The sequence below is a fragment of the Garra rufa genome, chromosome 8 (genome assembly GCF_049309525.1).
Source record: "Garra rufa chromosome 8, GarRuf1.0, whole genome shotgun sequence".
NCBI lineage: Eukaryota > Metazoa > Chordata > Actinopteri > Cypriniformes > Cyprinidae > Garra > Garra rufa.
In genome coordinates, this window is record NC_133368.1 from 620,789 (window position 1) to 692,877 (window position 72,089).

The following is a 72,089-nucleotide window of genomic DNA, read 5'->3' on the forward strand; positions in this document are numbered from 1 at the left end:
TGTCATTAGCACTGATTACACTCACTCCTGCTCACAATTATCTTATCTATAAGAACTCTCATTTCCCACTACTCTTTCTGGCTGCATTGTCTTTTGTCTTCCATGTACATTTGTGTTCCAGACCTAAGCTCTTGACCTTGTTCCCTGTTTTGTTAAGTTTATGTTAAGTTTTGTGCCGTGTTGGCCTTTTGTTTGTTTGTTTATTGTTTTCGGTCCCTGACGCTGAGGCGGCTGCGCGTCCTGTCCCTGACGCTGAGACAATGCAGCCAGAAAGAGTAGTGGGAAATGAGAGTTCTTATAGACAAGATAATTGTGAGCAGGAGTGAGTGTAATCAGTGCTAATGACAAGACATGAGTGAATACTTAGGAAAGTGTAGTGCAGGGAAGGGAAAACAGCGACCTCAGGTGGCTGAGGGAAGCCCCACAGCCCAGATCATGACAGCTTCTGTTGTTGTCCGAAGCGTCCAAAAAAGTGACCAGTCTGCTGAATCCGTCTATGGCCCCGTGAATAACAATTCTCCATCTGAAAACGAAATTAATAAGTTGGCACCAGTGCTATGTACAAAAAAAGTTAACATACAGCCCTGTTTGTATGTACACAGCAAAATCCCCAGTGTTAATTTAACACTCTGAGTGTGGACACATATAGACACTGAAGCAGTGTTGAAGATAACAAGATAATTAGGTGATTAACAAAGTGATGATTGATCATTATTGAAGACACCTGCTGTTAATAAGCAGAATCACCAAAGGAGAAAACCAACATTTTTAAGCAACCATTATAGTGGTCAGTGTTCGCATTAGTTAGGTTCTTGACCCTTGCTATTATATAATTATATAAATATAACTCTCACCTGCTATTCATTAATTTGTTAGCCATGGTATGAGGATTGTAAACAGTTTATTAAAAACATTTGAGTTCATTGTGGCCCTATTCAGCAGATATTATTGCAAATATAGATACAAAACTTTTATGATGATGCTAATTCGTTTACTTCTAGGTTGTGCTGTCAACAAAGTCAACTGGTATCCTTACAGAAAAAAAGTGTGTCCATATCTGATGAGTGGGTGTACTTTAAAATCCAGGCCTCAAATGCAAACAGATCAACATCTCTGGGCTCTTTGAGGAACAAGATACTGGCTGGTTGAGCTGGAGAGCCAAAGGGCAGAGGATGTAGAAGATGCTCTACTTAACTGTTTGGACACTGCAGGTTTCAGTGAAGAGTGGCTTCAAAACAACTGGGTCTCTTTTGTTTCTGATGGAGCTAGTGTCATGCTAGGCAAGAAATCTGAAATCATGCAGTGCCAACCTCTTTACATGGCACTGCATGAACCACCGTTTGGAACTGGCTGTATCTGATGCTGTGGATGAGGTTCAGGCAGTCAACCACTTGAAAGCATTCATGGTCATGGAGAAGATCCACAATATCTACAGTCAGTCCAATACAAATTCTCGGGAGCTACAGGAAGCTGCGCAAGAAGTGGGCTCTCAAGTCTTGAAAATTGGCAGAGTTTTAAGTACGCGATGGGTGACCAGCAGCTTCCGTTCTGTTAAGGCTGTGTGGAGGTCGTATGAAGCACTTAACAGGCATTTTGAAAATGCTGCAGAAGACCAAACGAGAAACAGCAAAGAGAGACAAATTTACAGAGGTCTGGCACCACGTATGCAAAGCAAGGATTTTTTGTGTGACCTTGGACTCGTGTACGATGCATTTTCTGAACTTGCAAACCTGTTTCCAGGCTCCTTCAATCACTCTCTTGAGAGCAGACCATCTTCTAAAGTGCACCAGCAGAGTGCTGGCATCATTTAAAGACACCCCAGGAGAGAAATATGAAAAAGCACTGACAGCACAGGCTTTGGGACATTTTGCATCAGTTCCCCTGGAGTCAAATGCAAAGCTCACACCAATCAATGCAAAGCAGTTCCTACAGAGTCTAATCAACAACTTGGAGAAGAAGGTGAAATGCTTCATGATCTTAGCTTTCTGGACACAGGCAACTGGCCATCAACACTTGGTATACGGCATGGTGAGGCGCAAGTAAAACGACTGTGTAGGAGTTTCAATCTTTGTGAAGAGCAAGCAGTTAATGGTATGAGATGAGATTTCATTGAGCACCCAGACAGTGAGCCTGAAAGCCTAAAACCACTTATACGATGCATGCAAACCATCCCGTGCAGCACTGCCTTCAGTCTCATGAACAATGTATACACGGACAAAAGATCTGCACTGTCATTGTTCAATGTAAGTAATTTGATTATGATCAGCATCAATGGGCCACCTGTAAGACTTTTTGAGCAGTGGCGCCTCCAGGATTTTTTTCATAGGGTGGCCGAAAGAGGCCAGTAAAAAAGTTAGGGGTGGCACAATACAAATTTTTTTTTTGCATGCCTAAATCTAATTAAAGACAATAGTTTTTATGCTTTGCTGTTTTTTCTGGTAGCATATAAAGTTATAGGCTTTAACACTTCAGTATTACAATTCTCTGTACAGAGCAAAATAGAAAAAAAAGTCACTTTGCAATTCAACTGCAAGTAGCCTCATGTTTATTTGGAGTGCAAATTTGGGGGAGGAGACGGGATGGAGATGCACATTCGCACAATCTTCCTCTGACAGGGATTTATAATGGATTTTTGTGCAGGTTCTAGCTTTTGTGTGTGTACAAACACTTTTAGGATGAAATCTATGGAGAGTTTTATAAAAAAAAAAAAAGACCCCAGGAAAGTGTTTTTACGTGAAATATGTATTTATGTGTCAATAAACACTTTGGTATCTTAGCAATCATGATTTGAAGACATTATCTTTGTTAGGATTTTTTTAGACTCGAATGAAACATTTTAATACTGAAAAGAAAAATGACGTCTGCATTCTTTATCACATTTGTATTTTAATTCAATTTATATATGCTATAAAAATTTGACCTTAACTGAACATTATAGTTTTTTTTGTTTTTAAACAAAATCTCACACTCTTAATAGTTTTGTAATATTTTCAGCATCCAATTGTACAACATTTTCACGTTTGTATTGCGCATTTTCCAGCATCCACATCGCTAGTTTCAGATTCACTTTAAATATTTAATAAATAAATAAATGTTTGTTTTTTACTTGCACTACCAGTCAAATGTTCTTGAACAGTAAGATTTTTTTTTTTTAAGAATTATCAACTGCTCACCAAGCATGCATTTATTTGATAAAAAAAAATAAGTTTTCACGCATACAATAAAATGTATGTTTCCGCTAGCTCTTTAATTATATGATATAATGTTCTGTAAATAAAGACAGCAGCGTGTGAACAGGACTTTTATTTTGGCGCGCTGCCGAGGTGACGTCATGAGTGTGCGCTGCTCTTGCGTCTGTTGTGATTCGACTGAAGAAAGGTTTGTGTTTAAAACATTTAAACTGTGGGGAACCCTTTTTAATCAACTTTATAGTTTTACAAGCGACTGAAAACTGACTTTAACATATTAATGCGTTATCTAAAATTGATAAACATAATATTTTGTACATAAATAAGCGCATCCACAAACGTAAACAAAAGTAGCGTCTCATTGTTGGTGAGTTAGTTTATCATTAGCATGGGTTTAAGTTAGCTCCGGACAAACTGAGCTGTTTAAACTCCGACTTTAACCAATAGAAAATGTTTTCATTAAAGTACAGTCGGTTAAACGTGGTCAGCAAACTATCAGATACAAAATAAAGGTCATAAATAGCTAAATCGTATTGTTTTAGGACTGTAGCAGTGCTAGTTTTGAGTGTTTTTGTCTTTGTTTTCTGTGTTAATGAAGATGGAGATTATTAAAGAGGAGACTGAAGACATCAGGATTGAAGAGGTGTTCAGTCTGAAACATGAAGTTACTGAGGATCAAACAAAGATGATGTTTATTAAAGTGGAGAGAGAAGATGTGAAGATTGAGAAAGATACTGAGGAACAAACAGGTTGATTTTCACTGGTTTGATCCCTAAATGTCCAGCTCTACAGAAATGAGAGACGCTTTTGGAGAACGTCATATGAGCGTTTTATTGAACATGATCACATGACCAGACAAATACTAAATACTAATGAAGATCCTGACTTCCTGTTGGTCTTCATGCAATAGCGTCACTGGTAACACTTTCTATGAAGCCCCTATTTATAATACATTATGAGGGTATTTCTAAGGCATTATAATGAATGCATAATGCATTATAATAAACCTTACAATATGTTATATTATCTCATAAATACTCATAACAACAATTATAATACATTATAATACTTGAGTATTTGAGGTTATAACTTTTAAGATTATGATTATTTATAACACACATATTTATTCTACCTAATTTACAATGGACTATATCATATTACATTTATTTTTTCATTTATATTATATTTTATTTTGATGGTCCCCTTAGTCTATTGACTATACGCAACTTTTCAACTACATGTCAACTAACACTTCTTAGAGTATTAGTAGACTTAGGTTAAGGTTAGGCTAGGTAGTAGAAGGTTTAAATGCTTGAAAAGTAACTTATAATCAGTTTGTCATTTGGGGAGCCAAAAATACAGTGTTAGCATATATTTTGCATACTAATTTAAAAATTATTACATAAAAATTACTGTTAGCTGACATGCAGTTGCAGAGTTACTTATAAAAAGCTGTCTAAAGGGTACCATCAAAATAATCAAACTGCTAATACTAATGTGTCATATTACACATTTATCTCATCTAATACCTGATCTTATGGCTCTTTGAGAAATATTATTATTATTACTTATAAGTGGTCTTTGTATGCTTTAAGTAAAGTGACATGAGAAAGATGGCAAGATATGAGACTTATAATATGTTATAATTATGGAGGAGGTAATCATACTCTTAAAAGCTATAACCACAAATAAGTAAAACATTATAATACATTAAGACTGTTCTTATGAATACTCATAAGATGATACAACATATTATAAGTTTTTTTTATAATGTATTATTAATGTATTATAATGCCTTAAGAATACCCTTATAATGTATTATAAATACAGGCTTCATAGAAAGTGTTACCGCGTCACTTCTATTATAAACGTGTACTGCGCGTCTACAATTAAAATAATGAACTTGAGCGAGCAAAAACACAAAATGCACTAATTGGAAATATCAGGAATTAATAAAAATAAGCATAAATATGTGCTATAGCTTACTTTAAGTACTTCTAGACCACAGCCAAAACTACTAACTGAACTAATAAAGTCAGTAATAAAACAAGAACAGTTACACAAATGACAAGTGTAGATGAACACAACATAAAGTTACTAATAACATCAGCAACACTAGTATTCAGGTGCAGGAATGTAATAATTAATTGTAAAATAATTGTGTTTATACAATTATGCTGCTGTCTCTTTAAATGCACCCAATACTGGCACACATCTCTTTCTCAGCTGTTTAGTTCAGTACGGTATTTTCCCACTTCGCTGAACAAATAAAATGTCGAAATATACACCTTGTGTAAAACTGGCACATTTGTAAATAGTTTCTCGTTTTAAAAATGTGAAAATGTTCATTTGTTTTTCAAAAATGTCTTGAGCTCTGGTACAGTTTTATAAATGCTTAAAATGCTCTGTAGACTTTCCAATAGGAGAACAAATGCAAGTGTTTAAAGCAAGGACATAATTGGTCATTTTATCGTGCAAATATAATGCTTTTTTTTGTTTTCCATACCTATTTTAATAAATTAATATATAGTACTTTTTTTAAATTATATAAATCACGTTTTCTATCTGAAACATGCTGAAATTTATATTCCAAGGCTATTTATATAAAGCAGTTAAAGTCGAGCGCAAAGCGTGCACATTTAGATTGGTGACGAATGAGAAAGGCAAGTGATTTTGTATTGCGCATTTTCCAGCAACACTTTAAATATTTAGGCTGGGTGTTTATAATAAATGTTTATAGTGAATGCCACTATAATTTAATTACACTACCAGTCATATGTGACCCTGGACCACAAAACCAGTCATAAGGTTAAATTGTACAAAACTGAGATGTATAGATCAATATGAAAGCTCAATAAATAAGCTTTCTACTGATGCATTGTTTGTTAGGATAGGACAATATTTGGTTGAGATGCATCTATTTGAAAATCTTGAATCTGAGGATGCCAAAAAATCTAAATACTGAGAAAATCACCTTTAAAGTTGCCCACATTAAGTTCTTAACAATGCATATCACTAATCAAAAATTACATTTTGATATTTCAGTGTTTCCCACAGGATTTTTTGAGACTGTGGTAGGTGGACGTCAGTCCCTCTAGGGGGGTCCGTGGGCATGCCCCCCCCGGTAGAAAATTTTGTATATTTTAAAGTAAAATTCATCTATCTGGTGCACTTTGAGAGTTCAAAATTAAGAACTCCAACACAGGTTCAGTGTGCAAAGCTGGTGAATTGACTTGTAATTAAAGTTTATGCAAGTAGTAGACAGTGAAAAAATAGACTTTAGGACAATATAACGTTGCAAACAAATTAATAATAACGTGAAAATAATAAATTTTATTAATACAAAGTTGTGATTTGAAGTCGTGATTTACGAGCTCAAAAACCTGCCTGGAAGGCAGCATTAATTACACTCACACTGGTGAATTTGGAAGCCAAACAAATTAGAATATAATAATAATAACAATTTTATATTATTATTCCTATGACAGTAATAGCCATATATTGTAAAACAATTTCACTGTAAAATAAATTAGTCATTAGTAAATAAAAATAAATTAAATAAAATGAGTATTTCACAGGTATATTATTTTACCATATTCTAGAGTAGGGAAATTACAATACTTTTGTCCTCATTTCTATACTTGCAAGCAGGGCCTAAAACTAACTTTTTGCCACATCTGCCAATGGCTGGTGACTTGAGAAAATTTACCAGCCATAAACTGTTTTTGCAGTTGCTGCTACTACAACAACTAAACATATTTAATAATACACCAAAGAACCAACCATTGCATTTTAATCACAATACAAACAAAGATGAAACACGACTTTATTGATAAATACATGTTTCCTTTTAGTGTCGTCAAAATATAATAATATGCGTATCTGACTTTGAGTATTCCATATGTTTGTCAGTTGTTATGTTAAATAAGCTTGCAACATGTCAGCCTGAAATATCAAGCTCATATTATTGTCTCATGCAGTTTTGACTGAACCACTTCTACTTTTGCTGCACGAGATGAGAACACTTTTTATAATTATCTGAGTCATGAAAGAGTCTGCCTTTCTTTACTGCAAAGCGTTTGCTCAAATCTGCGCTAACAATGCGTTCCTGTCACGCATCACACATGCGCACTTCAACAAGCCGACAGAACTCGGCTTGTTGAAACGGTTTAAGAACTTGCACGTAAACGCACTGAGAAGCTCTGACTCTGAGACGCAGCAAACAGCAGATGACGAGTTGATCGCCTGAATGAAGTGCGCGCTTCGCCTTGAAACAAGCGGCGCAAACAGACTTGATGAGAGGATAACGCCATAATTACGCTGAGTTCGTTTGACAGACACTTTAACGTTGTGTTTCGTGCCATCGCTTTGGCAAAGTCATTTTATGTTAAAATGACGAGTATGAATATATGTTCGGTTTATTATGAAACCGTATAGTGGGACAGATTAGACTGTGGCGGACCGCCATACTCTAGTTAATGAATGGGAAACACTGTATTTACAGTAGGAATTTTCCAAAAAATCTTCATGGAACATGATCTTTACTTAATTTCCTAATGATTGTTGGCATAAAAGAAAAATCTATAATTTTGACCCATGCAATGTATTTTTGGCTATTGCTACAAACATACCCCAGCGACTTAAGACTGGTTTTGTGCTCCAGAGTCACAAATGTTTGTGAACAGTTAGATTTTTAATGGTTGTTTAAAGAATTATCTTCTTTTATCTGCTCACCAAGCATGCATTTATTTGATACAAAATACAGCAAAGGCTAAAAAAATGCTTTGAAATCACATTTATAAACTATATGTGTAAATATATTTACTAAAACTTTACTGTTTTTTTCTGTATGAAATTAATACAGGCTTCTTTAAAAAAAAAATCTTACTGTTCAAAAACCTTGCTAGTGTATATTTTTGTTCCTTTTTCTGTTTTGAACTCTACTAAATTTATCTTTTTTTTGTAGTGAGGGGATTATAAATACATGCTTGTAATTGCATTTGACATTATTTCTGATTGAAATGATAACGTGTCTTACATCAATCGACATGTACACAATGCAACTTATCTTTGTCACAAAGCGCTCATATTATTATTATTTTTTTTTTTAGATATTTAGGAAATAAAGGTAGAGGGTACAAAAAATCGAACTGACATGTATGTAAAAGTATAAATACAGTACAGAAGTGAGCATCAATTTAGAATAATTAGAAAAAATCCCTGAAAGCTTACATTTAATACATAAATTATGTGGACCCTCACTTGATGTAAAATAACTGATGTGGCCCTCAAGTCAAAAAGTTTTAAATATAAGGGAAGGACAATTTGAGAAGAGATTCATTCAGAACTAATTTTCGTTTATTCTAACAGCAGCGACAAGAGGCGAAAAATGCCCTCCAGAAGTACATTCATATAAACCCCCACCCCATTATTTACATTTTTCTTCCAAAAAACATGAGCTTGCTCTGCTTGGACAGTATTTTATTTGTGCACATCTGATCATTTTAGTACTTGCTTGCAAGAGATAAACCTATTAGCTTTTATTTTTGAGGAAACTGCCGTTCAACTTGTAGTTTGGCAAAAAAAGACATGACAGTGTCTTATTACAAATCAAGTAAGATAAGGTCAACTTATTAAGAAAATGATGCTAATGTAATATAACTGATGCCTGTAGTGTTTTAGATGTGTGATCAACTCTCAGCACATTCAAAAGCAGAGTTCAATGCATTCCCAGTGGGTGGATTAAACCATATTACACTTAGTTTGTTTGATGGACACTGCCAGAACAATGACACAAAACACAACGATAAAGACCTTTAATAAAGAGGAATATCAGTGTATTTCTGGTTTATTGTGAAACTGTGGCAGGACATGTTATAGACTGTGGAGGGCTGCCACAGTTTAGTTAATAAATGGGAAACACGGCTTTAATGCTGCAAGATGCATCTACTTGAATGAAAAGGTTTTTTAGTCTAAATAAAAGGCTAGTAGACTTGTAAAATGAATTCATGCAGTTATGAACATTTGATAAAATTAAGCGAGCATGCCATAGTTATGTTTGGGATCATTTTACTTTAAAGAGTGATAATGTTACTTGCAAATATTGATAAAACATTGGTTATAGTTGGCTGTGTAAATTCTTATCCTATCAAAGAGACTGATGAATGCGCGCTGTAAGGCTGTGTTCACATTTGGCATCTGTTTTACATTTTAATCCTATGGAGTAAAACGTGTTTTAAAGTTCTGAGGGCTACCGGGGTTTTTTTTCTTCTTTTTTTCTGCAGTTCAGAGCCTCTTTTCAAGTGTAAAAAAAAAAAATATATATATATATATATATATATATATATATATATATATCTCAGGGTTGGGGTCAATTCAGGAATGAACTCAATAATTCCAATTCAAAGAAGGAAATGGAATTGGAATTCAACAACAAATACAGGAAACAGAGTTGGAATTGAATTGGAATTACAGGAAGTGGAATTCAATTCAGGGAAATTCCACTGAATTCCGTTTATTGCTGTTTCTGAGCATTTATTTGTGATTGCATTTAGAGACATACATTTGAACTTTATTTATGATGCTTTACAAACACCAAGTAATGTATGAAATAGAGTTGATCAAATGCAAGTAAATAAATATGAGAACTGTACATTATGAATTAATAATTGAATGACAGTGGTGATAAGTTTCTGGATGTACTATACATTCAATATATGATTAGCACATAATATATGTCTCAACTCACAAACAAATGTGTCATGTTCATTCATGTATTTCATTCACTTTTTATTGCATCAAATTATCATTTCCTGAAATTTCGGATGTGAAATTATCATGCTTAACATACTAAACATACAGTACTTTGGATTTCTTTTAAATGTTTGTTGATTATGTAATATTTTTTAATCTTTAAAAGTAATATCCCCTTTTTAAAATCAGCTCATTCTCAGCTTCTTGTGGTTGTGACGAAACACACAGTTGATTGACATGAGCGTCTTACCTTGGCCCCGCCCCCACCGAGCTGAAACAGTCCCAATACGATCACCATTGTGTGACTCAGGTGCAGAGGAGCGACTGAGGTGTTCTGGCTCATGCAGAAAATATAATTCACCTTTTTGACCTAGTTTTAGTTTCTTTGGATTACTATTATTTTGTCAATGAATTGATCAGTGATTAATTATTAGCATTGCTAATTGAGATTAGTTTCTAATTAACTATATCGCCTGGGTCAAACTGTGCCTAAAGGTTTCTGGGACTTGAACTAAAAAAAGCTAGTAATATTGTGAAGAGAGGAGTATTTTCTGTCTCTGGCCCTCAAGGTCCTCTTTTCTGAAACCTTGATAAAACTCACCTGCCTTTAGCTTTCAAATAATACAGAAGACCTTGATAAGTATGTACAGGTGTGTCAGATTAGGATTTGAGCTAAACTCTGAAGAAGTTGGGGTTTCAAGGGCCAGAGTTGAGAACTTTCAGTCAAGTAGGACAGTGGCCTCCAGAGCAGGTTTGAACACCTCTAGTACAGGGTCTGGCATACTTCTTGTTGGTTTTTGATGTCTGTTGTATTGTGCCATTAAACTTGGATAACTTTTATTTGTTTGTGTTTTTCACCTTAGACCTAATGGCAATGAAAGAAGAGAAAGAAGTACTCACGGAAATTGAAGAGAAAGATCAATATGATCATGATTTCACAACCGGAGAAGAAAAATCTTATAGATGTTCGAAGTCTGAAAGTCTCCACACTGGAGAGAAGTCTTTCACCTGTCGAGAGTGTGGAAAATGTTTTGCTAAACGTGGAAAACTTAACGCCCACATGAAAATTCACACTGGTGAGAGCTCTTGCACATGCAAACAGTGTGGAAAGAGTTTTGCTAATCATAGAAACCTTAAAGTTCACATGAGGGTTCACACTGGAGAGAACCCCTACACATGCCAACAGTGTGGAAAAAGATTTAATCAACATGGAAACCTTAAAGTTCACATGAGGATCCACACTGGGGAGAACCCTTTCACCTGTCAACAGTGTGGAAAAAGATTTGCTCGTAAAATAAGTCTTGACAGGCATATAAGAATTCACACTGGAGAGAGGCCTTACGCATGCTCTCATTGTGGAAAGAGTTTATCAACATGGACACCTTAAAGACCACATGAGGATTCACACCAGAGAGAGCCCCTTTATCTGCCAACAGTGTGGACAAAGTTTCAATCATAAATTAAGCCTTAACAGGCACTTGAGAATTCACGCCGGAGAAAGGCCTTACACATGTCAGCAGTGTGGTGAGAGTTTTGCTGAGTATGTAAACCTTAGGGTCCACATGAGAATTCACACTACAAAGAACCCTTACTCATGCCTTCAGTGCGGTGAGAGTTTTGATCAACTTGTAAACCTTAAAGGCCACATGAGAGTCCACAATGGAGAGAACCCTTTCACATGCCAGCAGTGTGGTGAAACCTTTGCTCAGCATGTAGACCTTAAAGCCCACATGACAATACACAATAGTGAGCGCCCCTTCCCCTGCCAACAATGTGGAAAAAGTTTCTCTAATAAAGGAAGCTTTAACATCCACATGAGAATTCACACTGGTGAGAAGCCTTATACCTGCCAACAGTGTGGAAAGAGTTTTGCTCAAAAAGGAAGCCTTAACTGGCACATGACTGTTCACACTGGAGAGAAGCCTTACACCTGCCCTCAGTGTGGAAAGAGTTTTGCCCAACATGGAAACCTTAAAGCCCACATGACAACTCACACTGGGGAGAGCCCTTACACCTGCCAACAGTGTGGAAAATGTTTTACTCTTAAAGGAAGTATTGACAGGCACATGAGAATTCACACTGGAGAGAGGCCTTATACATGCCAACAGTGTGGAAAGAGTTTTGTTCAACTTGGGAACCTTAAAGCCCACATGAGAGTTCACACTTAAATAAATCCCTTAACCTGCCAACAGTATGGACAATTTCTTATTTGTAAAGCAATCCTCAACAGGCACATGAGAATTTACACCGAAGATCACTCTTGCACCTGCCAACAGTGTGGAAAATGTTTCACTCAAAAATAAATCCTTAATAGGTACACTTGATGTCACACTGGAGAGAACCCTTGTAGTTGCTCACAGACTCAAAACACTTCCTCATGAAAAATGGCTCGAAAGACAGGGCCTGGAATTTATTTGAGCCGCTAACAGTGTAGAAACGGCACAATGGAAATTTGCACTTTGAAGCATTATAGCTGTCCTCAGTGTGGAAAGAGTTTAAGTAATAAAGAACACTTTGAAAACCACACTAGAATTCAACCTGGAAAGAAGCCTTTTACCTGCCAACAGTGTGAAAAGAGTTTCAGATATATAGAAATATGAGGACACTGCTGCTCCTGCAGCTCCATAATTTATACTTTTCCCAAACTCCTCGTTTGAGTGGAAGAGGTGGAGGTAACTGGTCTACTTATTGCTAATGATTGGGAATTTATTCCTTTACCTTCTCTGAGTAAAGCTACTTTGAATCACATTCAGACACTATTACCGAGCCTTTTAAGATCCATCTTTTAGTTATTTATCTACCACCAAGGTAATTTCTTGGATTACTTAGATATGCTGCTCTTTGCCTTTCCTGAGGATGGTACTTCTCTAGTTTTGCTTGGAGACTTCCAAAGTGTCAATAATGAGTTTTGTTTGTTCTAAAATTCTGCATGACCCGTGTCTGAAGCCTACATACAAAAACGACTATATCATTGGCCAACGACAGCCTATGACGTCACTTCTGGCTCAGCTTGTCACTGCCGGTGCGTTACTACCAGTGCAACCATAGTATAAAAGGGTGCTGGTAGAACACATTTGCTTCTTCATCTTAAGCTTATGTCCGAAGCGTGGCAAAAAGTCTAGAGGACGCAGTGTCTCGTTCCCTATCTTAGGGAACCATGGTTACATACATAACCTGAGATGTTCCCTTTTGAGGGAACATTGAACTGTGTCCTCTAGGGGGTGCTTGTGGGGAATGGTTAACCCACACTGCCATGCTGAGGGGAGTGCGTGCCAACAAAGGTGAGCACTAAGTACCAATTCCCTTAAACTTAAGGGAATTGATCCTGAGACGTTAGTGTCGGCTGTCAGTGATGTTATCCCACATCTGCAAGGGGTCAGAAAGCTGGATCCAGGGTAGAGCTCAATGCTTAGAATCATTGCAGATTCCTTTAAGGGGATAAGACTAAGTGCCTAGGTCATGCAGGGGAACCTCAGGAACCGACTCATTGAACATGGGTAGCAGCACCCTGTTCAATCAAACATAGGTAGAGTGGGGTCCAAGGTAGCCACCGCTTTAAACCATCTCAAGAATGGGAATGATTTCTAGCACGTAACCCATACAATACAGGATTTCAAAAAGTGCAGAGACTTGCATGCGTACTTACGATAAGCATGGATCTTAGAAGAAAACTGTTACTAAGGTGGCAAGCCTAGGTGTGCTTTGACCAGTTCTAGGAAGCAGATGCTCAAGAGGTATCAGAGAGGAGTGGGGCCCAAGGTGACCGGGGCTTTAAACCAATCTAAAAATGGGAATGAAATCTAGAGCATAACCCATACTATACAGGATCTTAGAATGTGTGCGCACAAAATTCTAAACAGGCTCTGAGAACCAGAGAACACAAGTCCCAATTAGAGGGAGGTTCTAAGCTCTTAAAGAGCAGAAATGTGCAGAAGTAACCCTTTGACATGAGGGGAGCACTGCAATGCTCGCTATTGAGCGGCCTGAGTGGAATGCCCTGGAGCAGAGGAATTCAACTCTCAAGAATAAGAGGGATCTAAATGCTTGACAGGGAACAGCATGCTCACAAGAGACCCTCATCCCATAAGAGGAATGAAATAGGCCAATTTATTATCATTCTACCAGGGGAAACAACCCAGAATAGCCAGAGCCATAGGGGCATGCTCACAAGAGATCCTCAATGAAGGGAGCATTGCCAAACTCATGCAATGTCAGGAGAGACAATACAGGGGCAGAGACAGGCTTAATGGCCTCAGCTGCTGTCTTTGGAACGGCAAGAGACCAATGGCCAGTGCTGATGTGGCAGAGACCCAAACACATTGGGCAGTAGCAAGCGGCCAATTAATCCAATGAGGCTGCAACAAAACCTCAGTCCCAGAAACCGGGCTAGCATTCAGCAGCCACAGGATAGATGCCTAGCCATCTATGGAGAGAAGGAGCTATCTTTTCTGCCCAAGACCAGCGTGCTCAGATGACCCTGACTTAGTGAGGGGAGCACTGCCATGCTCATGCAATATTCAGAGAGATATTACAGGGGCAAAGAAAGAGGTCTAATGACCTAGGCTGCTGATTTTATGGATTTCAGGAGTCGTAAGGCCTTTGATACCCAAAAAGGGCAATGCAGACTCCAGTGTGGCAGAAGTAGTACGCATCGGGCCAAGGGCCTTTAATACACAATAGGGCAGCACTACCTCCGCACATACCAATGTGGTGAAAGGAGAAACACATCGGGCAGCATCCAGTGTCCAATGAGAGTAGGGTTCTTATAGAAATGAGTTCAAACAACCCATGTGATATGAAGTGAGGCGTCTTCAACCTGAGGCGAGCACCTATTTCTTGTAGATATTATCGTTTTTGTGTGTAGGCTTCAGACACAGGTCACATTGAAATATAAACACCCATATCAACACCATCACTTTATTTAGCATTTATGTAAACACTACATTGGGATTTATCAATCAGAATGAATTCATTCCAATCAAAGCAAAAAGTGTCCATGTAAACATACCTACTGTCTGCCCCTTGTCTTCCAGGCTAGCTCTTTCCACCCCTTCTGCCCCTTGGCTCTCTGATGTTCTCTGTGAACATAGTACTAAACTCAGGGCTACAGAAAGGGTTTGACACAAATCAAAAAATAATCCTACTTACCTTAACCCTCTAGAGCGCTTTGGTCACTTTCTGTTTTGAATTTTTTTAAAACACAGCTTATTTGGAATGATATGAAACTCTGTGACTTTTATGCCATTTGGAATGTCAACACAAAAAAAAAAATTGAGGGCATGATTCAAGCAGGCTAAGAGGTCGTAAAAAAAATAGTCACACTTGTGCTCTTGGGTCTAAAATGACCGACCATAGGAAATGAATGGGAAATCGACAAAAATACAAATATTCAGAGCATTTTTGTGTGTACAATCTACAAATCCTCCACAATGCTGAAAACAAAGTACACAGCAGTGAAGGGGTGACACTCTAAAACACACCCATTCACACACACACACACACACACATTACTATACACTAGTGCTGTCAAACGATTAATCGCATCCAAAATAAAAGTTATTGTTTATGTAATATATGTGTGTGTACTGTGTATATTTAATATGTATATATAAATACACACATACAGTATATATTTTGAGAATATTTTCCATATTTATTTTGAAATACATTTTTATTCAATAATTAAATTTTCCTAAATACATCCATGCATATGTGTGTATTTATATATACATATTAAATATACACAGTACAGACACATATATTATGTAAACAACTTTTATTTCGGATGCGATTAATCTCCATTAATCGTTTGACAGGACTAATATACACATCTCTCTTCGGTCACTTTTGACCAAAACATTTTCGGTTTAGAATTTTTCAAAAAATCACAGCGTCATCAGAACGGTACCAAATTCAGTGACTTTTATGGCATTTGGAATGTGAACACATATAAAAAATGAGGGCACGATTCCAAAAAAAAAAACAACTCAACTGGTCAAAAATGACCGGCCACAGGAAATGAATGGGAAATCGACAAAAATACAAAAATTTTGAGAATTTTTCTGTCTCTTTCTCACACATCCAACTGTAACACAGCAAATTTTGAGAACATGTAAAATATATTTAAAAAATAAATAATTTTAATTATTCTCAATGGCAAAAAAAAAGGATATTAATTACAGCATAAATATTAATTATTACCACAAAACCCTCTCAAAATGCAAAATAAAAAATATTATTAAACAAAAATGAATTCGAATGGTTTTACTGAAAAAAATTACAAGATTCGTTACAGGTGTCCGGTCACTTTCTGACCGCGAAGAGCACAAGTGTGACTCCGAAACAAGGAGAAGTTTACTTCCTGAAACAAAATTTACAGATAATGTACCAAGATGTTCATGTCTTTCTTTCTTCAGTTATAAAGACATTGTTTTTTGAGAAAAAGATTTAAGGATTTTTCTCCATAATGTGGACTTCAATGGTGCTTGAGAGTTTAAACATCCAAAATGCCGCTTCAAAGGGTCTCTAAATGATCCCAGCCAATAGACAGTAGAACAAGGTGTTTTTTTCATTTTTCTCTCAAATAAAAAAAAAATTCAACACCCAGTTGTAAATTCTTCCGTCAAATCTTGAGTTTTATTAGTAGTCCTTCTTTCCACGTCAAATGCTTTTTCCACATCAATAAAAACGGCAACTACCAGTACTACTACTTTATTTATCTGTGCCTTTTTTATAGCATTTCTGATTGCAAGCATAATATTGAATCCATTGTAGTTATACCTTTACGGAAGCCACTTTGATGAGGAGTAAAAAGGCTTCTCTAATTGTAATTATAGAAGTCATTAAAAGAAAATGGAAGATCATTAACTGGTTTAAATTTAGAGGGAGTGCTGCATTTATAAAAGATCCTTGTGATTAACAATGGAAGCTGTTTTTTATGTGAAGACTCATGTAAAATATATATATTTTTTTATTCTAGTTGCCTGTTCTTGGGATAAAATTGGTGAAGAAGACCATGGTCTCCATGTGAACTGAATATCTGTTGAAAAATGAAACAATTGGGGGAGTGTGAGGGAATTAAAAATAAATTGATAAGTCAAAGTTGTGTTAAGAAATAAAATTAAACAAATATGAAAGTGCCCTTCCACTTGAGCCTCAAGAAGCACAAATGACTTTATAAACACGTTCAAGTTATGTTTCATCTTATCAACTTAATTTATATATAGGTAAGTATCTAACAAATCTGTTTTATATTATTTATTTTTAAATAACACTGATAATTGCGCTATATTAGTAACACATTTATACTATCATCATTGACTGAGCTGGTTGTCAGAAGAGCAGAGAGGACTTTTATTTTGCTCTGTCGGCGTGACGTCATAAGGCTGCGCTCCTGCATCTGTTATGATTGAGCTGAAGAGACGTCTGTGTTTGTAAGTGTTTAAACTGAGAGAAACCATTCAGTCAGTTTCATAATTTTTAAGCAATGCAAGATTAATTATTTGCTATTGAACACTGTAATGCTTTATCTAACATGAATAGATGTTATTTTGTATGAGTAAACACTTCCACACACGAGGAACAGAAAACGTCTGATTTCAGTTCATCAAAAACTTTAACTTTATAATACTTTTGAGAGTTTTTGCGGCTGAAACTGTGTAAATGTAGCGAGAACAACACAAACACAGGCAATATTATCATGCAAGTGTAACCTGTTATATAATTATAAATTCGTAAATGCCATATATCACAACTAAATATTAAATAATCTCAGTGCTAGTTTTGACTCCCTTACTAGTGTGCTGACTACTGAGCTAGAGCTGGTTTATTTTGCTTTCTGTTCATCTAAAACAGGTCAAAACTCACAGAAAAACTCCTGCTGAAGCGACTGAGGTCCACAAATAAAGATGGCATTTATTAAACAGGAGAGTGAAGACATCAGGATTGAAGAAGTATTCAGTCTGAAACAAACAGGTGGGGTTTCAATCTCATTTGATCCTTAAAATGTCCAGCTCTACAGGAATGATTGGTGTTTATGAAGAAAGTGCTCATCATTGAAGTGGTTTTGTTTGACATTGAGCTGGTCTCCCAGTGTTGCCAGATTGGAAATGTCCAAGTATCGTACCAGAAGCTCAAAATTATCGTATTTGAGAGAAAATTATCGTATTTGAGTCAAACGTTCAAAATAAAGATATTTATCTAGATGTTACAGCTATTTATCCTTTTCAGCACTCATTTTCTATACTTTATTGTTAAACTAACAACCTCAGTTTTGAAACAACTGACCTAAGTGCGACAGGAACGTTAACTTGTGCTCGTGAGAGAGAGCCATTCTCCACGATGATATTGGATGAAAGACATGCGTAACGCCACGTTCACGTCTCCTCACAATCATGAAGGTAGACGTAGGATCCACACAGCTAGATCTTTGAGAATAGAAGCTCTATAATTACAACGACCATGGTGTATCAAAATTCTGAAATTATCGTACATTGTGGTATTATTGATCGTACATCGTACAGAGGTCAAAATTATGGTACAAATACGATAATTATCGTACATCTGGCAACACTGTGGTCTCCTCATGATCACATGACCAGACAAATACTAGGTCCACCTGAGAAAATCCACTTCAGTGTCATCCAATAAATTAGAAGAAATAACAGAATTCGAGAAGTGACAGAAGAAGCCTAAACACAAGTAGTTTGAGGAACATTAAACCCAAAGATAACAAAAGCCATTCACTTTTATTGCTCAATTCTAAAACATGTGATCATCTTTTTCTTTTAACCTCCTAAGACCCAAGCTTTGGTTTGGCTTGCATTTTAGATTTCTTCTAGCTATTTAGGGAGGAACCAATAAATATAATAACCAGATATTATCTTTGAACATGATGCTCCTTTTTTTTTTTTTTTAAATGATGTCCACATGTCAAGAAAACAATCAAGACACCATTGTGATACAAAGTGCTAATCTCTTTTATTTACAGCCAGAGAAATGTGCCTGAATATTTTTATTGTTACTGTTTCATATATAACTCAAATTCTTCTCAAACTACATTTTCTCTCTCTGTTAAATTTTTTGCTAACACTTTTACATTTTCAACAAATATATATTTATAAATTTATTTAGCACACATGCATTGTTAATTTATACTGTTGTAAACTACTGTAAATTGATGTTTTCTAACAAATTCTTCCCAAAATAGGCTTTTACAGTTACTTTTTTGTTACATTTATCAAACAAAAATCAATGTAAAGTTATTTATCATGCATGCAAAGGGAGATTATACTGTTGTAATCTATAGTAAATTGATGTTTTTTATTAAATTACGTATGCTACTAACATTTTTACATTTTCAACAAATTAAAATCAATGCAAAGTTATTTTTCACTCATGCAAACAAATGAAAGTTCATGTTTTTTTTATTCTTCCCAAACTACAATTTTTTTTGTTAACCGATTTAAATTTTAAAGTAACACAAATTATTGTAAAGTAATTTATCACACATGCAATGCCAATTTATACTGTTATAAACTATTGTACATTGATGTTTTCTAACAAATTCTTCCCAAACTACATTTTTTTGCAAACATTTTTAACAAATAAAAATCAATGTAAAGTAATTTATCACACATGCAATGTCAATTTGCACTGTTGTAAACTACTGTAAATTGATGTTTTCTAAAAAATTCTTTCCAAAGTACAGTTATATTTTTTATTTACATTTTCAACAAAGTTAAGTCCCATTGTCCACATATGTGTACATCAAGTTTAGCGCATTATAAATCTTTACTGTTACAAAAAATTGTCAAATTAGCATGCCATATTAATCATACAACACTATTATGCATAACTTAAAAAGAATCAACAATTAAATTTGATTAGATTTTTTGCCTTGTGAACGTTTTGGTCTGGTGTGGCTGCCTGACTTTTCAGATGTTTGCTGCCATCTTGAAATTTCTATGTAATGCCTTTTACCTTTTCTGTTTGGTCTGTTTTCCAAGTTGTTGTCATATAATCTACAAAGAAACAACATTTCACTTGTTTGTAATTTATATGACCACTAACTCATCAAAATAATACGCTTAACATAACGCCAGCTATAGTTTCTGTTGTACATCTCCTTTATATTTGAGCGTATTTGCTCACTCAATTTCCTCGAATCACTACATCATGATAAATTAGGACAGCATTTATATCCAAATGCACATTTCCCCAAGAATAAACTAAACGATTCTGAGTCTGGATGATGCATAAACTCAATATTACAACGTCATCCCATTATCGGAGTCATCTCTTGTTTAGTATTATAGTATTTTATTATGTATATCCCTGGGCACATTATGCAACGCACATTTACACCGTAGAATTAATAATGCAAAGGAGAGCAAGTAGAAAATACAATATTACTTTAATAATAATAACAAAAGAAATGATGTTAAGAGTCATAATGCACAGCCAGCACCAAACAGACAGAACGGCAAAACTCAAAACTGCTGGATTACATTTACATTTATTCATTTAGCAGACGCTTTTATCCAAAGTGACTTACAATTGGGAATACAACCAGCGATTATTATAAGTGCTAACATTCAGAATTAAATAAACACAGTATTTGTGATGACCAGAAGCTGACACAAAGTTTTTGAAGAAATGTTTGCTATTTTTAAGAGTAAAACACCGGTAAATATCATAGTATCTTAGTATCTATTTTGTAAAAATAGACTTTGATTCCCGAACTTACTCTTGTTAAGTACTAGCTGCTGTCACCGGAAAAACTTTTACCCTAACCCTGTCTATCTATCTATCTATCTCTTTTTGGTCAATGCATCCATTTCCTCTTTTTTTTTCTTTTATTATTATTATTATTATTTAAATTAATAAACCCATCATGATGTAGCTTTCAATTTTATTGAAGTCCAACACTACTTCAGCTACAAAAGAGATGAATAAAAAGTGTTCTTCAGCTACCTTTGAATAAAGATAAACATAATTCCTGTAGTGCTTCAGAAATTACAAAAATAAAAATAAAAAATGGAATTGTCTCCCTCTCCTGGGTGACTCTGTAAACTGCATGTGTTAAAAACTGCTATGGATTCCTAAAGTGTAGCAGAAAATCACACTATGGTGGATGCTGTTTTAAAGTGTCTACATGGTATGAAAATAATGCCAAACTAGATAAGAATTTATATATATATATATGTGTATGTGTATGTGTGTGTGTGTGTGTGTGTGTGTACAGATTTTACCACATGCAAACGAAACGTTTAAAAAACAAAACAAAACAAAAACCTTAGCATCCCAACCCTAGCATGGTGAACCCTTAATGTTACAGCCCTATTTTACTAATTACATTAATTTCATACACTTACAATATTTATACAATTTGATCTTTTAACCCTAAAGTTAAACTTAACAAAAAGTATTCCATTTAGTAGTTACAACAATTCCAGTCTTTAAAATATAATATAGGGGTCAAAAGGTCACGGAGTGGACAGAGGGGTGCAATATAACTCTTAACCATATGATAGACATGTAGGGACTTGTGAGAATTGATTGCTTTAAAATACATAAATATATTACTTATCTTTAATCATGATTGCTTTTAAATACATAAATATACATATAAACAATATTAAAACAACATCAGACTAATAAATATAAACCTTTTAGGAGCAGATACAGGACACAGACCCTATTAGACAACATTCAGAACAATATGGACAAATTAAACATGTGGAGATGCTGTTGGGGAAAATCTTTTCTGGAGTTGGGACGGAAGCGGGCCCTTGAAATGTGTCCCAGTGCCTAACCAAGATCAGACTTGTTCTGGTTTCTGGATTCTTAGGTACATAACCTATTGCCCCTAACCCTAATTTGCAATTAATGTGAATAATTTTTTTTTTTTTTTTATGTATAACCCATAAGGAAAGATGATGCAATGTAGAACTCACCTCATTCAATGTTTTGGATCCATGTTTGCCTTCACTTCCGACCAAATGACCATTGTACAGAAGAAGAATACTTGACACTTCATCTCCTGAGACCTGAAAAATACTTAAAAAACCCTCCCCATTTATCCGGGCTTGGGACCGGCACTAACATTACAATCTGAAGTGTAATGCTAAAGGCTGGGTTAAAAAAAAAAAAAAAATTATTTTGGGTGATGCTCTAACTATATACAAGTTTGTTACTTGTCCACATGACTTTCAAAAAAACAACAACTTTGTTTTACCAAAAAAATAAAATAAAATCTTGTCAAAAGTAATAGCTCTCTCCTTAGAATGTCAACAAAAAATGGTTATTTCCATTTTTTTTAAAAATCCTCTTCTGCATTATGAGGCTGTTATGAAATCTTCACCTTTCAAAAACTGTTTTACTTATCATCATGTGGACAAAAAAATAAAAAATCTTCAATCCACTTCAACGAGCTGGCGACGTCGCTTCCGCTTGAAAGACTCGAGGGTGCGGACTGGTATCCCACCATCCCGACACCGCTTTATGTAGATTGCATACGCCTTCGAATGTGGCACCCTATCGTTCAGCTCCACAAAAGACGTTTCTTGGTGAGAACATTGGCTGGAATAGTGGCTGTTGGGAGTACCGTCACCAGCTCCTCTTCTGCCTCCACATCCTGTTCAACCTGCTCCTCCTGCTCTTCTGCGTTAGACTCAGTGTGCCGCCGGCGCTGCACTTCTCTCAATGTTGGACCTGCCACAACTGCTTGAACCTTGTATGGCACAGATTCATGAAATCGCCACACCTTGGGGTTATGCAGCAGGAGGAGGTTGGACAAGATACCCAACTCCTTTAGGGTAACCGGCAGGTTTCCGATCAAGCCTCTCAAACTGGATAAAATCCCCATTCATCACGAGGCCGACGCAACTGAGGAACACCAGGCCGATCCTTGGGCATACCCTTTGGAAGGCATGCCACACAGCGTTCCAGCCAAGGCATGCCTTGTGCCTTGTACTTCCTCAAGTTCCTAGCAAATATGAGCTCCATCTGGTCCAGCCTGGCGCACACATCTCCCAGGTAACTTGCTGCAAGGGATGCAGCTGAGGGCAGTTCTGAAGGCTTGTGCAGCTCCACGAAATCCTTAAAATTCCAGGACGCTTTCAGGTGCCTCTTTTCGTCCCAGTACTTTATGTGTGAGAAGAACTTCAGGGGAGACATAGCCAGCAACAAACTGACTTCCAGATCCTTGGCGAACGAACGCACGATCTCCAAGGCACGTGCAAATGTATGGGGGTACCCAAAGCCTTTCCTCAAACAAAGCTCATGGCAGGACTCCGTTACGCTCCTACAGCCAATGAGGTTACCGATAGGCCGATCTGGGCCTTTCAAGACCTGTATGGGCAACCGGACGTTGCGCCGATACAAATCGGACAAGAGGATCCTCAGGAGCTGCTCTCCCAACACCACTGTTCCAGCTTGAGCGTAGTCAGACAGGGATAAGATGCGCTCAACTCTCCCCTGAGAGTCCAACGGTGGTGGGGCCAGACCCAGAAACCCCCTCATTCTTGTCAGGCTGTCAGGGCTGGTGGGACACACTCCGAGCACTGCTGCATATCGCAAAGAGTACCTGCCCCTTACCTTCCCATAGAACAGCATCTCAACGGCCAGCTCCAGTTCAAAAGACCTCCAGCTACTTATGTAACCTCCTAGTCCTCCCTTGGCCATATACAAGTTCCCAAGGCCCTGGATCAAGTGCGATGCGACAGAGTGGATGACATATCGCAGTCCACGTCCATTCCCACTCGCCCAGAAAGGAACAATTAACGGCACACTCTCCAGAAGATAGTCCAGACAGGATCTCACAAAAAAAAAAAAAAAAATGTGGGGATTCACGTGCACTGGGAAATCGGGCTTGACCAAAAACACGGCCTCCAGCCTTAAAGACCCTCCGCATGCCGTCTTCTTCGCCAGGTCTTCGTAATGCATCAAGTAGCGTGCTGTGTGCGACTTCAGCATGCTCCAGTGTGTAAGCCACACATTGTAATAACACGGCTGACAGGATGTCGTGGATTAGGTGGCAGTGTGGTGTATTGCTGTACAGCTGCGGAAAATCTACTACAGCAGACCTATTGTTCAGAACCTGCAGAAGTTGTGCGTCGACGTCCAGTGCCTTATTGCAGAGGCTGCTTTGATAAATGGCCGCCTCGCAAAAGCTGTATGTACTGAACAGACTCCCTCTCCGTCCGACGAGCTCCTGCAGCCCATACCTGGACCACAACAGATCAGTAGACGGGACACCTGGCGGATCTACAAGTGAGGCCAGGTTGAACTCAACCCCGTCTTTTTGGCCAAACTTGCTGAGACTTACGACTATCTTCATGTTGATGTCGTGATTGGCGTGCATCACACACTGACTGAAAACTTGCAGTATAAATCGCTGATCCTGTGGAAGAATGTTGAGTTTTGTGGCAATGCCCAGGCTGCTTTTCATGAGACTAGGTCTCTTTAACTCTTCCGCAGGGAGCAGCTGTAAGCGTTCGGCAAAACCTTGAAACAACGCTTTCAGCATATCCTTGGCGTAGGCCTTACTGGTGGACTCCAGCCGAAACATCGGGTGGGCACGGTCGGGGTTTTCTGGGACGCATGTGACGTCATCATCGACAAGTCCCACCACCATGCCCATGCTCTTATGAAGTGCCTTTATCCCTTCCGATGAATACTTCCGCAGATCCAGATGTTTTTTGAGCAAGTGCCAGTGGTTGGACACTTTAGACAACTCCACCTTTCCACAGGACAGATAATGAACACTGGCTTGAAGGCACGATGCGTCATTCAACATGAGGACCACACCATCGATGTCAAAGGTGTAGTTCACGTCCTCAACAGCATGTTCAAGGACTGAGGGGAATATTGGGATGTGCACATCCTCATCACACAGAAAGGAACCAACATTTTGATGATCGTTGAACGCCTTCAATAAGCCGTTGGTGTTCTCCTCGCCAGCAACCCTGAAAGCTGGAAAATCCTCACTGAAACACAAATAAATCCTTCATCACACCTGACCCTAACATCACAAAAAACATATAACATAATATACACTTACCTTTCTAACTCCATGACTACACCAAATCTCGAGCCCTGCTTCCTCGCAAATTAAGAACACTGCCAGATTATTTCTGCTTTCAAAAAACAGTAATACAAGTCAGGTTGTATGCACAAAAACATCTAAGTTTTGCTTATTACAGGACAATAACACTATTCGGTAACACTTTGTAATTACTACACACTACGAACCATTTCTCAAGTATAAGTAAATTGTCAATTCATCATTTATAAATCATTATCTCTACATTAACAGACAGTGATAAGCAGTTTATCTATGTGTTTAACAATTTAACTGTCCATACTTTACTTTTCATTTCAAAATTAAATATTGTATTATTTACATATTGATCAGGTATTTAATTGTCATCAATGGTTAATAAAATCATTTAAAATACCCAAGTAAATTATTAACCCTAACTACTTAAATGTACTTTTCTACACATTTATTATTAACACATCAAATCAATATGTCATAAACAAGACATTCATATTGAGTTACATCAGAAATATGTGTTGAAGTATTTATTAAGACACTAATACTGTACTTGGAAATAATATGCATTGATGTACATTATCATTAACTTACCCTTTCCAAATGATCTTATCAACCACTACATATCTGATTTATAACTAATGAAATAAGTAAGAAATGATAAATTAATCATTAAGAATGCTAGAGCTGCGAGTCATAACTGACGAAAATAACCGTCTTTTTTATCCATTCGGTCAAATTTTGCGCTGCAAAGATCAATCCTAGTTTTAACTTGTCTATAACTTGGCAAATGACCATGAAATAAGCGGGATAATCAACGGTTTGCTGTGCATTAAAGGATTTAAAACGTAAACTTTTACCCTGCAAGCGCCAATCTGGATTTAAAGTCAAAACGCGGCACGGATGTCTTTATATGAAGTATCTGAAGGGAACCGACTGTCCTCAGAATAGTGTCGCTGGCATTTTCATTTCATGCCTGATAAAACAGCGTTAATGCTGCTTTGTGTATGGGGAACCGCAATATTTCAGCGCTCCTAAAGCGCCCCCTCGTGACAGAGAATGAATTTATTTCCACATTTTTCAGCAGTTTAAGGTCAAATGATTGCAATTATCGAGAATTATAATTTTTATGCAGCAAACACAGAGTTGTAAATGTGAAAAAGTTAATGTGCCTTCAAAAAAATTATATGCAATGATTTACTCATAGGTGCTTATGCAGACGCCATTGTTGTTATACACTTTTGCAACGTTCGCGAACAAATTACTGACTTACTGCTTGTTCTCCCTCTTCTTCGTTAACTTTCAATGCTGGTTATTTCGGTGACTGACTTGTTGCACGCCAGTCTGTTGTTGTGGGGACATTTCCACGCCCCGAAATGTGACGCTGAATGAAACGAACTGTGATTGGTTGTTTGACATGTCAGTCAAACGGTCTTATGGGCGGCCCTTGGCCAATGAAAGCTGCCATGAATTCCAGACCTTCAGCCGTCAGTCTGAAGGTCTGGCTACGCAAGACTAGTCTATGATGAGCCATAATTTAGCAATGGATAACGTCATACTGCTAATTGTAAAACATACATTTTCAATATTGCAGGCCAAGGAGAGATGATACGTCTTATTGCAATAACTGTCACGCTATTAAAGAAATACTTCAGTCTCATTGTCAAAAGGACAGTCAGTCAACTACACTGTAACAATGTAACGTAATTAATTACTAGCTAGATCGATCGGCTTCACTCTCGGCTTATTTAACAGCAGCAAAACTGGACATGATAGTCACAAATTTTGTCATGCTTATTTGAGTTAAGAGAACTGATGAACTTTCTTTTAATTGTTATTCAAGCAATGTATGTCTCGTGACCAACTCACCATGAACACACTTCACCGTTAGGGTTAGGGTTATTCATGAAGTAGGTGTTTCGTCCGTTTTTATTTTATTTTTGAAATATTTATTTATCGGCCATTATAAATGCCGATACCGATAGTTTGGAAAATGCCTAATATCGGCCCGCCGATATATCGGTTTGGGCTCTAGTACCTAGTTTTAAACATGTGGACATGCTACACGGATAGACTGGAACGCTGTTAACTCTTAGATCCGTGATAAAAACACATCACAAAAATCCTTTAAATTTGCGGTTCGGGACCCTAAGCTTTTTCTGCTGGGATTATACCCAGAGAAACATAACTATAGTAGAAGTGAACAAGCATTTATAGACCTCAGTGAGCTTTATGCCAAAAAATGTATAGCTCTATTATGGACTAAGATGCACGCACAATTTTTTTTAAATTTAGTACTCAGTATGATTATAAAAGCCAACTTTGAATAGATTACCATGGGCTAAAACAGGGTAACATTCTTGCTCAGTGTTGTGTTTTTCTCTTTGTTTTGTTTTTTATATATATTTTTACTTTTATTTATTCCTCTAGAGTAAATGCAGCAATCTTGTGGTTGTATGGTATCTGGAAAAATGTACGATTGTAAATGGCTGTATTTCAAAAGTGTTTAAAAAATGAAAAAAAAAATAATAATAATATTGTGGGAAAAATTTGCGGTTCGGGTCTTTTCATCCACTGGTCATATGTGGAGCAACGTGTTTTCACAGCGTTCAATAGCCAATCACAGACCTTTCTGTTGATGTCATTATCGCAGTGGCCAATCAGAGGCGGCTATGTTACGATCCTTTAACCACTCAAAGTGCTGGATTCAGTTCCGCTGATTTCTACACCTCCGCGAACTCTCTCATTAAAACAAAGAAAGTGTAGACATGATGTAAATAAGAGATTAATTTTTCCAGTGTAAAGGTTATTTTATTACTTTTTATTTACTTTGTGAGATTGCGATAAACTACAGTAATGTATGAGTGACAGCTTTCCAGTGATTTTAAGGGGAGCGCCTATCGCTTTCTAGACTATAATTCATTCAGAATTTCAATACATTCACTCACGGATTCACTCTGATAACCCAATATCGCCATTGCCATCATGTTGCATATACTACACCAGTTATATCAACTAAGTGAAGGTAAAGCAGGTGCTTGCACAGCAAAATATGTCGCCCGTGAGTAAACAAATAACTTACATATTGCATTATTTTTTCTTTCACCATGCAGCAAACGTAAAAAAAACAAAAAAAAAAACAAACTTTTGGTTAAAATTTAATTGGTTAAAATTCTTACTGTCGGTTAACGGTTAAACGGTCAATATGAGCCTCCCTACAGGGATCAAAAACAATGAGAACAGCAACCGTTTTATTTATTTATTTGTGGCAGGGCAGGTGAAACTAGATAAAAAATGATTGCCGAGAAAGCTGGACCAGAAAGTTTGAAACCTTCAAATAGTTTTAGCGTGTTGTTAACCTCATTCCAGCCTGATTACCAAGTTGTTAGCATGCTTCTAGCATTATTAGCATGACTAGCAAAACAATCAGAATATTGTATATTGTTGGGAATGCCCAATGTAAACATGAACACTCAAATCCGTTAGCATGAACGCGGAAAAATTACACACCGCAAAAAGTATGTGAAACAGAGGTAAAGTATCAAATTCGAGCCAATCTCTCGTTAAAATGCAACGAACTGTCATGACTTTGTAACCCCAGGTGTGTGGCGCCAGATTCTCAGGTTATGAATAATAAGGAAGGGAAAAGTTAATCTACCAAAATAAAGCAGCACCAGCAATATCTTTAAAAATAGATATTGAACCTTGTCTTGGGACAAGCTAGCCATCAAACTGTTTTGACCACATCAGCCTGTTTGTATTGCATTATTTGATTCGCTCTTCTAGCTTATAACAGATAACCAGTCACAACGAACTCATCTTTAGAAAAGATTATTTTTACTATTTTTATTAAGACTGGCGTGGTTACATATACTCACCAATGCCAATATTTACTTGCACTTGGAGCTTGGTGAGTGTTAATTTTAGGCCCTGTTTGTATAGTACTGTGGTACAGTTATGAAGGACCTTCATAATGCAGTAGTTATGGCGAAGTAGTTAGTAGTATAATCTGCCAGTAGTTAGCAATGGCCAATAGTATGCAGTTTAATAGCTGTTTTGCTAAATTCAGTGCCACAAAAAAAACATTAGTTTCAAGGTTCTGATGCAAGCAATGGACATAAGGCTAGGTGGCATTTCCCTCAGATAAGGCTAAAGTTTGCCCAGGCCATGAAGTGAACCATCCACTTAAAACACTGAACAGGGGAGACACTAGCCTGGAAAAAATCCAGACCCTAATCTAGGTTTTAGATTAAGATTAAGGGTCTGGCATCGAGCAATGAAAAGGGCCTATCTCGAGGGGCGGCACCAAGCATGCATTTGAAACTCTCGCTGCACGCAATTGGATAACGCCACAATCAATCACAACAATACACGGTGTGACAGCCCCATACTCTTAGCTACCAGTGGAGCTAACTGATAGATTAAACTCTTGCCGTATCCAGTCGGCAAAAGAGAAAAAACGTCCTTCTTGCAAAGGAACGATTCGAGGTTTTCTGTTCCTCTTTTAAATGAAAAGCCAAGTCTAACTCGTTCTTTGTAGCGGCCAAAGCCGTTTCAAACAACTGGTGTTCATCTGTAGCCATCATTTAATGTTTACTAAATGATTCCGGACGTCGCAGCCATAGATAGATAGATAGGTTTGCAGTAGAGCCCTGCATTTGAGCCCGAGCCCGTCGGGGCCCGACTTTTTTTTGCCCCTAGGGCCGGGCTTCGGGCCAGTTTTCACGTCATAACTTGCACGCATATCGGGCTTCGGGCCTGCTTTAGAAAAAAACTTAAAAAAAAAAAAAAGTTTAATGAGATTTAATGCGTGCGGTCCCCGGAAGCGCCAGTGATGCCTAACTCGCGCATAGCAGAGTATGAGCGGAGCGCGGAGTGGAGCGGTGTGATTTTGAATGGAGGAAGGAGCGGATTTTTTTTTAAAGTCGGAGCGTCATGGTTTTCACTCTCTTCAAGAGCGCTCCACCACCGCTCCATCATGAGTACAATTCATGCCAATGGTCCGTAATATAACTGCACATTAAGCAGGAAATCATATGTTAAACATGTTTAGCTTGATAGAGATGGATCACTCAAATCAGAAATAATGTGATCTGTAGGTAAAATAACTGACGAAAACGTATTATTTTCATTACAAACTTTGCACTGGATAAAGCAGCAATACTCTTTTAATGCTGACAATAATTAGCTGTGGTCGGAACAAATATTGCACACTATGTTTGAAACTCTCCTGTTATTTTATTTTATTATATTTTATGAACAGGACTGTTACATTTCAAACATACTTAATTATTTTTTGACGCGGAGCGGTGTTTCTGATATCAGTGAGCGAGGAGTGGAGCTGGAGCGGAGCGATTATTAAATGCATGGAGCGCGGGGGGAAATTGTTGTAGTTCCACTCCGCTCACATCTGCGCAGCACAGAGATTGTTGTGTTTTTGAAGTTTTCTATATTATTATTAATTCTTTATATATTTGTTCATTATTCGTTTACTTTACCACTGCGACTTTGTATGTTCCGGTTTTGCGCAGCAGAGCTGCCTGCCCTGTTCGAAATGCCTTTGTTCTGAGATGGTGATAATAAACTTTAAATCTAACATTGTGATATATTGATGTTTGTTTTATATCTGTGGATTGCATTGTAGACCAATCAAGTGTTGATTTGATATATAGGTTAAATTGAGTAAACTCACTGTGGACCACATACCGTTTGGATATCGATGTCACTTAAAAAACTAAAACTTACATTTAAAAAACAAACAAACAAACACAAAAAACTCCAAACATTTCTCTAAATTGTTCTGATAAAAAAAACGAAACGAAAAAACATAAACTTTCTATTAAAGACGAATCTGGTCTATTTTAATGGCTGTAACAGTATAAGCTGTTTGGCGGAAAAAAAGACGGGCTTCGGGTCGGACTCGGGCCAAAGATTTTGATAAGTTGTCGGACACGGGCCGGGCTACAGCCTGTGCGTCTCGGGCCAGGGCCGGGCTAGGGCTTAGATTTAAGGCCCGTGCAGGGCTCTAGTTTGCAGACCAACGGCTCTGCAGGACTGTGGCTTTTCGAATATTGAGTGATTACTATGGTCAATTACATAGATCTATGGGTGAGTGACGTCAAGAGGACCGCAGCGAAATGGCGGACGGCTTAAAGGCCCATAGAAACAGTCGCTAATGAGGCATCTAAGTGTATATATATCTATGGTCACAGCGCTCTCGTCATCAACTTAGCTCGCCTCTGGCCCGCCTACATAAGATACACCGATTTGATTGGTTCCCAGAAGTGCTTACGTAATGCAGTAACGTGCATCATTGTTCGATGCCAGAGTGACTTGTTCAAATTGTGCTCTCACGAGACTTCTGGATTTCCAGGGTAGGGAGACAGCGCAGTCTAGGCAAGAGTTCAACCACTACTTAGAGACCCTACAAGGGGGAGCAGTCCTCAAACAGCAGCTTCCAAACAAAGAGTCAATGCTTATCTGAGAGTTTGTGCCCAAGGGGAACCCAACACCGTCATAGATGCCAGACTGGAACATAGCTCTCCTTAGACTGCTGTATTCCAATCAAAGCAAGCCTATCAGCATAACTGATATTCTAAATGGTATGCAAACCCTGCTTTGATTACTTTATCTGTGTATATCATTTATATCTTGGTTTCAGTGTTTAAATGCAGCGTTTTGGTCCAGATGCTGCCCTCAGCTTTTAAACCCTTGTTTTCCCATCTTTTGTTTCGTGGCTTGAAACTGTGGTTAAATTCTATTGTTTTTTTGTTTGTTTTTTTGCTAGACCTGCTGGTGCTGGAAGAAGAGAATCAAGATCGTAATAAAATTGAACAAACAGATCAGAAGACAGCCAAACAGACTAAAAGGACTTCTAAACAAAAAAGAGGTCGGAAAACCAAATCTAAGAGCTCTTTGACCTGCCATCATTGTGGGAGGACTTTTAGTGTAAAGGAAAAACTTAAAATGCACATGAGAGTTCACACTGGAGAAAGGCCATACCCTTGCAAACAGTGTGGAAAGAGCTTTACTCGACATGACGCCCTTAAACGGCACACGAGAACCCACTCGGGAGAGAAGCCTTACTCCTGCCAACAGTGTGGAAATGGTTTTAACCAAAAAGGACACCTTAAAAATCACATGCGAACTCACTCAGGAGAGAAGCCATTTATCTGTCAACAGTGTGGAAAGAGTTTCACTCAGAAAGTACAACTTCAAAGACACATGAGAACTCACTCAGGAGAGAAGCCTTACACTTGCCAGCAGTGTGGAAAGAGTTTTACACAGAAAGGCACCCTTCATTCCCACATGAGCATTCACACCGGAGAGAAGCCCTATACTTGTGAACAGTGTGGAAAGAGATTCCCTGCCAAACAAAGCCTTAAAGTCCACTTGAGAGTCCACGCTGGAGAGAAGCCTTACTCTTGCAAGTATTGTGGGATGAGTTTCATACATATAAACTCCCGTACTTACCACATGAGAATTCACACTGGAAAGCAGCTGTTCACATGTGATCTTTGTGGAAAGAGCCTCGCATCAGTATTTAGCCTTAAGTGTCACAAGCTCACTCACACTGGAAAGAAACCTTTCAAATGTGAACAGTGTGGGAAGCGTTTCATATTAAAGACAAAACTTAATTACCACATGAAGACTCATTCAGCAGAGAAATGCTGGAAATGTCCTCAGTGTGGAAAGAGTTTCTATCAGAAAGGTAGCCTCAATGCACACGTGAAAAAACAACACACTTTAGGGAAGCCTAAGAGACGAGCTTCTCACAAATAGAAAATATTAAGATTCATCTGAAATATGTGTGGAATTGTGAAGAAACCCACATGAGATTTCACTCAGGGAAGAAATATTTGATATGCTATGGTCGTGCAAAATGTTTCATTGTCAAAGGAAACCTGAAGACTCACATAGGAGTTCACACTGGAGAGACGGTGACAAGGTTTACCTGAAGAAGTGAATCACCAACATATTGACATTTAGTCTGTGCTCACACCACACCTGAATGTGCTACATCTGATTAAGGCATCTTCATAGCCATGTCTGTTATTTGTATTGTTAATTTTTTTTTTTATAATTGTCTAGAGGCTTTTTTTCTATAAATGATTTTCTGTATGACTTTCTTCTTTGTTTTCCAATATTACAGTAGACACTCTCATTGAATTGTGTGGAGACTTGGATTCAAAATATTACATTTCTGTCTTAAATGTCTGCAAAATGTCACAGTGTAACTAAATGATTAGAAATAAAATGACGAACTGCATAATGAGCATTGCATTTAATTATTTGATGCATCTTTAGCAGTGTTGGGCATGTTACTTTAAAAAAGTAATTAGTTGTAGGTACTAGATTCTTCTCACAATTAGTAACTGAATTACATTCTTATAAAAGTAACTAATTTACCATGTAAAATAACTGTTGTGTTACTTTTAAAAAAATGTTCATATATGTTGAATAACCTAGATGCCCCAATATTAAACAGACTCTAAATAGAATACATTATTATTATAAACCATTGCACACATAGCAACATTAAAATAGTGTACAATGTGAGAGACGCCTATTAAATTCAATATATTATTGAATATATTGTCATTAATATAGGACAATAACACAATGGATGGTTTAGAACATTTAATATTGATTGCATATGTCTAAAAATAAATTATGCTTCTACTCCTTTGGTAGTGGAGCTCATGTTATCCCCTGCGTTCTATTTATTATATTTCGTGGCGGCATGTGAAGATGTGAGGTGATTCATTTGATTAGAATTACTTGCCACCGATGTGGAGAGACTCTTTCTTCCTGTGCATAAGTTGCACATTCCATTTAACATTCTTGCCTCCAGGTGTTGATCCACAGACAGATGGAGGTGGCCACGGATAGCCAGGACAGTTCATTTTGACAGGAGGAGGTTTGGAATGATAATGTTGAATGCCGAGCTGAATTCCACAAACAAGTCACCATTATTCAAATAGCACTTTTTAAAATGCAGATTCTGTCAACGCAGCTTTACAGCCATTCTCCTCTGGCCAGATGAATTCTAAGTTGCAACAAAGTCAGATGTGCAAACAACTTACCTGGTTTTTGTGGTCTTGTTCTGATGAAAAGTTCTTCGGAGGGGATCTGTCTCTAGGGCTCATCTAGTTGACGTGATCTCCACTGACATTCAGGCCTGTTGACGGCATCTCTAGGTGCTGAACCACCATCTGAACCGGATACGGCTTGGTCCGGGTGGCTGCAGTGACCATCTGATCTGGATCGGAATAAGAAAGAAACATACTAATATTAGTGTAGATTCGATTCTTGTAATGATGTAACGGGAAGTGTTCTTGGTTTCTTTTGATCCTCAAACAGGAATCCTCACGTAAGACCCTGGTTTGTCTAGATGTTGTTAAATATAATGCAGTCCCATGTTGTCTGCACCATCCACAGACTATTTTTCACTACAACTTCATGATGGCAAACATTAGAGCCACAGGTCTGTAAGTCCTGTTATCTTGGGTTGATTTGGGACAGGGATGATGGTTGAATGTTTGAAGCAGAAAGGGACTTTGCATAGCTTCAGTGATCTGTTGAAGATCTGTGAAAAGATGTGGGCCAGCTGCTTAGCACAGGTTTTCAGACAGGGTGGTGTCACCATCTGGGCCTAGTGTCTTTATTTTGTTCTTTCTGAAGATCTGACACACATCATTTTCACTGATCCAAAGTGCAGGAGTTGTGTTAATAGTATTTTTCAACAAGTTCATCAAACAACAGTTGTCACAGATCAGGCAGGAAAACATGAACAACGACGTAAATAAAAGACGTACATTTAATCAATCCAATGGGAAACAGGCAGACACAGGAACACGGAGTGGTAACATTAAAGACCGACAAGAATACAGGGGAAAACACACACCTTAAATAAACAGACTGATTACAAACATCCAGGTGACAACAATGAGGGAGAAACCAAAACACTCAGAACTGCGGGGGGAAATGGGAGAAACCAACATGAATGTCCGGGGGTGTGACATTACCTCCCCCTCCCGGAAGGCGTGTCCCCCCAGTGAAGTTGCAGTGGACGGGGCTCTCTACAGCCCTCTCTTGCTCCACGAAGCACTCCACCGTCGCGGATGTAATGGCCGGCTCACGCACCTGATCAGCAGTTTTGACCCCGTCGGCACTCCATGCTGATGTCGCTCCGGGCTCGGGCTTTCCATCTATGAAGGGCTCATAATCCGCGGGTCGGGGTGGCTGGCTGGGCTCTGGGTCCGGAGTGGCACTGGCGAGATGCTCCTTGGAACAGGCGGGGAACGCGGGTCTGTTTCTCGCCAGTGTCCACTCCACAAATGCGGCGAAATCCGCTCGAGGGCCATCCTCGGACGACGGCGCTCTGAACGACGCGTTGAGACTGGCGTCATAGAACGTACAGAGCGCGTCGTCCGGATAGCTGGTGGTGTTTGCTACAAGCTGGAACATGAGAGTGTAACCCTCGAGCGGTAAATCCCCCTGCTTTAGCCGGAGGAGGATGAATTCTGGACGTAGGAAGGGATCCATGGGGGAAACACAACAGAAACAAAAAGACTGGGAAAAACGAACGGGAAACAAAACAGAGGAGAAAACGCCCAAAAAATAAACTGTATCGGTCGGTCTTTCTGTCACAGATCAGGCAGGAACACAAGAACAACGACGTAAATAAAAGACGTACATTTAATAAATCCAATGGGAAACAGGCAGACACAGGAACACGGAGTGGTAACATTAAAGACCGACAAGAATACAGGGGAAAACACACACCTTAAATAGACAAGACTGATTACAAACATCCAGGTGACAACAATGAGGGAGAAACCAAAACACTCAGAACTGCGGGGGAAAATGTGAGAAACCAACATGAAAGTCCGGGGGTGTGACAACAGTGGTAAGTCAGAATCATTTTTCAATCACTGTGAATAACGGCTTCTTCTGTTATTGTTATTTTCACCTTATTAGCTTATCTATCTCTGTCAGCAGTGAGGGTTTTATTGTGATAAATGCAGAGAAACAGTTGGGCTGACAGAGAAGATTTCAGAACTGGAGACACGCATTCAAACTTTAATTGAGGATAGAAAGAATGTGAGGGCATTGGATGCGACTAGCTCAGGGAGTCCTGTGCATTATTCGGTTACACAACAAGGTCACTGTGAGGCGGCATAGATGCGGGACAGAACAAAACATCAAACAGGTTTTCCACACTCAGTGAGAAACCTGAGAAAGTGCTCTAGTTATTGGCAGTTCTATTGTATGGAATGTGAAAATAGAGACACCAGCCGCCATGTTTACAGTCCGAATCTGTTCTGTCAACCGTTGTATCGGTTTTGCTGATTAATCGGCACTGATAGTTGATTGCCTTCTTATACAACGTCCCTATAATCTTTGTTATACAGCACGAGAGTGGCCTCTAGTGGTGGCAATCACTGACAGCATGTGCAGTTTATTTAGACACATGACACTGAGGGCTGCACAGAGCTGGACACTTCAAAGGCCGATTTAAAACATCGATAATGAAGCAGTGTGTACACAGTATACTGTAGTGCATATTTCCATATCATTACTCAGTGATTAATTTGTTGAATAGATCCTGCATTAGAGGTGAAACGACAGCAGAATTATTTTGCCCATTTGGTGATCAAATAAACACTTGTAGATCGCCACTTGAATAGGCCTGTTTCACAACGTGATGTTAGCAAGCGAGAACAATGGCTAAAAGTAGTCAATCTTGTAGCGTACTTTTTTGTTTCAAATCAAGAAACAACCGTACTTATTGTTTCATAGCTTTCCAAATAATGAAAATATGAAAAAAAAAGTGTTGGATCTGGGCTATACGAAGAACAGTAAAGAAGGGCAGCACTTTTGCGTGTGCTATGCACTTTACGAAGAATGAAGTCTGCGTCCATCCAGTCTGGTCGAAAATATCTAACACCGAAGGCTGTGCCTTCCAGGTTTTCGTGGAACAGCTGGGTAGACATTAAATCATGCCAGACATGGACGGCAAAAAGAGGTATCTGTGGTGAGCAGGAGGAAGCAAATGTTGAAATGAAGAGCGTTGATGCGGCGCTGCCGGTGAAGGAGCAAGATTACAACAGCTGTGTAGCATGTTAGCTAATACAATAACTACAAATAGTCCAGAGTCGACAAAGATAGTAGAACAGTAGGTAATTATTAATGAAATAGACATTATATAATTTTCTAATATATACAATGCTACAAATATAATTTTATGACCATAGTTATGTTAACAATAGAGTATGTTAGTAAGGTGAATGTGTTGTATAATTATTGGGTGGTCTGCTGCAGAGTGCGAACCATTAACACGATTAAAACCCAGTTATAACTGTTAATTTTTACTAATGTCATAGTAGGGAAAAATACTATTAAAGTCAATGGGGTCCATCAACTGTTTGGTTACAGACATTTTTCAAAATATCTTCCTTTGTGTTCAGCAGAAAAAAGAAATTCATACAGGTTTGAAACAACTTGAGGGTGAGTAAATGATGACAGAATTTTCTTTTTTTAAGCTTATTTTATTTACCTTCAGTGATACAATATTAAATATACTGCAACTGTTGTAGAATCAATTTTACATCTTACATGACAGATTGGATTAACCTAAACTTTCTTCTTCTGTCTGCAGCCTTGAAGCAACAACAGCAGCACCGGCGGTGTTTTAGGCGGTGTGGCTGATGCCTGTGTTCTTCTCGTCTTGTTGCATATAGTTGTAAATATTTGAGTTGTTGTAGATATGAGAACGTTCTCTAAATGAATGTGCTGCAGGGCTTGTTCACACTTGGCGTCTCTTTTCAAACTGCCAGCGTCTGTTTTACATTATAATCCTATGGAGTAAACCGTGTTTTCAAAAAAGTCCTGAGCATTTTTTTAAACGTCACCGCCGGCGTCTTTTTCTGCAGCTCAGAGCGTGGATCTGACCTTCGTCCCAGCCTGCAGCTTTCACGACAGTCCATCATGTCCATCATTGCTGCTTTGAGGTCAGATTTTGACCATGGCTGAGAAACAGATGTTGAGGTGCTGGCGTTTCTGTACTGGCTGGCCCATGCAGCATCATATAGGTTGGTGTCAATGGCCTTTGACATCCCAAAGTCCACGGTGCATGACAAATGTGCACAGAATCAACAGGGCAGTCATCTGTATTTTGAAGAGGGTGATCACTTTCTCGACCCCAGATGATCTGGAGGAAGTGGGGGCAGGTTTTGCCCAGCTGGCTGGGCCTCCAGCTTTGCAATAGATGGCTGCCACAATTGGATCAAAGCACCAGCAAAGGATGCTAGGGTGCTTAAGAACAGCCCCATTTACACTGGCTGCCAATATCCACCTGCAGGAAAATGCATCCTCAGAGATGGTGGGTATTCCTGTTTGAGTGCGTCCATATGCCTCATCACCCCGTACAGCTTCAACACCAAGCATGCTCGTGCATGCAACGTTGTTGAGAGAGCCTTCGGTATGCTGAAGACACACTGGCGGTCCATCTTCTTCAAGGCCCTGAAAGTGAGCCCTGCATTTTTTTTGTTAAACAATTATATAAGCCTTGTTTTCTTATTCATGACTAAACAAGGACAAATATCTGCCTGTGGGCTCAGAAATGTTTTTACTTAAATCAAATGGAAAAATAATTTTCATACCCCATTGATGTCAGGTTTATGGACTATGTTTTTCATTGTTTTCCTTGTGTTTCTCCCCCCATGGACTCATGCCTTGGTTTCTTCCTTGTATCCCCCTAGTGTTTAGTCTTTATTGGTTTCCCCTGATGCCCATATTTGTACTTCCCCCTCGTTACCCAGATTGTTTACACCTGTCCTTGTTTAGTTGCCACTTCCCTCTGTAACCCTTGAAATAGTCCTTTGTTCCCCATTTTCCCTTGTCTTTTGTTTTCAGTTTAGTTTGTCCGGTCTTGGAGTTACTTCGTGTTTGTTTATTCCTGAATTTATGTTTGTTTTTCAATAAATAAGTGTTTTGTTTGTACTCCTGGTTCCCCGTGTTTTCCTCTGGCTCCTCATCTCCAGCACGTCGTGACAATTGACAGATACTGTTCTTGTTTTAAGCATATACAGGACGATTTCTTCATTATGCATCTTAAATAAATATATCTTTATGTAATATTTTTATTCAGTATTTGTATTGGGACAAAAACTCTGGAAGACATCATTTTTGGCAGAGCATGTACATCTTTTGGGCTCGTGAGGGAATGTTCCTGAATGAAGGTCACCATTGAATTGGCCTGTTCATCTCTAATATCCAGAGCTGCAGAGGAGTTCTGCAAATGCACGTAAGCCCTGTTCTGTGTCCATTTTTCCCTGTATTAGCTCTTAAATTACATTAAAACCCCAGTAATAGCCTCTCTAATGACATCTTACCTACAAGGAAAGGTACTTTAATAGTTAAATTTGGATCATCATTTCCTGGCAGGTTCACTGTCAGCTCTGTCCTTCCCTCAAAGGAAGAGGATCCCCATTAACAGCTGAGACACTGAAGTCACCCCCACCGACGATCTCAGATAGGGGTCGAAGGTTTTGATCTGGTAAGTATCACTTACTGAAAAACTTTTATTCCGATAAGCTGTGCTACTCGGTCACAGGGACATTGTCTTGGGCATAACCATGGATAAAAGCTTGCAAATCTTCCTGACCCAGGTTCTTCCTCATTGATTTGGGACTGAGTTTGTTCGGTCACTGCTTTTTTTCATCAAGGATTCAGGTCAGGGCTTTGACTAGGCCACTCCAAAGTCCAAATTTTGTTTTTCTTCAGCCATTCAGAGGTGGATTTGCCGGTGTGTTTTGGATCACCCTGCTGAAAAAAACAGCTAATACCAGCCTAGGCTGGTTGGCTGGTCTTAGCTGGTTTAAGCTGGAAGTAGCTGTTTTTTTTGCTTGTCTCCCAGGCTGGTTTTAGCTGGTGGTTTCCCATCCTGACCAGCTAAGACCAGCCTGACCAGCCGGGCCAGGCTGGAAAAGTGGCCAAAACCCCTCTAAAACCAGCCTGCCTTCCAGCTTCCAGCCTAGGCTGGTTTTAGCTGGTTTTTTTCACCAGGGTTTTGTCCTCTTGCAGAACCCAAGTTTGCTTCGGCTTGAGGTCACAAACAGAAGGCCAGATATTGTCCTTCAGAATTCATGGTTCCATTGATCACAGCAAGTCTTACAGGTCCACAAGCAGCAAAACAGCCCCAGACCATCATTACACTACCAGCACCAGATTTTACTGTTGGTATGATGTTCTTTTTCTGAAATGCTGTGTTACTTCTACGCCAGATGTAATGGGACACACACCTTCCAAAAAGTTTAACTTTTGTCTCGTCAGTCCACAGAGTATTTTACCAAAAGTCCTGGAGATCATCAAGATGTGTTCTGGCAAAACTGAGATGAGCCTTTATGTTCTTTTTGCTCAGCAGCAGTTTTTGTCTCGGTACTCTGCCATGCAGTCCATAAGGCCTGCAATTCTTTGTTGTGAGGTCTTTTGTGACCTCTTGGATGAGTCGCCGCTGCGCTCTTGGGGTAATTTTGGTCGGCTGGCCACTCCTGGGAAGGTTCACCAGTGTTCCATGTTTTGGCCATTTGTGAATAACGGCTCTCACTGTGGTTCGCTGGAGTCTCACAGCTTTAGAAATGGCTTTATAACATTTTCCAGACTGATAGATCTCAATTACTTTCTTTCTCATTTGTTCCTGAATTTCTTTGGACCTCAACATGATGTGTAGCTTGATCTAGATCTTTTGGTCTACTTCATTTTGTCAGGCAGGTCCTATTTAAGTGATTTCTTGATTGCAAACAGGTGTGGCCTGTAATCAGGCCTGTGTGTGGCTAAAAAAAACTGAACTCAGGTCTGATAAACCACAGTTATGTTCAAACATATGAAAGTGTGAGGAATTCTTGAGATTGATCTCAAGTGCTGACAGTTTTATTCTACTGATTATTTATATTTTGACATTTACCTGCCTGATCATTAGGATGAGATTTTATGATCAGTACCAGTTCCTTTCTCATCACCAGTAACATGAATGATTAATTCATTAATTGTTGTGTAAATATTAGAAAATCAAACTAATGCAGAATTGTTATTTTCTGCCAGGCATAGGCACAATGCATGCCATTGCTGTATGCAAACGCCTAAATGGTATATTTTCAAAAATGTGAAATTCGTGTTTATTTGCATAGCACTTTTCACAATACATAAAATATCAAAGCGGTTTTACAGAAAATGCATGATTCTGTCTTACAATCAGGAGAAGTCTTTTATCTGTCATTGATGATTATCGAATATAACAAAGAACATCAAAAATTGAGGGTTATGTGTGTGTGAAAATTTCATTATATAAGTTTATTCTTCACAGTTTACTCCTTTGTTTTTTTTAAGGCTACTTCTGTGTAATGTTTTGTGACTTAGAATTGTATTATTCGCATAAAACATAACACATTTATTATACATCTACAGCATTATTTCCTTTGATATTGTAATTGCAATGATTAGTCGACAATTAAACTTTTGTCATAATCATGCAGATGTTAGGGGTATTATCACTATTCATTTTACCACAACAATACAACATTAGTACACTATTGAACCGTTTTTTTTTTTTTTTTTTTTGTCAGACATGAAAAATATATTTGTATAAAGCTTTAAATTACTACTTAACAAAATAAAACAAAAACTCTTTTATCATATAGTTAATCCGTAAAGATGCATTTCTTTCTAAAGGTGCACCCAATGAGGAGATGGATCATTATCTTCATCATCACTGACTAAATAATTAAAATATCTCCTTACTATTTTACAGTCATGGTAATTACCCTGGTGGGAAAAAAAACTGCTAAAACCAGCCTAGGCTGGTGTTACGTGACGTGTTGGTTAGACGAGACGGAGAACAGGATTTCCACAATAAACACTTTACTTAACTTCTTGGCACGAACAGGAGACATCCACACACACACACAGGTTAACGTTAATGACCGGAACAAGGACTAAACTCAAAGACAGACTTATAAAGCGAACTAATGATTACACACAGGTGACAGGGATAACACTAACGAGGACTAATCATAGGGCTAAACCAAATGAACACAGAGACAGGGGAAACCAGAAGGGAGAAACCAAATCAGAACAGTGCAAAACAAAGGCAAAAGACATGACACATCAGGGGCCTCATGTACAAAGACTTGCGTTGAATTATTACTAAAACATAGCGTACGGACAAAGCTGTAAATGTGCGTACGCAGTAAAAAAATCAGATGTATGAAACACTGCGTACGCGGAATTCCACGCATATCTCTTTGTACATCTGAATTAACGTGAAATTGAGCGCACATGCACGAGCGCAAAACCCCTCCCTGCCTCCTCCCCCGTATTAATATGGTAATGACTCCACTTTGGCAAAACCAAACGAAAAAGCAAGCAAGAGAAACTTAACAGAATGTGATTTGAAGGTGCTCCTCACCGGTAGACCGGAGAAAAACTGTTATTTGCAAGTTTGTAAAAAAAAAATAAAAAATAGAGTGGGAGAGTTTAGCTGACGCGGTTAACGCAGTGGGGTCTGAACATCGCACTATGAACGAATTAAAAAAGAAATGGTCCGATGTAAAGGTGCAGGTGGAGAACAGCGGCGACTTAGCCTACGTTTCAGCGCATCAGTCAGAGTCATAGAGCGCAAGCAGATGAACATCGTTGTCTTGTAACGGTAAAATATCTTGTTTGAATAAGTGCAATGTTGTCTTTATGAAATAAACAATAGTAGGCCTATGTCTATAAAGGTTCATATAATGCCTCACCACACGGTGTGATGTTGACATAATGTGATTTAGTTTGACACAAAGCAACCGAGTGATCCTTGTTAGCTAGGTAAAATATTTTATAAGGCATTTCTATTTTGATTTTATGGTTATCTGCTGAATTTGCTGATGCTTGTAAATTACATGATGTAATTTATTAACATTTCATCATATTATATAGCCTATATAGCCATTGAGAGGGACATCCCAGTGGATCACAGTGTTGTTTGAATTAGTTTACATAAGATATATATATATATATATATATATATATATATATACACATACATAAGATATTTACATACCCTCTATATGTATATTATCTGTATAAAAGTTATTAATACTAATTAAATATAAAATAAGAATATTATTGTGTGTTATTTTTTTGGTGGTGGAGGGGTTGGGGTTGGGGGGGTGCCCTTTTTTCAGTTTCAGCACATGCCCCTCAAAAGGTCTGTGCACGGCTCTGGTGCCACCGGCATTTCAGCTGCCCAATCGCCCGCTCTACAAGTGCGAGAATGGGCATCACTGCCATTGCCATAGACTAAGGGATGTATACATTTGCAAATGCTTTTATATGTTCTAAATCACATAATTGGTAGAAAAATATTGTCTCAATTAACCCATTTTATCAATTATAAATTAATAGCAATGTTTTCCACATGTGTTGGTGCGATACTTTGTAGTGTGCAATTTAAAATAATTGCCTCTAGGAGTCGCCAAGGGAAATAAAACAAACACACGCACAAAAAATACACGTACGCCAGACATGGAGTTGGCGTGGATCAACGCACATTCTCACGTTAATTTCATCGTTAGTAAATCCAAACGTGAGCGTGAAATCTGGCGTACGCAAAGTTTTTGTGCGTACGCAGCGTTGATACATGAGGCCCCAGGTGACATGTTACAGCTGGTTGGCTTAGCTGGTTTAAGCTGGAAGTAGTTAGTTTTAGCTGGTCTCCCAGCCAAAACCCCTCTAAAACCAGGCTGGTTGACCAGCAGGGTAATTTTGCTGGTGCTTTATTGCAAGCTTTAGCCTATTGCATGCACTTGAACGCAAAAGCTGCCAGCTGCATTGAAGGTGCACTCAATGCTGCTGACAGGACCATCCGAGCCGCTCTTGATCCTATTCATGGTAGTCATAGTAGCCTGGTCTCTGTTTCCAAACGCTGCTTTTTTAATCACCATTGGATGTCTAAAATATAATTTTAGCCCGCATTTGATCTATGACGGGCTGAAATGCAGGGCTATAATACGTCTTAAAAGTAGAACATGGAAATATAATGGATGCACTGCGAAATAGTAACTGAATAGCAACAAAGTCAACCCTGACTCTTAACTTAAGACTTTTCTTTGTTCCTTTGTATAAGTTTGTCTGTGGATAGGTTTTAAGAGTAAATGCTTTGCTAAAATCTTTTACTGCTATTTAGGAGAACTCTTAGTTCTAGGCAAGGCAAGTTTATTTATATAGCACATTTCATACACAATGGTAATTCAAAGTGCTGTACATAAAAAGGAATTAAAATCACAATAGCATAAAAATCATAAAAATGTAAAATAATAATCACAACAATAAAAAAAATTAAGAACATTTAAGATGATTAAAAAAATGATTTCAAATTAATACAGTAAAATGATTATACATAAAATAATGCAAACATGTTCGGTCGCAGCACAGTGCTCACTTAATAAATGCACAACTAAACAGGTGAGTTTTGAGTCTGCGTTTAAATGTGTCTAATGTATTCGCACATCTGATCTTTTCTGGAGGCTGATTCCAACTGCGGGCGGCATAGTAGCTAAAAGCAGATTTCCCTTGTTTTCTGTGAACCCTTGATATTACTAACTGACTCGATCCTAGTGATCTGAGTTGTCTGTTAGGTTTGTATTCAGTGAGCATATTTGCAATGTATGCTAAGATAAAATGTTTTGTAAATACGGGCCCTGATTGACATCATCAGCTCATTATTAGAGACTCTTAGACCTGAAATTAGTTTGTCAGACAAAGGAGAGATGCAAATTGTGCTGTGTTGTTGGGAGGCCTCCAAGAACATGGTTGGGAACCACTGGTGTAGTGTGTTTTGACACATTTTCTATTAGGATTTAGTGGTTTTAGCAACCCACCAATAGAAGGTGACCAATTACCAGTAGAAACTGTAGTGGTGGCATGTGCTAAGAAAATGTCAAAACGGAGATTAAGGAAATAATATTAACTATAAAAAATATTTCTTTGTTTTGAAAGAATAGAAATTAAAAATTAAATTTGAATGAAATTCCCACACAAAGTAATTTCAGTTGCAAGGTTTCAAGGTTGTATTTAACAAAATAATAATAAACAGAGAAGAAACTTTGCATTCGGTTTCAATTTCAACTACAACCCCAGTTCCACAGTGACATTTTTAACAGTCAATATGGAATCAAACAGAAAACTCAGTACATTGGTTCAGGTTGAAATACAATCTGAATTCACATCCACATTTTCAAGAAAGTCCAACAGAGAAAAAGCTAAGCTAAGCTAAGTTCCAAAATAGTCTTCCAATGATTTTACATTCTAACAAAGAAAACAATCAAACTTTAAAAATGAAAGGAGGTTCCTCTGAGGTAGTAGAATTGCAGGTGCATAAAAACCTCAGCAGATTCAACACTCCCTTTAGATCCCGTAAGACACTTGTTTCGCTCTACAGCCGGTGTCCGGAGGTGCAGCACACACGCTGAAACAATCAGTCGGCAACTCAGGCTTGTAGCGGTCCACTCTGCCCAAACACAGCGAGGTTTCTGCAATGCAGCGACGGTGTCTGATACAATTCAGGTGACCTGCATCTCTCTGCTCAATACTGCCGCTTTTTCATGCAGCTGCACCCTAAATACATGTCCTCACTTCCAGATAATTAACTAGCCTCTTCTGCTTGGACATGATGCATTAAAAATCCTTGTTTTTTCTTTTTCCCCATGTTTTTTGCTATTGCCACAAAACCAACAGGCACCATAACAGTTACGGTGCGTTCACACTGGCACGTAGCGAGCGGGGCGAAGCGAGCGTTTTCAATTCATTCATATGGAAGTTGAGCGTAAACGGTCGCGTGGTGCATTTTGGGATTGGAAGCGGCGCGGAGAAAGCGTTGAGAGCAGCTGAGAGCGTCAAAAGGTTGGGCATTCCTCAACTTTATGCAAATCTCGAGCGCAAAACGCCGGCGACAACCAATCGCTGTGAGAAGTAGGCAAGGCAGGATTATGACGCGTGTTTCCGAAACTGGTGGATTACTGAGCTGAAATCACATATTATTGAAAAAGTCACGCAAAAGTAAATGTACTTTGCATGTTGTTAGTATATGCTACAGTTTAGTTTGCGAACCGCCGTTAAAAGAAGACAATGGAACGTAAATAGGGTGTGAACATTGTTTTTCAGAGGCGTGCTCTGCCCTAAATTTGACACACCCCAAAGCAGTGGCGTTGTAGCGTTGCCAGCGGCACTGAGCGCATATTTAACGCTGTAGTGTGAACGCACCGTTACTATTAACACCAGTACAATTCCCATTAGGGCTAAAATGGCAATCTGCCTCGGAAAGTAAGCTAACTACTATTCATTTTGTATTAATTATGAATTAATTATGATATATGATTATCCATGAAGGTTGGAAGTGAAGAACCCCTTATATTCAGGTGTGCCGAATTATTAGGCACATTTTCTTTTACAGATAAAATCAGCCAAAAGAAGAGATTTACCTCAGACTTGAAAGTCAAAAACTATTAAATGCCCATGAGAAGGATGCAATACTGGAATTTGCAAAGTTAAGGCACGACCACCAGACAGAAAAACGCTTGTTGCATCTGCATTGTCAGAAAAAAACTGGTGGAGGAGAAAAGATGCATGTTTATTGCAAAAAAAGTAAGAATTAATGTTAAGAATTAGGTGTGAAATCATCAGGAACCACACAGCGTCACTGTTTTCCAGAACTGCAACCTACCTGGAGTCTCCAGAAGTGCAATGTGTCAGCTTCTCAGAGACTTTGCTTTGGCAAACAATCCTAAAAAATGACCCTCAATTAATAAGAATAAGATTCTGAAGTGTTGTGAAATACACGAAGACTGTTTTTGTTTTTTATATATAGGCTTTATAGACCGATGAGTTGTGAGTGGCTCTTGAAGGACCAGCAGCACATCCTCTTGTAGCGCTCTTTCCAGTTTATCCTCCAGAATCTGGCAGTAAGTTTTGGGACTTCAGTTTTAGTCCATCTCCTATCCTGAAATGTCTGTCTTGCAGAGGTGGACCAAAATGAACTCTTAAAACTTACTGCCAGATTCAGGAAAATATATTTTTGAAAGAGTGCTACAAGAGGATGTGCTGCTGGTCCCTCAGAGTCACTCTCAACTCATCTGTCTATTAAGCCTATAAAACAGTCTCCATGTATTTCACAACACTTCAGAATGTTATTCTTATTAACCGAGGGTCATCTTTTAGGATTGTTTGCCCAAGCAAACTCTCTGAGAAGCTGACACATTGCACTTCTGGAGACTCAAGGTAGGTTGCAGTTCTGGAAAACGGTGGCGCTGGTTCCTGATGGTTTCGTATCTAATTCTTAACATTAATTCTTACTTTTTCTGCAATTAACATGCATCTTTAGCCTGGAAAAATCCAGACCATAATCTATTAAGATTATGGGTCTGGCATTGAGCAATGAAAAGGACCTAACTCGAGGGGCGGTACCAAGCGTGCATTTGAAACTCTCACTGAACACAACTGGATAACTCCAGACCAATCGCAACAATAAATGGTGTGACGTACCCAGAGTGATGGTGAACATGAGTGGATTTCAATGTTATAACATAAACAATGTGACAAGATTAATAACTATTAATTACGACAGCCGAATCAATCTCATTAAAACAATTAGGTCAGATCAAACTATTCATTAACTATCAACTAATATGTGGATAGACGCTAGCGTTTCATTCAGCAGCGAGACATATCGTCCTGTTCAAGTTAGGCTACTGTATTACTATTGAATAGTTCCGTTTTTCATTACAGTGAGTTTACCAAGTGACTCTTACCATTTGTAAATGAGATGGACCTCATCCACCACAATCCCGATCAGGTTGTCCCGGTAGACCTTGTTCGATAACATTTATAGCAACTTCTTTTTTAACAGCCATGACTCGAGACTGCCGAATGCCATCTGGAATTACCCGCTTCGGATCTGTTCCTCTTCGTGCTTCGCTACCAGCGGAGCTAAATGATAGATTAAACTCTTGCCGTATCCAGTCGGCAAAACAGCAAAAACGTCCTTCTCGCAAAGGAACGATTCGAGCGCGGTTTTCTGTTCCTCTTTTTCCTCAAGCAAAAGATCTATGAGGGTGGGAGGCAGTTCACATCAAAACAGCAGCTCTGGGAGGCTATTCTGGCATCCTGCAAACAAATTCAATCAGAAACTCTCCAAAAACTCACAAATTCAATGGATGCAAGAATTGTGATAGCGATATCAAAGAAGGGGTCCTATGGTAAGATGTAACTTGCCCAGTTAGGATGTTTTTGATTGAAATAGATTTAGATTTCAGTAAATATGACCACCTAATGCTGCAAATTCAGCAAATGCCCATTTTCAGTTCTTTACAACCTATAAAATGTTTTAACTCTGTTGTGCATAATAATGTGGAACAGTGCATTTTCAGTTTTTTATTTTTGAAATAAATACTGTTACCATTAGGAGGTTTGTTCAATAAAATTCGAATTATACCCTAATGGTTGATGACTTAAAAATTATACTGACTGTCATTTGCATTGACTAATTATGAAAACCAGAGAAAGATATCATTTGCATAATAATTTGGAACGCGGTGTAGTTATTGCGTCCACATTCCCTTTCTTTTGTAATTCGTTTATGTATAAATGGAAGATAATTTAAAGAGAGATATTGATCTGTCATTGTCATGAGAAACTTTTTGATAATTTTTTTTCTTCCCTGATTAGGGAATTCAAGTTGGAAAGGCTGTAAATATGATAAATGTCATAAACAGATGATGTGAATTGTATCTCTTTGCAATAAAAACTGTTCTTGCATCCAGTTTGGTTTTCTTTTACGTTTGCATGCATTATCCATGATTTCCGGGAGACGCGAGTTTTTCGGTCCGCTGGGAAACGAAGGATAATGCTCCAAAAAAGTTGCATTGATGACAGTTAAATAGTCTTTCTCCACAATGAAAAGGCAGATTTAAGTGTCTGTTGTGGATTTAGTGAAACTCTTCCCACACTGATCACATGTGAGGTTTTTCTCCAGTGTGGATCCTCTCATGTGTTTTCATATTCCCATACTGACTGAATCTCTTGTCACAGTGCGAACACTTGTAAGGTTTTTCTCCAGTGTGAACTCTCTGGTGCCGTTTCAGATCAGGATCATTAACAAAGGTCTTCCCACAATCAAAACACATATGATCCTTCACACCAGTGTGTCTTTTCTGGTGTATTTTAAAATTCTCTCTCTGACGAAAACTCTTTCCACACACAGAGCACATGTAAGGCTTCTCCTCTGTGTGAAGTTTCAAGTGGCTCTTTAAGCATGATGCTGAAGCACACATTTTGCCGCATTGATCACAGGAAAATGTTTTTTCTCTAGAGTGAGACTGCAGATGGTACTCGAGAGTGTTTGCATGTCTGAAACTCTTCTCACATTGATTGCATGGGTACGGCTTCTTATGTGTTGTTGAAGAGCTCCTTTTTGTGTGAATTTCTTCCCGCACTGATCACAAGTGTGCGACTTCTCTCCGGTGTGAATTTTCATGTGTCTTTTAAGGTGTCCTTTTCGTGCAAAACTCTTCCCACACTGATCACATGTGTGTGGCTTTTCTCCAATGTGGATTTGTGTGTGCTTTGTAAGAACTGCTTTTTGTGTGAAACTCTTCCCGCACTGATCACATGTGTGTGGCTTCTCTCCAGTGTGAATTCTCATGTGAAGTTTAAACACAGGCCCCTAAGTATTTGTGTATATTTACAGAAAACATTTGAAACCACTATTGTATTGTTTTTAGCTTGATCCATCCAGTTATGATGTGGTTTTTAGGGCTGTATGTGACCACAACCATTGGACACTCATAGTAAGTGTCTACAAGTTTCGACATGTACACGGAACTAAACATATGAATAAGTGGTAATGAAAAGTTGAAGTCATTATCTAATGAAAGTTGTTGTTTGTTTTAGGCTATGTTTCCCAAATAGCCCAAATCAATTTATCTCAACCCTTTTGGGGCTACAGAAGGAACAATTTCCAAATGCAATTTCATGAGGATGAGAGGGCTTAACATTTCAAGGTGGGGATGCCGTTCAGTTGCTCATCTCATTTTCAGTTTTCTCTTCATAGTAACAAAAACATGCATTTTATTTAATGCTGCTTTGAAGCCATATGTATTATGAAGTTTTTGTTTTCACAACACTTGTTAACATGTTTGTTGAACATGCCATTCAATAAATATTATTCGCTGTATCCTACTTGTGTCACAAATTCTGAAATTATATGCTTATCTAGTTTATCACTCTTGTAGGATCATTGGAGTTTAACAAAAAATGTTTCAAATCCCTTTAACCACAGCAGAATTGGTGCTCAAATTAAGCGTTATAAAAAATAAAAAAAAAGCATAAACATACGTTGAAAAAAAACAAACAAAAAAAAAACATTAGCAATCAGAAACTAAGTCCATTGAAACGAACGTAGCAAAATAATCTGGGCGTGGTGTGAATCGACCTGAAACCTCATAACTTGAACTGCATCTAATACATTTGGAACTGCGACAGTGGAAACAGCAGAGTCCAATAACGATACAAACATTTACAAATTATGTGGACGGCTTTTAAATCTGCTCTGTAGAAAATGTCCTGTAACGAATCTGTCGCCGTTCAACATCTGCTGGAAAGCCGGTTAAAACTATCTGCGTGCACGCTCATATCCCCAGTTAACATGATCCCCAGTTGATCCATAACACCGGCAACAAAAACAATAACAACAAAAATATTAATAATAATAAAAATTTAAATTAAAATTGGAGGGTAGCGGGCCAAATTGGCTGCCAGGCCACTGGGAATTCTCCCAGTTCTCCCAATGGCTAGTCCGCCCCTGTTCTAAAGTGACGTTTTGGAATTAAGAATAATCATTTTAAAAAGCTTTCTCTTGTTGTAACTGATGCATTGTATGGTTAATATTAGTTTCAATGAACAAGTAATGCTTTAAATAGTGGAGAATATCATGAAGCAAACTCTTCAATTAGACCGTCAGTGTATGCACTGCCCATCCCCTTCCCCCACCATACCTGCAGCTCAGAGTCTGACTGAGTTTAGATCAGAAAATGGATCTGGAAAGATTCAAACGAAGAATTCAGCGACTGAGAGCCCACCACAATAAATGTGAGTCTGCATTAAAGGTAAGACTTTTGAAATTAATTGTTTAGAACTAACGATTTTTCGCTCCGGTTTGGTGGTTGTGTAGGCAAAATTTGATGTGTTTAATGACTCGGCCTGGTCCTTAACTTATATATCACCAAATGTTTATATTATTTTGGCTTCAAATATCGGTCAAAACTTAATATGACTCTATAACATTTTTATATTCAGTTTGAATGGGGATTTCTTCCCGTGGTAATTGGGTTAAAATACAGTCCCACAGGCCAAATAAAGATATATGGTTGGTGTTGGAGTATCTGAGCAGCAGGTAAAAATTTTTTTTTACTTTGCTGTGTCTCGGGTGTCATGATCTGGGCTGTGGGGTTTCCCTCAGCCACCTGGGGTCGCTGTTTTCCCTTCCCTGCACTGCACTTCCCTGATTGTTCACCTGTCCTGATTATGTCACCCGTTCTTCCCCAGATGTTCACAATCACTTTTGTCTTTATAATCTCCACACTTCCACTACCCTGGTGAGTCTGCATTGTTTCTTGTTCCCCGTTCCTGTTGGTTTGTTTCTGTGTCTCTTGCTCCAGTCTCGCTCCTGTTTGTTGTGCCGTGTTGGCCTTTGTTTTGTTTGTTTATTTGTATTTAATTTAATACAATGGATTTTACTCAGTCTGACTGTGCTCTGAAAAGTGGAAAATATTCGCTGAATTAGAGACGGTAAAAGTGGGTGGGTCCAATATCATTGGTCTTCAAAAGTGGGTGGGTCCTGTCCCACCCATGTACAATGGTTCCAACGCCCATGATGCTATTGGAGCACAAGGAACCATATTTATGAGGCAGTTCCTGTTGGATTTCTTTGGTGATGTAAAATATGAAATTTAATAGTAAGCTTGGTGAACAGTTTTGGAGAATTTGATGTTTCCCCATTCAAAGAGATGAATGCCCAAGAGGCGTTTCAAAGATGGCCGCCGAGTGACATGACTTGCCTTCAAGTAGGGTGACAATACGTCCTCCTTTACCCGGACATGTCCTCCTTTTTAGCTATAAATTCAAGACCATCCTCGGGAGGGTGTCCTCTTTTTGGATTCTCAGAATATGATCACCCTACTTAAAGGGACTTAAGCTAGTAGTGATTATTGATTTCCACATCCGTCATGCCGCTTACCCTGGGAAACGGGAGTGCTGGCGTACAGAAGCGGTATTGAAGTGAAGAGATTCACTCAGAGAACTTTCAGGGAACCTTCTAGGAGCATAAATAGCATGTTATCTTTAGGTTAGGGGAACATTCTGGGAACATTCTATTTACGTAAAGAAAACTTTCCTGGCTAACCAATAGGGAACTTTCTGGGAACCAAAATTGTTAGCTGGGAAGCAGCTGCTAACTGGACAACGCTGCCTATTCATTATCATAATAAAATACAGTCAGCCAAACATATGCTATTTTACTTTTCCATCACTCAACAAATCCTTTACATTTAACTGTAGAACAGAACAGTGAATAAAACCAGAATAAAAAAATAAACTAACAAGCTAAAATGATTTAATGTACTTTTTGTACAAAATGAATACATTTTACCTTGCAACATACTAAAGAAACAGCAAATTAAGATACATATATTTGAAAGGTGTTCTTACCATAGGCCTATATAAAATAATTTTAGATATAATCTAATATATGTATATGATTTAATGCGCTTTTGAACTACACAGAAAGGGTGCTTTAAAGGGGTCATCGGATGCCCAATTTCCAAAAGTTAATATGATGCTTTAGGATCCTTGTGAAAAGTTTGTAATATACTTTGATTAAAAATTCTCAATGGTAGAGTAAAAAAAACCTAATTTTACCTGGTAAAAAATGGCTCTGTTCTTAGCAAGCGATATCAGTACATGGCCCTTTAAATGATATGAACCTCTGCTCACCCCTCAGTTCTGTGGGGTGTCATTCATTACAATGCACACGGGGTGTTGCCTAGACAACAGTTGAGGGAAATAATAGTCGCGGGAGGCTTTGAAAACACGTGTGCAACCATATCAATTTTAATCGGACTTGGACCCGGAACAAGATGACATCTGCAAAGAAGTTCGGCAATTACGGCTTGAACAGGGCGTTTCTGAATGGTTAGTAAACTTAATGTCACTTTGATTTATCTTTGTATGTACTGGCAGGATAGCGTACAGAGAGAGATATGAACGTGATGTGTTTACTGAGGTATAGCTGATTGAACGAGAGCAAATAAGTGATTGGCTAACATAACTTACCCCGTCATAATATTGAAATACATAAATGTGAGTGTTATGGTCTTTACTCATATGCAGTTGTGGGCTGTAAACACAATTTTGCAGGTATTGTGTTAAAGTTACCATTCTTAATGCAGTTATAACTGATACAAAATGATTTAAAATAATTGTACATGACTTCTTAATCATTAACAGACACCGTTTTAAACCATCTAGCGCTACAAAGCTAAGCTTAATGTAGTTGTACGACAACATACACAGTTTGTAACTAGACAATCACCTTAATGCATTGTTCATTATAAACGTGCGATTAGGAATTATATTGAGACGGATGTACATAGAGACGACATAACCATGTGTCCTCAGCGGCTCAGATGTCGGTAGTAAATGACGACTGCTGTGTTACCCAACAACATTCTGCTCCAGCGTCGAAACAATGGCCGACAGTTTACTTCTCACTCGAGGCGGGTCTATACTAAAACACTACTGACTATCATCTGTCGTGGGAGTGGCCTCTGTCGGTGTGATGTCACAATGACAGGCATCTGAAAACGGCTCGATATGAGAAGGGGCAAATTATTTTACTAAATTAAAAGAAAACTACTGGGTGGATCTTTGTCATTCTAGGGTGGTTGTGTACACACACTCCTAACACATTTCAGTTCAAACAGCTTGTAAAAGTGCATGTGGCACCCGATGACCCCTTTAAAGTGAGCAACACCACTAACACTCTGCCTATTGGCTAATTCTGTCATGTGACACCACATTTTTTGCGTTAAAGCCCCTTTTCTTGATGAAAAGTGTTTCCACACAAATGTTTGCGACATTTCAACGATCGATTTAGAATTTATGTGCTAAAGTTAATCGAAAAAAAAAAATTTGTCGACACTTCCATTTCCAACAACAAAATTTTGAAGCGCAAATGTTTTTATTTTTTTAGCAAAAAAAATCCTTGGATTGAAACCTGGCTAATGTCAGGAACTACTTTGACAGTGGGTTTCTCATTATGTGCAGTGAGAAGCAGTTTGCATAAAAAAGGTCTTAAACTCAATTCTTGAAGAACCAAAGCTCCAACTCACACCTGCTTTGAGGTTTCTAGTAATCCTGAAGTCCTTGATAACCTGGATCAGGTGTTTTTGATTAAGGTTGGAGCTAAACTGAGCAGAGTTGTGGCCCGCCAGTAATTGAGTTTGAAACCAGTTAATAAAATTACGCAAAAACACACTATACAACAGTTTAAATCCAACTAATGTAGATTTAACATCAATTACAATGTTTACAAATTCAAGTAGAGAAAACCCTTTATCAAAGTATATTGACATCAAGGAGAAAAATACACAAATAGTCATTGTATTCTTAATTAGTTCCCCACTTCATAATAGGGTCAACACAATAATTGGTCACCTGATAATTAATAATTGCCTACTGGTTATCTAAATTATAATTTGTAATTGTCTGTTTTGCAAAGCATACTTTTCTCAAGGAGATATTCATATAAAAGTTACTAGAACACATGCTGCAACATTTCCAAAATTAGTAAAAAACTAACAAAACAAAATGATTAGGCTCAACAGCCTTTATGTGGTTATATACATTCAGTTACTCTTACCGTAATATCAAGAAAAAAATAAATTCAAGTACTTTAGTGCAACTTCCCAAACAAAGAGATGTGTTTCACCACACAGTTGTTTATTCAGCAGAACAACACATCATTTGGTGCACAGCAGAAAAAAATAGGACAGCAGTCAAGCTGACAAACACAACAGACAAACCAAGTAAGTATTATTCAAGCCTATCTATCTGTTCATCTAAAATCTCTATTAATAACATGCTCTTGTTTTGTTTTTCTAGACCCCAACGGCAAAAGGTTTAATATTCACTGTGATAAAAGCACACTAATGGAAGTCATAGATGTGGACTTTCCAAATAAACCTGCAATCAGAACACAGCTGATGTCTGTAGAAGAGATCAAATCTTTGGGTTCAAAGCAGCATGTAAGTTTTCACATAATTTAAGTAATATGTTTGGGTTTATGAAATGTTTTTAAACCTAGTTGCACAGGCATAGATTAAGAATAGGCCCAGACTTTTAAAGTAACCCCACCAACAACAGCCATTGCCTGGAACACAGCATTCGAAATAAAAGAATGTTTCCTAAGAGACAAAACGGGTCAAATTATGCTTATGTTATGGGAGAAACTAGTGACTCAGGTGGAACTAAATAAAACATATGAGTTTGGAAATCTACAAACTAGAGCCTTCAGATGAATCCCAACATTAACATCTTCAAGTAGCACCACTATCAAACCAGTTGCACAAGACTCCTGTATTTCCTGCTGGTGAAGAACCAAAAGTCACAGAAGACCTTGACATCCAAATGAAACAATTGATATCAATACCATAGGGAGCAAAAATTCAAATTAACAAACTTTGTCCCAAGTGCCACCAGTCACAGTAGGACTTAAATCCAAAATTACATCAATGCACCACATGCAAAAGTTCTCAGCTGGAAATGGCAGCACTGGCACACATCCTGCATATACATACACACTTACCTTATTCCAACCTCTACTGTTTAGCATTGAAAAGAGGGTCCACTCATGTTAAATGTTTACAATTTGTGTTATTAATATACGTTTTAATAATGCATAATTGGTTTTTGTGTTTTATAATATGATTGATGGTTCACGTGAAGTTTGAGTTAAAATGAGATAAGATTAAATACTTACCTGATAATGGTTCCTTCTATCATATATATTATTTGTTTATTATGTTCTTATCTATAATGTTTTTTTTGTTTTTTGTTTTTTGGTACTGAACACTTGTGTAAATATTATATATACTCTCACCACTGGACATTATGGCACACTGTAAATGAAAGTAAACAAACCCCTGAAATTAACTATAAATCTATTGTTTTTCAGGTGACCAAACTTCAGGCAACTGTGGTAAAGGTAAACCCACCAACAACAGTCAATGCCTGGGACACAGCATTTGAAATAAAATAATGCTTCCTAAGACACAAAACGGGTCAAATTATGCTTATGTTATGGGACAAACTAGTGACTGAGCTGGAACTAAACAAAACTTACTTACTTAGCTTTTTTGTGGACTGAGCACTTGTGTAAATACTATATAAATATATACTCTCACCACTGGACATTTTTATGGCACACCGTAAATAAAAGTCACCCTTTCCATTTACTTCTATGGGTCAAGCCATCATTTACGGACCTAAAACATCACACTGACAAAGTGCTGTGGAATTATTGAAGTCATGAAAGATGATCAAGTCCTTTCTCTAACAATATCAAATTCTGTTTTGTTCATTAGAGCAGAAATGGACTTGTCAACAACTGATGCACAAGACATAGAGGAAATGCTTTTGTCAAGCAACAACCTTTTGTTTACAGACACCAACAACCTTGAAATAATTGAACTACAAAAAGCTTCAACAGACAATGATTATCAACTTCTGGACATTACCTATGATGACAGTTCAGCCCTCTCTCTCTTCAGTGCAAATGACAACACATCAACCAAAAGACCAGCAGAAGACCATGACAAACCCTGTAAGAAGTTGCTCTCACAGTCATTGAAAATTCTTCTAGAAAGTGAAAACTTTTCTTTCGTTGATAGTGGTTTTCTCCTTTAATAGAAAATGTTTTTATTAATGGGGAAAAAACTTTTAGTTTCTAAAAAAAAGAGATAGAGCTCTTTAGTTTTTTTTTTTTTTTTACTATTATTAGGAAAATTGTTTTCATGATGTTTTGATGCTTAATTTCCTAAATATTGCTAAATGTAAAAGCGTGTGAATAAACATTACAATTGATGTTTTCAACTCACTTGAAGTCACTCATTGATAGCTTTTTATGTTTAGATTTCTGCTTCAGGGCCATCACCTCTTGAAGAAGAGAAAAGAAGAAAGAAGTTTTGCGATCTTCAGGCTGTGTAGCCAGCTCCTTTCACGAAGAGCACTGGTGCCAGCGCTTGAGTGCACAAGTGTGCCACGGTCTTTCCCTGGGCAAACCAGCCCTAAAAGAGCATTTTTCTATCACACGGTCGATAAAGATACTCCCACAGGATGTCTTTTTGACCATGTGCCTCTGGATGTGGTAGTTTCCTGACTTCCGTAGAAGGAGACAATCGCTGCCTTACATGCCTAGGCTGAAAACACACCAATTTGCGACGTGCCCTCCCAGGTTCAGAGGCATTAGGGTTAGTTAGGCATCATGTCTCAGCATTTTTTTACGGTTACTCAGTGTTTTCCCTTCATATATCTATGACTTGGGTATATTCTTTCCCTCTATTCCACATGACTTAATTTTCTTCATTTTCTCCGCCCCCCTAACAGTTGCTTCAGTAGATCTGGCACTAGACGTTCTCCATCCATTTGGAACAACTTTATTTATATAGTCTACTATTTAATTTGTTCAGGCCTACATAACAATTTTTAAGTGTCATGAGTATTTTTTTTTGTACTCAGTTATTGACCATTTAGAGACTTCGTTATCAAGAAATATTCACATTCATCAGGCTCAGTTGTATTATTTTCCTGATTAACTTTTATTACATTGAATTTGAAACAGCAATGTTCATTTTGGTTATTTTATTTCTCCAAAATGACAACTGACAAATTATGTTAAATTGCAATTAAAATATGTGGCTGTGACCCATTAAAAATACCTACATTTGTTTTCCAGGGACTAATTTTATACAAGCATTAACAACAGAACATGAGGATTCACATGGCCACATCATGCACATGCAGTTCTGCTGCTTTATATAAAATAAAATAGGCCTATATGCAAAATATATTTTTCTAAATAATTGATAAATTAACCAAAAGAAAAAAACAACAACTGTGCAACAAGTAGCAGCCTATGCAGAAATTGTTCATTTTTGTGATGAACTAGAGAAAGCAGCATCCTGTCTGTTTCCTTTATTTTACAAAAGCACAATGTTTTTTTTTTTTGTGAATGTGCAAAAAAAAAAAGTTTTGAATAACGTCTTACTCTTATGACCACAAATAAAGGAGGATTGTAAGTTGTTTATAAGGAAAAAAATATATATATAATCCAGTGATAGTGCCGGCCCCTGACATGCGCAGTTCAGGACTACTTCCTTGACAACGCAGCCTGTTCATTGTCATAATAAAATACAGTCAGCCAAACATATTGAAAAAACGTGCTATTTTAGTTCCCTTCACTCCACAACTAATTTAAAATTCAAACTTTTAAATGTAACGGTAGAACAGAACAAAATGCAAACAAAACAAGAATTAAAATATAAGAAGCCACTAACAAGCCAGAACAAATTAATTAAAAGAAATTTTAAAAAAAAATCACCTTCCAATACCCACGTTATAAAAAATGTGCTTTTGCTATTTTAACTGAGCAGTGTACTGTAAAAAATATTGTTGCAATTAGCACAATTAAAATATTCAGATTAGAGTAACTTTTCAGGATTTAACTTAAAATAGCCTAGTCTATGCTAATCAAGCTCACTAACAAGCCAGAACAAATTAAAGCTGTAGTCTACGATGTTGAAAATCAGTCGAGAAAGCCTGAATTTTTTAAAAAACTCATCCCGCCCCTCCACACGCACACCCTTCCCCTCTGTGCTACCTGATCCCTCCCACCGGGAAACGACCTGAACAACGTCACTCAGTCAAGCAGAAGTAAACATGGAACAGAGATGTACCATGTGCGATGTCGGATTGCTTAGTCGCTTCAATCTAATGACCTCGCTAATGAATGACACATCATATGTAAAGTTAACTTTCGACACTTGAACGTAGTTGCTTCATCAACAATGCAATGTCACCATTGTCCTAACAAAATAGCTCAGAGGCACACGTTTGAGTTCACGCACATGCAAGATTAGGAACACATGCAATGTTCTATCTATCGGCTCGAACAGAAAACCGCTGACGTTAGGCATACTGAAATAGTCAAGCACTTCAAGAAATATAATTACTTTGACCCGCGATAGGCGATGCTGAACGGCTAACATTCCAATGCAGACCGGTAGCATGATCATGTTGTCAGACTGATAAAAAGCTATTTATGTAATACACCACACCATAAAAGTATAAATAAATGCTTAAGTTACCTGCTAAACAAAAAGTCAGACATGTCAGCGTCGGTTTTAAGTCCAAGATTTCTCTGAAGCTTCCACCAACGGGCAATGGTGGACCCTATATTGATTCGGCTTTGAGTCCGGCGTTTTTCACATTTTTTTTTTTTTAAATCTCTGCTTTTTCCTCAATTGACTTTCTCTTTCTTCCAACCTTGACGTTTGGGGGGAGCAGGGGCCGCTTGCTGCTGTCTGTTTGTTGGTTTTTCTCCATTGCTGAGTTGATGCTGCCTAATTTCGCGCGAAATTTCATGTCGCAGGAGGGGGCGGGGTGGAGACGCGAGTGGAGCAGGGGATTGGATGAGAGCAGTTAACCAATGTAAGCTGTCCGGCCGGACAGCTTACATTGGTCAATTTCTCTGCGGGTGTACACCCAATAGAGTGAATGGATTTTTTTCATTCTTTTTTCTCTTTATATTATTAGGATTGTACTGTAGAACCATAACCAGCATCTAAACGAGGTTATTAATAATGAACAATCTTTGAAATTGTAGACCATAGCTTTAATTAAAAGAAATTTAAAAAAAAAATCACCTTCCAATACCCACGTTATAAAAAATGTGCTTTTGCTATTTTAACTGAGCAGTGTACTGTAAAAAATATTGTTGCAATTAGCACAATTAAAATATTCAGATTAGAGTAACTTTTCAGGATTTAACTTAAAATAGCCTAGTCTATGCTAATCAAGCTGTCATTTAGCCTACTTCATATTATAAGCTGAATAAACAGGCAGCATGAGCACTTTAAGTAGAAACCACAGTTTTTTACAACTTCGGAACAAAATGAATTACTTTGAACTTGCAACGAACTAAAGGAACATCAAATTTAGATATGTTTGAAAGGTAACTTGTCTTTTTTTTCGCCATATAAAAATCATTTTAGATACAATTCAATAATATAAATGTGATTTAACTTGTGCTTTAATTTGAGCAACACCACAAACACGGCGCATGGGAAGTTCCTTCATTTGACACCACATTTATTTGCCTTAAAGCCCCTTTTCTTGACAAAGAATGTTTCCCAAAAATATTTTTACGACATTTGAAGTATTGATATAGAATTTCAAGCTCTAAAGTTAAACAGAAAAAGACATATGTGAAATTGTATTGATAAATTGCATTTACATCAGCTTTTTTTCCACAATGGAAACCTGGCTATTGTTGAGGGACTGAAAGTTCTTCAGATCTTGGTGATATCACCAAGGCTTGTACTCTTCTTTTGGAAGTAATACACAAGTTAAAATCTCAATTAGCCATCAAAACCTCAAGTACAGTTCTGTTTTTCGAGAAAGTGTTACTGAAACTTGACACACAGAAACTCACACAAAATACAGCTTTTCCACACAAAAAAAAGTGACATCAAAATTTTTCTAGTTTTAAAATTAGAGGCCAGTTTTAATGTTAGCATTGTTGATGGTAGCAAAAGCAGACTGTTGTTTTACTTTTTAAACTAGTTTTATTAACTGTTACAATTGTGTTTGCGGTTGTTTACAAAAAATAGAGGCCAGTTTTAATGTTAACATTACTGTTGACTCAAAAACTTCAAAAATTATCAAAAATGAAACTATCAGTACTGTAGCATTTTGTGGCATGCTGTCTGTCTTGAACAAACTTTAATTTTTTTTAAAGTAAAATTAATACAATATTTGAAGGCAGTTGCACATTTTAAGAAGAATGTTTGCTATTGACCAGAATATTGTTGTTCTTGTTTTTTTTAACTGTGCTATTTAAGCTGTTTGGAGACCAGGTTTGAAGGGGTCATTGGAATCCCAATTTCCACAAGTTCTGCCAGAAAATGTCAAAAAGAGGTTCAAATGGGAACTTAAGTGGACATCCTCTGAATGTCTGTCAGTGAACGTTACAAAGTGGACGTACTGCGGACATAAATGGTTTTTTATTGCAAATTTGAAAACAATATTTAAATCAAACAAATTAAAAAATGCATAACTATAAACTATAATAACCTTGGTTGGTCACATAATTTCTGCTTCTGCGACTTGCAAGTAACAACTGTAATGTGAGCTACACAGTACACTCACAGATCATTTCTGGGTTATAGCATTGTATGAATATTGTATGTACCATTGATAAATGCAGTGCAAATAGTCTACTTTGAATAAAAAGGAAGTGGAAATAAATTAAATAATGGGCTGAATAGTTGTGAGTGCTTACCAAGCACCAGTTATTCGATCAGGAAAAATAGGACGCCCTCATTTTGACATATCAAAAGAGCATCTTTAATTTCTTGTTAAATTTGACCTCACAGCTTGTGAAATTGCTAGACCTTTTGAAGTGAGTGTTAAAACCATTACAGTAGAGGATGAATGAAAGAATTGGGCTTGTGTGCTTTACAGACATGAGTGAGAAGGACCTCCAATGACTATTGACTTTCTTGCAACCATTACCAACTTTGATTACAGAATGGTCTCTGGATATCGGAAGAGCGTAGACATTAGGTTTGGAAAATAAGAAGACACTTCCTATATTGTACTCTAAAAATATTTCGTTAACCTACAAGTTTTACTCAAGAAATAAAATCACTCTAAATAAGTCAACAAGCATGCCTTTTGATATTGTTAGATCAGATTACGTCTCAGATCAGGATGCCTCTGTCTGGGATGTCTACTAGAGCAAGGCAGGCTGGAGACACACACAACACATCAATACGTTTAACACCAGTCAGAAGAAATCAAGGGGCAGACAGCACTATTAATACAGGGCTTAACGAGGGGCAATTAACGGGACACAGGTGAATCAAATGAGACGATCAGACAAGAGAAAAACTATGTCCCAGAGCACATGGAGAGAAAAACACACAGTCTATGAGCGTGACAGCCAGATCCTGTCAGAAAATATCCATTTTGTCTGGTATTAAAACCACTAGCAAGCAGAGTTGTCTAAGGCTACGTTTACATTAATCCGGATACATTTGAAAACGGAGTTTTAATTTTAAAACGCTCTCCGTCCACACTAGCGTTTCCAAGCGTTTTCCAAAAGTTTCTCATCCACACTGAAACGTAGGAAAACATCAAATTCGCCTTACTGCGCATGCGTAAAGCCTCCAAAATTATACAGACGTAATAAGTTTTCACGCAATTCTTCTAGCGGGATAATTTACGGCAGGCACGTGCACACATAGACATCAAAGGGGGCTTGAGCACCTGCCCTTTTTATTCCTGGAGAGAAAGTGCCCTTTTTTCTGGGGTGGTTTTTTTTTTTCTTTTTTTTTTAAGATAATATATATTCCTGTTTACGCACAGCTTCCCTGTCAAACAAATATATTTATTGAAGAATAGTATATCTAAATATCAGGCAGGAGTTCTGAAGCGCCCATTCCCCCACCCCTGCGCAGCGGCGCACATCATATACACACACACACCTGCAGGCAGCAGCAGCCCCTCCCAGCAGTGTTTTTCTTTTAAATTTCTTTTTAAATTTAAGTTACATTTTATCTCATTTCATTAACAAAATAAATTTCTTTAATTTAAGAAATTCATGTCCCATGTTCTCTTGCAGCAGCTGATTCGTTGTATACCCACGAGTCACGACTGCTTCAACTTATATGCATATTTAACATGCGCAACGCACCGGAAAATATAGGTCAGTATTTTAATATAATGTGTAATGATATGCATTTTCATTATATTTTACAAAATATTTTCATTACCTATATGATGTAAGGTTAGACGTAATCTCGTTGAGGGCACACAGACTCGACATTGTTGTGGTAATCTTTGCGTAATCTTTTCCTTTTGGCACACAAGCATCATTACTGTCACCTGCAGTCAGGACAAACTGTGTATTGCACCCGATGCTCGGTTGTGGTAAAAAGAATTTCAGAAACGATTCCAGATTTAGGGGGGCCAGTGGAGTGGCCAAGTGTGCTGACGCAGGGGCACTGGCCCTCGCCTAAAACCGCCACTGCTCCGCACAGCGGTCTTTTATCAAGAAATAACAGACCGCATTCTACATTGGAATTCAACCAAGCCATCATGTAATAAAATAAATTAGTAATAAGCATATATCATAGCATAAATTGGTGAATTTAGAAGAAATCTACAGATGCAAACAGATGGAGGATAAATACACTCTAAAAAATGTAGTTAATCTGAGTAACTGCATTAATCAATAAAACTGAGTAAAAATAAGTTAACATTAAACGTTAAAAATAACAATATTTATAAATTAACTTTTTATTTATGAGTAATTTAACTTTTTTTTAAATTTCCTCTAAACCTAGTGAATGGAGACCATGGTTTCTGTGTGAACTGATTATTTTGTAGACATCTTTTGAAAATTAAACAATCGCATGAGTTTGAGGAAGATAAAATAAATAAATTTTTTTTAAAGGAAGTCAGTGTTGCGTTAATATATATACTTTGTTTAAAAAAAAGAAAAAAAAAAACGTAATTATGAGAAGTGCCCTTTATTTCACTTGAGCCCCTGCCCCTCAAAATGTCTGTGCACGTCCCTGATTTACGGAAATATCTCATTATCCACTGACGCGTCTATATCGCGCTCATTCATATTTTATCTGAAAAGCAGTTGTCGTCATGTTTTGCAGGACAGCAACTGTGAGTAAATTTTCCGTCATCATTTTAGGACTGTAATTTGAAGAGTGTACAAGGTAAATCTCTTTAGCAGCAGTGTGTGAATAGCACAGGCACAATTACTGCTGTAAACATAGATATCTATTGGTACAATATGCGTCACATGACTATAAATATGCGTCATCATTTTCAAAAGCCTCCGTTTTCACAGTCCACACTACAACGTGAAAATGGCGTTTTCTAATTTATCCACTTTGGCCGGAGTTTTTAGAAATAATCGTTTTCTGTGATAAAAATGGGGTTTTCGTGTAAATGACAGGCCAAACCGCAGGGAAATATCTGCGTTTTCCCTTCGTGTAAACGGGGCCTAATACCCAAAACCTGTAAATAGCAAGTCTACCTGTTAAATATATAAATAAATCTGGCTGTTATATTTAAATGTAAAAGTTAAATCCAAATCCTAAACATAATTGTTAATCTTATATTTGAATGTGTGTGTGTGTGTGTGTGTGTGTGTGTGTGTGTATATATATATATATATATACACATACACACACACACACACACACACATACATACACACAATGATAGTCCATTGAATGGCAAACTGAAGATGAACCCAAGTGCAGTTTATTATGTCCAACATAAACAAATACAAAAGCAAAGACTTGACTTGAATTCATACAACTCATCAAACAGAGGTTAAATAGGTTCAATACATGACAAAAACACTATAGGGATTTATATATAAAAGAATAAGGGTCACATGACATGAACTAATAAACCAATGAAGAACAAGGCACATGACTAAAACAACCAAACCCATTGCAAAAGTTTTATTGAAAGTATAATACATTAAATGCAATAAAAATAATTAAATACCAATAAATATGAACTGTCTGTACAATATGTGACTCTATAGACGTTTGCTCAGTGGTTTGACGCAGGGAAAAGGGGACAATCTCAATGAACTTTCATGATTCAAGGGTTCATAAACGGCAAACTATTGAAATTTCCAAACAGTTATGTGGTAATGAAGCCTATTTACTGAATCGTGTGACTTTTAGCAGTTTGATAAGCACTGCTTCTTTTGAACTAAGGCACTACAGTGATGTCATGACAAAATAAAGAGCTGCAAAGCGGTATTTATTGTTTGCATTTCTTTAAAAAATAGAAGAAAAAAAAATGTTTCATACCAGAAGTAACCCGCTCTGTTTTGTCTGTCGGCATGTTGTCAGTTTCCTTTTTGCTCTGTGATGTATTTTTCACTGGGTTAGAACATGATGTGTAGTGTGAAAGTGGCATTGTTTGTCGGACATTGCAACAGTAACTAAAGAAGGCAGGTTTTTGTAAAAAGGTCAATTGATTCGCAAAAGTTTCATGAAGCAGTGCTTTGAAAACGGCCATAACTATGCGCAACATGCGTAAATCCTATTCTGTGAATGAGCAAGTCTTCTCTTACCAAAAAGAAGTATACTTAAAGTTGATTTTATTAAAGTACATTAAAGTACTTTAAAAAAGTATTTTATCACCTACCAACCAGCAACAATTCTGGCTCTCACAGACCTGTTTAATTTTAAGAAGTCTTCCTATCCTCCACTCATTACCTGTATTATTTGCACCTGTTTGAACTTGTTACCTGTATAAAAGACACCTGTCCACACACTCAATCAATCAGACTCCAACCTCCCCACTATGAGCAAGGACAAAATTGTAGACCTGCACGAGGCTGGGATGGGCTACAGGACAATAGACAAACAGCTTGGTAAGAAGGCAACAACTGTCAAGGTCCCCTACTCAAGCCAGCACATGTCCAGGCCCGTCTGAAGTTTGCCAAAGAGCATATGGATGATCCAGAGGGGGCATGAGAGAAGGTCATGTGGTCAGATGAGACTAAAATATAACTTTTTGGTATAAACTCCACTCGCCGTGTTTGGAGGGAGAAGGATGAGTACAATCCTAAGAACACCATCCCAACCGTGAAGCATGGGGTGTGGAAACATCATGCTTTGACGACTGCACCTTATTAACCCTCTGGGGCCTGAGGTGTTTTGGGGCCCTGAAGAAGTTTTGACATGCCCTGACATTTGTGCTTTTTTCAGTATCTTAAAAACATATGAATGGTTAAAGTCAGATTACATTGTAATCAGCTCATATTGGGCTACAATAATATGCAAGCAACATTAATGTGCATGTTTGTGTTTTTGAGAAAACTATGTTTATGCATGGTTATTGAAAATCTAAAGTTTTGAAGTCACTGAAATAAGGCCATGAAGCACATACAGGACATTTCTTTACAAGACTTTAGATAATTGGATGTCGTAGGCTAGAATTTTTTCAACCAAATGATGTGAAAATCATCTCGTTCACTCGTTCAGAGAAAACAATATATTGATTTAAATTTTATAAAACATGTTTTGTGATCGAAAGGGATTATTCATAGGTGTGGCAATGGCCCATGAATATTTAGCAATTCACACCTGAAAGACAAAAGGGCCCTCCCTAATGGCCCCATCAATGACTGACTTGAAACTGTGAGAAGATTCAGAGAATGGAGTTTTAGATTATTTTTATTTTATTTACTACACTGTATAAACAAAACATACATAATGAAGGTCAAAGACACATTATTGAGCTCCCTCATCTAACCACACAGATGTGCACAGACTTTGTGGCATTTCTGAAAACTTCTTCTGAATTCTGTTCAACAAATGAAACAGGAAAAATCTTACCTGCTATTTTGCATACACAAAAAAAGTCAAAAACTTTTTTTACACTAGAATATCAGTGTAGTTGAACATCTCAAGTTTCTAGTGCTCTCACAGGAAAACAGTTTGAAGGGACTCAAGGGAAAGAGGGCAGGGTTCACTTTTGAGCAGGTTTGAGATCACTACAAAAACAAAACAAATCAAAAATCATATCAGGATCATCTGTCAGAATACAGTCTATACTCTAGCATTTATACTAATGTAAAAAAGGACATGTAATATCTGAGAAACTAATAATTATCGTTTAGCACTATATTACTAACAAACGTGATGTAAACACACATTCAGTGTAAGCACTCATATTATATTATATATTATATTTCACCCTACTGTTGTACAATAAAATAAATAAATTAATAAGTATGATTCTACAGTCATAAAGATATCGTCATAAATGCATCTCACAGTCATAATCACATCGTTTTTCTAGAACATTATAAATATCCTGCCATTGTGTGAGATGCAATCAAACGTACTTCATAATGTTTCATTTGATTAAGTCAGGAATTTTAGTTTGGAATAAGTCTAACTAGTAAAATGTGTACATGTTTTGCCAAAGGAAACAACAGCGAAAGCTAGTAGGAAAATGAAAGTAATACTTACTCATGTAAATGTCTCCTCCTGCTGGGTTTGCGTCGCATCACGTCCTTCTTATGATCGTGGTAAATATAAGTCTAATTCCTCACAGCATATCTTAATTCAGGAACAAACTGTAACCAAGATGAACTTGAAGTCATGTTGCTTTGTTGCGGTGATGTGGGAGTTTCCTCGTGTACAGATACTCCGGTCCTTGCCGCGATTGCAGCACATGGCTAATTTGCATGGCAAAAGATTTCGCGATAGTGGGCGCGGTCACATTAGAGATAATTAGTTGGAACTGGATAGACTAGACATCTCCTTGGTTTCATATAGATTAATTTATCACAGATTATTTGTTTTTGATCAGACTTACTTCGTTTAAAAGCATAAATCTCAAGCTTTCAGTAGATACCACTTTTCTGTTTGTGTGCTGAGTATTCACCGTGTTTGAATGATATAAGTGACGCATTTCTAAAAGCAGTTCGCGGAGACAGAGAAAACAGAAATCACCCTGTTTGTTTTCTTTATTCTAAATAAAAAAGCACAACTTTCTGCTGTTCCTGTGAGTGTGCACAAATAAAAGTACACACTTTACAGTTTCCAATGATGTATATCTCTAATTTGTATGACTAAAACCGACAGAGCATTTTTAGTGTCTTTTGCGCTGATCTTAAAAAAAGTAGGTTGGTCACGCCGGCGTGACCGTCGGCCCCAGAGGGTTAAGGGAAGGATGGATGGGGCTATGCATCACCAGATTTTGGGCAACAACCTCCTTTCCTCAGTAAGAGCATTGAAGATGGGTCGTGGCTGGGTCTTCCAGCATGACACTGGCTGTGCCCGAAACCTCCTATTTCTCTACTATATAGTAGGGGGAAAGCAGTAGGTGAGCGAATAAGTATGTCAGAATCCTTCATAAAAAGTATTGCGAGTGAACTAATTCTCGCGAGATTTGGGCGTACGTCTACTTAAAATGCGTCAGAATATGCCTACTTACCTACTATATAGAAGGAAAAAAAGAGTATGTGAAGAAAGTACGTTCGAAACCTCAGTATTCATAAAAGAGTAGGTGAGAAATCCCCGGATGTCCTACTGCTTCAGCCCAGATTCTGAAGTGTTCATCGATGGATACTTTTCAATCCCAGGAGGCCACAGCAGATCAAAACGTCATCATTGAACATGATTGAGAACCGCGACAAGAGTGTTTACAAATGTGAGTATTACAAAACAATACACCAGGGGTGCCCAACCCTGTTCCTGGAGATCTACTATCCTACAAAGTTCAGCTCCAACCCTAATCAAATACACCTGAACCAGCTAATTAATCTCTTAGGTAGCACTTGATAATTACAGACAGCTGTGTTGGAGCAGGGCTGTAACAAAAGTCTGCAGGTAGATAGCCCTCCAGGAACAGGGTTGAGCAGCCCTGCAATACACAATTTGCTGTCTTAAAATTTTTGTATTTGTATTTTTTGAGCTAAAAACACGTTTTATTACGTGTAGCAAACAGTAGAGCTCCAGGTAGCACACGTACATCTTCAAAAGCGGATTTACATAAACCATATACATCTTAAAGGCGTTTACTGAATGTCTATTTAACAAATGACAGGAAAATGTTCTAAGAGAATTAGATGAGCACATCACAACATGAAACAGACATTGAGTAGTACTGTAAATAAACACATGTACATACAGTAACTATAAAGAGTTATCGATTTCATTTGTCTGTTAGTACTGTTGATAAATTCAGGAGCATTTGTATTGGATAAAAAGCCAATTAACACAGTGGTACTGAGAACATGTATCAGAGGTAACTGAATCTTGTGTGGATGTTACAGGGCCGGATGAGACACAAGTATGCTTGTCTGGTGAAGAGTGACTGATGAAGCAGTGCTGCCATCAAAGGCTTTGAGTGAGTACGCTACAGACAACAAAACCTCTTTTTTTATTTAAGTTGTAGTTTATTTTAATAGTTGTAATTTCAAACAGAGCTATAACAGCACTTTTCTGATTCTTGATTTCTGTGCTTTTGTTGCAGATCTTTTGTGCCGGAGCAGCACCTTTTTTAAAGGTGCCTTAAAATGCATTGATACAATATTTTTAATTGTTCTCTGATATCTACATAGAAGGTATATGTCATAGAAAAAGGCAAACATTCTCAAGAAACGGTTTTACAGGTCCATTTACAACCCTAGGATTTGTCCCTAGAATGAAATGCTCTGTTATTACCTTATTTGGAAGCTTCATGAATATTAATGAGCTCTGCTCTGATTGGCTGTTTCACAGAGAGGCTCATTCAGTAACTCGCACATGGAGAATATATATTTAATCACGAAGCTGAGCCGCTATTAATATGCAGTTTATTGAAACTGCTGTTTTTAATGCACAATTATTTTACTCTCACTATTGTGATCACATGTGCTCTGTGTACATTATACTGCAGCGGCAGTATTACCACATAAGTTTAGATGCTGGTTAGTGATGCTCAGGATCTGTAAATCATTCGCCATCATTCGCGCAGTCATCTTTCTGTTTATTTGGTAGGTGAAATCGTATGTACTTGAATGTAACAGGCTACCGATAGCAGTAAGATAACCGTGTCCCTTTAGTGTCTCGCCTTATTTTATTAGATTGTCTTATTTGTTTTCCTGGCCTTTCTGAGTAAGTTACAGACACAAACCATCCCTGCACTTAACATCTCCTGCACAACTTGGAACATAACATTTATTCCTGTGATCTGCCATTTTCTCTATTGTCCTTGCTTTGTTTTTTTCACAATAGCCTAGCAGCAGAACTTCTGATGGTAATGCAAATATTGGGGGTGTAACTATTAACGATTGTGACTATTGCGTGATAGTCGGTGTTATGTTGGAATTGACCTATTTCTGTGATCTTTTGCAAACACTAGATTTATATAAGAAAGAGGAAACGATGGTGTTTGAGACTCATGGTTTGTCATGTCCATGTACTGAACTGTTATTATTCAACTATGCCAAGGCAAATTCAGTTTTCCATTCTATGGCACCTTTAATATAAAGTAAAATCATTTTAATATTTTTAATACAGAGATCTAATGACACTGTGCTGTTAAAATGACAACTTTTGTATTATATTTGTGCATCTTTGTATGATCTGAAGTGTCTGCAGGCTGGTGTGTGCAGTGAGAAAGGAGAAATCCACAGCAGCATCCTGGAAATGGTCTAGTGCCATGGATGAGATGCTCCATCACTCCACCTGCCCTTGTTGCCTCATCTGGACCAGATGTTGCTGTGGTCTCTTCATCATCATTTACATTTAGTCATTTAGCAGACACTTTTATCCAAAGCGACTTACAATTGGGGAATACAACAAGTGATTCATCCTAAGGAGGCAGATCAACATAGGAAGTTCTCAAAAATACCATATGTCAGGCGTTGTTAGATGAGTACGGGCTAGAAAGGGAAGATCAGGACAGATTGGAGAAGAATTTTTTTTTAAATTTTTTTATTGAGTCAGTGTCGAAAAAGATGGGTTTTCAGCAGTCGCTTGAAGACAGTAATGGAGTCTGCGTTCCGGATGGGGGTGGGAAGATCATTCCACCAGGCAGGGACGTTGAAGGAGAATGTTTTGGAAAGTGATTTCATGCCTCTCTGTGGTGGTACAATAAGGCGTCTTTCACTAGAGGATCTCAGACTTCTGGAGGGAGTGTAGATGCGTAGTAGTGAATGGAGGTAGGCAGGTGATGATCCGGTGGCTGTCCTATAGGCCAGCATCAGTGTCTTGAATTTGATGCGAGCCGTAACCGGTAGCCAGTGCAGGGATATGAAGAGAGGTGTGACATGGGCCTTCTTGGGCTCATTGAAGACGAGCCGTGCTGCTGCATTCTGAATCATTTGTAGAGGCCTGATTGTACATGCTGGAAGACCAGCTAAAAGAGCATTGCAGTAGTCCAGCCTGGAGATGACCAGGGCCTGGACGAGGAGGTGTGCAGCATGCTCTGTTAGGAAGGGCCTGATCTTTCTGATGTTGCAGAGCAGAGTCGGAGCAGAACTGCTGTCGGACAACATCTCCAGGACGCTGCGCTCCATTTGACTAGTAAGCAATTCTTCAAATAGTTGCGTTGATGGCTTTTGTTATGCACATTTAAACGATAGTATTGGTGCTGTCCAACCTATAAAGACTGTGTCTGTTCCTCGAATAGTGAGGTCAAAACAAAAATTTAATGCAGGATCTAGAACAAATCTAATCGTGATTAGACCCAAAAAATGCACAATAAATGAACAAAATCAATTTTTAAAGCTTGGGCTCCTAAACATTAGATCACTCGCACCCAAAGCACTTATTGTAAATGAAATAATCACAGACAACAGTTTTGATGTACTCTGCTTGACTGAAACTTGGCTAAAACCAAATGATTATATTGGTCTTAATGAGTCTACTCCACCAAACTACTGTTATAAGCATGAACCCCGTCAGATTGGTCGTGGCGGTGGTGTTGCAACAATTTATAGTGATATTTTCAATGTTACCCAGAAAACAGGGTACAGGTTTAATTCATTTGAAGTACTTCTACTCAATGCTACTCTGTCAGATATGCAAAATAAATCTCTCCTATCTCTTGCTCTGGCTACTGTGTATAGACCTCCAGGGCCGTATACAGAATTCCTAAAAGAA

At 37.9% G+C, this 72,089-nt stretch overlaps 1 protein-coding gene and 1 pseudogene across 1 annotated transcript; both read left to right on the plus strand.

Moving 5' to 3' along the window:
* Nucleotides 1-3,786: 3,786 nt before the first annotated feature.
* On the plus strand, nt 3,787-16,635 carry LOC141340374 (uncharacterized; annotated as a pseudogene).
* A 1,160-nt stretch (nt 16,636-17,795) lies between these two features.
* On the plus strand, nt 17,796-33,258 carry LOC141340376 (uncharacterized). The gene is made up of 2 exons (XM_073845324.1): nt 17,796-17,915; nt 31,787-33,258. The coding sequence occupies exons 1-2, from the start codon at nt 17,849-17,851 to the stop codon at nt 32,779-32,781; spliced, it is 1,062 nt and encodes a 353-aa protein (XP_073701425.1). The 5' UTR covers nt 17,796-17,848; the 3' UTR covers nt 32,782-33,258.
* The last annotated feature ends 38,831 nt before the right edge of the window (nt 33,259-72,089 follow it).

What these genes read in the sequence shown, in the direction of transcription:
- LOC141340376 (XM_073845324.1), top strand. Translation starts at nt 17,849, where the DNA reads ATGGCATTTATTAAACAGGAGAGTGAAGACATCAGGATTGAAGAAGTA. An exon ending in ATTCAGTCTGAAACAAACAG is followed by an intron (nt 17,916 to 31,786) that starts GTGGGGTTTCAA and finishes TTTTTTTGCTAG; the next exon opens with ACCTGCTGGTGCTGGAAGAA.